The sequence below is a fragment of the Camarhynchus parvulus genome, unplaced genomic scaffold (assembly GCF_901933205.1).
Source record: "Camarhynchus parvulus unplaced genomic scaffold, STF_HiC, whole genome shotgun sequence".
Lineage (NCBI taxonomy): Eukaryota > Metazoa > Chordata > Aves > Passeriformes > Thraupidae > Camarhynchus > Camarhynchus parvulus.
Genome location: NW_022148435.1, coordinates 1 through 69,896, shown reverse-complemented (window position 1 = coordinate 69,896; position 69,896 = coordinate 1). Strand labels below are relative to the sequence as shown.

The 69,896-nt window shown below is 54.3% G+C and overlaps 3 protein-coding genes across 3 annotated transcripts; 1 reads left to right on the top strand and 2 right to left on the bottom strand.

Annotated features, from left to right (window-relative positions):
* Positions 1–8,813: 8,813 nt before the first annotated feature.
* Positions 8,814–13,500, bottom strand: LOC115916752 (basic salivary proline-rich protein 1-like). Its single transcript, XM_030970491.1, has 4 exons — positions 13,444–13,500; positions 10,601–10,690; positions 10,067–10,106; positions 8,814–9,168 (listed from the first exon to the last, which is right to left on the bottom strand). The coding sequence occupies exons 3-4, from the start codon at positions 10,081–10,083 to the stop codon at positions 8,814–8,816; spliced, it is 372 nt and encodes a 123-aa protein (XP_030826351.1). The 5' UTR covers positions 10,084–10,106; positions 10,601–10,690; positions 13,444–13,500.
* An 11,537-nt stretch (positions 13,501–25,037) lies between these two features.
* On the top strand, positions 25,038–60,045 carry PRKCSH (protein kinase C substrate 80K-H). The gene is made up of 17 exons (XM_030970490.1): positions 25,038–25,077; positions 28,828–28,926; positions 31,335–31,451; positions 33,604–33,699; positions 35,633–35,690; positions 36,701–36,735; positions 36,872–36,918; positions 37,171–37,287; positions 42,445–42,566; positions 47,724–47,778; positions 51,268–51,324; positions 51,806–51,902; positions 53,492–53,561; positions 54,188–54,277; positions 54,885–54,959; positions 55,916–56,015; positions 59,177–60,045. The coding sequence occupies exons 2-17, from the start codon at positions 28,839–28,841 to the stop codon at positions 59,312–59,314; spliced, it is 1,362 nt and encodes a 453-aa protein (XP_030826350.1). The 5' UTR covers positions 25,038–25,077; positions 28,828–28,838; the 3' UTR covers positions 59,315–60,045.
* A 521-nt stretch (positions 60,046–60,566) lies between these two features.
* On the bottom strand, positions 60,567–66,749 carry LOC115916755 (procollagen galactosyltransferase 1-like). The gene is made up of 7 exons (XM_030970495.1): positions 66,717–66,749; positions 65,944–66,020; positions 64,931–65,037; positions 64,720–64,852; positions 63,846–63,973; positions 62,400–62,606; positions 60,567–61,275 (listed from the first exon to the last, which is right to left on the bottom strand). The coding sequence occupies exons 1-7, from the start codon at positions 66,718–66,720 to the stop codon at positions 60,969–60,971; spliced, it is 963 nt and encodes a 320-aa protein (XP_030826355.1). The 5' UTR covers positions 66,721–66,749; the 3' UTR covers positions 60,567–60,968.
* Between the last annotated feature and the right edge of the window lie 3,147 nt (positions 66,750–69,896).

Genomic DNA, 69,896 nt, shown 5'->3' with positions numbered 1-69,896 from the left:
CAAAACCCAAAACCCAAACCCCAAACCCCAAACCCCAAACCCCAAAAACCCCAAACCCCCAAACCCAAAACCCCAAAAACCCCAAAATCCCCAAACCTCAAATCCCCCAACCCCAAAACCCCAAACCCCAACCCCAAAACCCCCAACCCAAACCCCAAAACCCCAAAACCCCAAACTCCAAACCCCCAAACCCTAACCTCAAACCCCCAAATACCCAAACCCCCAAACTCAAACACCAAACCCAACCCCCAAACCCAAAACCCCAAAACCCCAAAACCCCCAAACCTCAAATCCCCCAAACCCCCAAACCCAAAACCCCAAGGACCCCCAAACCCCAAAGGCCCCAAAACCCCAAAACCCAAAACCACCCCAAATATCCCAAACCCCCAAACTCCAAAACACCAAAACCCAAACCCCAAACTCCAAAACCCCAAAACCCCAAAATCCCCAAACCCCAAATCCCCCAAACCCCAAAATCCCCAAACTCCAAAACCCCAAAAACCCCAAAACCCCAAACTCCAAAACCCCAAAAACCCTAACCTCAAACCCCAAATATCCCAAACCCCCAAACTCCAAAACACCAAAACCCAAACCCCACACAAAGACCCCAAACCCCACAAAACCCCAAAAACCCCAAACCTCACCTGGAAGTTGCCGCCGTAGTTGCTGAAGAGCCCCTCGAACTCGCGCTCGGGGCCCGGCACCGGCGGCCACAGCTTGGCCCGGAGGGTCCTGCGGGGACCCCAAAACCCTATAGGGCACCCCAAACCCCCATAGAGAGCCCACAGACCCCATAGAAACCCCCAAAATCCTATAGGGCACCCCAAACCCCCATAGAGACCCCACAGAGCCCATAGAGACCCCACAGACCCCATGGAACCCCCAAAACCCTATAGGGCACCCCAAACCCCCATAGAGACCCCACAGACCCCATAGAGACCCCACAGACCCTATAGAACCCCCAAAACCCTATAGGGCACCCCAAATCCCATAGAGACCCACAGACCCCATAGAGACCCCACAGACCCCATAGAGACCCCACAGACCCCATAGAACCCCCCAAAACCCTATAGGGCACCCCAAACCCCATAGAGACCCCACAGACCCCATAGAGACCCCACAGACCCCATAGAACCCCCAAAACCCTACAGAGCACCCCAAAACCCTATAGGGCACCCCAAACCCCATAGAGACCCCACAGACCCCATAGAGACCCCACAGACCCCATGGAACCCCCAAAACCCTACAGAGCACCCCAAACCCCATAGAGACCCCACAGACCCCATAGAAACCCCCAAAATCCTATAGGGCACCCCAAAACCCTATAGGGCACCCCAAACCCCATAGAGACCCCACAGACCCAATAGAGACCCCACAGACCCCATAGAGACCCCACAGACCCTATAGAACCCCCAAAATCCTATAGGGCACCCCAAATCCCATAGAGACCCACAGACCCCATAGAGACCCCACAGACCCCATAGAGACCCCACAGACCCCATAGAACCCCCAAAACCCTATAGGGCACCCCAAACCCCATAGAGACCCCACAGACCCCATAGAGACCCCACAGACCCCATAGAACCCCCAAAACCCTACAGGGCCCCCCAAAACCCTATAGGGCACCCCAAACCCCATAGAGACCCCACAGACCCCATAGAGACCCCACAGACCCCATGGAACCCCCAAAACCCTACAGAGCACCCCCAAACCCCATAGAGACCCCACAGACCCCATAGAAACCCCCAAAATCCTATAGGGCACCCCAAAACCCTATAGGGCACCCCAAACCCCATAGAGACCCCACAGACCCCATAGAGACCCCACAGAGCCCATAGAACCCCAAAACCCTATAGGGCACCCCAAAACCCTATAGGGCACCCCAAACCCCCATAGAGACCCACAGACCCCATAGAGACCCCACAGACCCCATGGAACCCCCAAAACCCTATAGGGCACCCCAAACCCCATAGAGACCCCACAGACCCCATAGAGACCCCACAGACCCCATAGAACCCCAAAATCCTATAGGGCACCCCAAACCCCATAGAGACCCCACAGACCCCATAGAGACCCCACAGACCCCATGGAACCCCCAAAACCCTATAGGGCACCCCAAACCCCATAGAGACCCCACAGACCCTATAGAGACCCCACAGACCCCATGGAACCCCCAAAACCCTATAGGGCACCCCAAACCCCATAGAGAGCCCACAGACCCCATAGAGACCCCACAGACCCCATAGAGACCCCACAGACCCCATAGAACCCCCAAAACCCTACAGAGCACCCCCAAAACCCTATAGGGCACCCCAAACCCCATAGAGACCCCACAGACCCCATAGAGACCCCACAGACCCCATGGAACCCCCAAAACCCTATAGGGCACCCCAAACCCCATAGAGACCCCACAGACCCCATAGAAACCCCCAAAATCCTATAGGGCACCCCAAAATCCTATAGGGCACCCCAAACCCCATAGAGACCCCACAGACCCCATAGAGACCCCCAAAATCCTATAGGGCACCCCAAAATCCTATAGGGCACCCCCAAACCCCATAGAGACCCCACAGACCCCATAGAGACCCCACAGACCCCATGGAACCCCCAAAATCCTTTAGGGCACCCCAAAACCCTATAGGGCACCCCAAACCCCATAGAGACCCCACAGACCCCATAGAGACCCCACAGACCCTATAGAACCCCCAAAATCCTATAGGGCACCCCAAATCCCATAGAGACCCACAGACCCCATAGAGACCCCAAAATCCTATAGGGCACCCCCAAACCCCATAGAGACCCCACAGACCCCATAGAGACCCCAAAATCCTATAGGGCACCCCAACCCCCATAGAGACCCCAAATCTCCCCCAAATGACCCCAAAACCCCTCCCAAGTCCCCCAGCAGTCCCAGTCCCTCCCAGTCCCTCCCAGTCCCTCCCAGTCCCATTCCCAGTCCCATTCCCAGTATCCCCAGTATCCCCAGTATCCCCAGTATCCCCAGTACCGGCGGTGTCCCAGCAGCCCCAGTGCTCCCACTCCCATTCCCAGTCCCTCCCTGTCCCATTCCCAGTATTCCCAGTCCCATTCCCAGTATATCCCAGTATATCCCAGTATCCCCAGTACCGGTGGTGTCCCAGTCCCTCCCAGTATCCCCAGTATCCCCAGTATCCCCAGTATGCCCAGTACCGGCGGTGTCCCAGTCCCATTCCCAGTCCCTCCCAGTCCCTCCCAGTATATCCCAGTCCCATTCCCAGTATCCCCAGTATATCCCAGTATGCCCAGTACCGGCGGTGTCCCAGCAGCCCCAGTGCTCCCACTCCCATTCCCAGTCCCTCCCAGTCCCATTCCCAGTATTCCCAGTCCCATTCCCAGTATATCCCAGTATATCCCAGTATATCCCAGTATATCCCAGTATATCCCAGTATATCCCAGTACCGGCGGTGTCCCAGTCCCATTCCCAGTATCCCCAGTATCCCCAGTATCCCCAGTATGCCCAGTACCGGCGGTGTCCCAGTCCCATTCCCAGTCCCTCCCAGTCCCTCCCAGTATATCCCAGTCCCATTCCCAGTATCCCCAGTATATCCCAGTATGCCCAGTACCGGCGGTGTCCCAGCAGCCCCAGCGCTCCCAGTCCCTCCCAGTATATCCCAGTATGCCCAGTACCGGCGGTGTCCCAGTCCCATTCCCAGTCCCTCCCAGTCCATCCCAGTATGCCCAGTACCGGCGGTGTCCCAGCAGCCCCAGCGCTCCCAGTCCCTCCCAGTATATCCCAGTCCCATTCCCAGTCCCTCCCAGTATATCCCAGTATGCCCAGTACCGGCGGTGTCCCAGTCCCATTCCCAGTCCCTCCCAGTATATCCCAGTATGCCCAGTACCGGCGGTGTCCCAGTCCCAGTTCCCAGTCCCTCCCAGTCCATCCCAGTATGCCCAGTACCGGCGGTGTCCCAGCAGCCCCAGCGCTCCCAGTCCCAGCGCCAGCAGCACCAGCAGGCACGAGAGCCCCAAGGTCACCGCGTCCAGCTCTGGGGACACGGGGGGGACACGGGGGGGACACGGGGGGGGGACATCGGCTCAGGGACCCCCAGTGCCCCCCAGTGCCCCCCAGTGCCCCCCAGTGCCTCCCAGTGCCCCCCAGTGCACCCCAGTCCATCCCAGTCCATCCCAGTCCATCCCAGTACCGCCTGCTGTCCCTGTGTGTCCCCAGCCCCCTCCGTGTCCCCAATGCCCCCAAATCCCCTCAGTGTCCCCAAATCCCCTCTGTCCCCACAATGTCTCCACAATGTCCCCACAATGTCCCCTCAGTGTCCCCTCAGTGTCCCCTCAGTGTCCCCTCAGTGTCCCCAAATGCCCCCAAATCCCCTCAGTGTCCCCAAATCCCCTCTGTCCCCTCAGTGTCCCCTCAGTGTCCCCAAATGTCGCCATCCTTCCCTGTCCCTCAGTGTCCCCCCGGTGTCCCCCAGTGTTCCCCCTTCCCTGTGTCCCCTCAGTGTCCCCAAGTCCCCCTCAGTGTCCCCAAATCCCCCTCGGTGTCCCCAAATCCCTCTGCCCCCACAATGTGCCCTCAGTGTCCCCTCAGTGTCCCCAAACCCCCCGTCCCTCAGTGTCCTGCTGTCCCCTCAGTGTCCCCTCAGTGTCCCCAAATCCCCACTGTCCCCTCAATGTCCCCAAGTGCGCCCATCCTTCCCTGTCCCCTCAGTGTCCCCTCAATGTCCCGAAGTGCCCAAACTCTTCCCTGTCCCCTCAGTGTCCCCTCAGTGTCCCCAAATCCCCACTGTCCCCTCAGTGTCCCTAAGTGCTCTCATCCTTCCCTCGTGTCCCCTCAGTGTCCCCATTGTCCCCCCATTGTCCCCTCAGTGTCCCCAAAATCCTTCCCTGTCCCTCAGTGTCATTGCCCCATTGTCCCCTGTGTCCAAACCCCCCCCTGTGTCCCCAAGACCCCCCAGTGTCCCCCCAGTGTCCCCTCAATGTCCCTAAATCCCCAGTGTCCCCAAGACCCCCATTGTCCCCCAGTGTCCCCTCAGTGTCCCTAAGTGCTCTCATCCTTCCCTGTCCCCCCAGTGTCCCCTCAGTGTCCCACCAGTGTCCCCTCAGTGTCCCCAACTCCCTCATTGTCCCCTCGGTGTCCCTAAGTGCTCTCATCCTTCCCTGTCCCCTCAGTGTCCCCTCAGTGTCCCCAAATCCCCCGTGTCCCCAGTGTCCCCTCAGTGTCCCCCCATTGTCCCCCCGCTGTCCCCGCTGTCCCCGCAGTGTCCCCCCATTGTCCCCTCAGTGTCCCCCCATTGTCCCCCAGTGTCCCCTCAGTGTCCCCCAGTGTCCCCTCAGTGTCCCCATTGTCCCCCCGCTGTCCCCGCTGTCCCCGCAGTGTCCCCCCATTGTCCCCTCAGTGTCCCCAAATCCCCCGTGTCCCCAGTGTCCCCCAGTGTCCCCCAGTGTCCCCCCATTGTCCCCCATTGTCCCCCAGTGTCCCCTCAGTGTCCCCAAATCCCCCGTGTCCCCATTGTCCCCCCGCTGTCCCCGCGGCGTGTCTCAGTCTCACCGGGGCCGGTGGTGGCGCGGGCCGGGCGGGACCAGGGGCTCCAGAAGCCTCCGTAGCTGAGCCCGTCGGGGCGGGCGCGGGCCCGGACCGAGTACGGGGTGCCGGCCCGGAGCCCCCCGACCCGCTGCTCGCGCCGGCCCGCCGGGACCCCCACCTGGGACACGGGGGGACACGGTCAGGGACCCCAAAAATAACCCCAAAAACCCCATAAAAATCCCCCAAAACCCCATAAAAATCCCCAAAAAGGGACCCCAAAAACCCCAAAAGGGACCCCAAATGACCCCAATCTCCCCCCACCCCCGGGAACCCCAAATGATCCCAAATCTCCCCCAGGGAACACAAAAACCCCCCAGGGGACACCAAACCCACCCCAAACCGCCCCCACATTGCCCCGAGACCCCCCAAACCCCTCCAAATTGCCCCAAAGCCCCCCAAACTGCCCCAAACCCCCCAACCCGCCCCCAAACCCCCAAATCGCCCCCAAACCCCCCTAACCCCCCCAAATTGCCCCCAAACCGCCCCCAAACCGCCCCAGATCGCCCCCCAAACCGCCCCCAAAATTGCCCCCAAATCGCCCCCAAATCGCCCCAAAACCCCCCAAAATTGCCCCCCAACCCCCCCAAACCGCCCCAACCCCCCCAAATCGCCCCCACATTGCCCCGAGACCCCCAAACCCCCAAATTGCCCCAAAGCCCCCCCAAACTGCCCCAAACCCCCCAACCCGCCCCCAAACCCCCAAATTGCCCCCCAAATCCCCCGAATCGCCCCCAAATTGCCCCCAAATCGCCCCCAAACCGCCCCCAAATCGCCCCCAAACCCCCCCAAATTGCCCCCCAAACCCCCCAAACCCCCCAAAGCCCCCAAACCCCCAAAATTGCCCCCCAAAACCCCCCCAACCCCCCCAAATTGCCCCCAACAGCCCCAAACCCCCCAAATTGCCCCCAAACCGCCCCAAACCCCTCCAAATTGCCCCCCAAACGCCCCCCAACCCTCCAAATTGCCCCCAAAGCCCCCAAACTGCCCCCAAATTGCCCCCAAAAGCCCCCCAAATTTCCCCCAACCGCCCCCAACCCCCAAATTGCCCCCAAACCGCCCCCAACCCCCCCCCCCCAAACCGCCCCAACCCCCCAAACCCCCCAAATTGCCCCAACCCCCAAATTGCCCCCCAAACCCCCCCAAACCCCCCCAAATTGCCCCAACCACCCCCCAAACGCCCCAAATCGCCCCCCAAACCGCCCCTAAACCCCCCAAATTGCCCCCAACCCCCCAAATTACCCCCAACCCCCAAATGCCCCAAACGCCCCCCAAATCGCCCCCAAACCCCCCAAATTGCCCCCAAACCGCCCCCAAACCGCCCCCCCCAAATTGCCCCCAAATCCCCCCAGGATCCCCCAAATTGCCCCCAAACTGCCCCCAAACGCGGCCCGAACCCCCCAAACCCCCAAACCGCCCCAAAACCCCCCAAATTGGCCCCAACCCGCCCCCCAAACCCCCCAAATTGGCCCAAACCGCCCCGGCAAACTGGGGGCCCCGGGGGGGCCCCCAACCCCCAAATTGCCCCAAAGAGCCAGGAAACCCCCAAAACCCCCAACCCCCAAAAACCCCCAAATGCCCCCCAAAATCCACCTAAAACCCCCCAAATTGCCCCCAAACCGCCCCCAAACCGCCCCCCGCCCCCCTTGCCCTCACCGTTTTGGGGGGTCCCGCCGGGGGGCTCAGCGCCAGCTCGAACACGAGGCTGGGTGCAGTTTACCCCAGGGGGCGCCCAGCGCACGCACAGCTCCCCCCGCGCCGCCCCCGCCGCCGCCGACACGTTCTGGGGGGGCCCCGGCAGCACTGGGGGGGGGGCACGGGGTCAGGGGGCACCCCAAAAACATCCCAAAGAGATAGGAGACCCCAAAACCCCCAAATCCCCCAAAACCCCCAAATCCCCCAAAAATCCACCTAAAACCCCCCGAATTCACCCCAAAAATCCCCCCAAACCCACACCGACACGTTCTGGGGGGGCCCCGGCAGCACTGGGGGGCACGGGGTCAGGGGGCGCCCCAAAAACAGCCCAAAAGATAACCCCGAATATACCCAAAAATCCCGAATTTACCCCAAAAATCCCCCAAAATCCGACAAAAAAACCCCAAACCCACACCGACACGTTCTGGGGGGGCCCCGGCAGCACTGGGGGGGGGGCACGGGGTCAGGGGGCACCCCAAAAACATCCCAAAGAGATAGGAGACCCCAAAACCCCCAAATCCCCCAAAAATCCACCCAAATCCCCCAAAAATCCCCCAAAAACCCCCGAATTTAGCCCAAAAATCCCCCAAACCCACACCGACACGTTCTGGGGGGGCCCCGGCAGCACTGGGGGCACGGGGTCAGGGGGCACCCCAAAAACAGCCCAAAATCGGTACCCCGAATATACCCCAAAAAATCTCGAATGTACCCAAAAATCCCGAATTTAGCCCAAAAATCCCCCAAAAACCCCGAATTCAGCCCAAAATTCCCTCCAGGACCCCCCTCCAAAGCTCTGAGCCCCCCTCTCCAAATCCCCCCAGAATTCCCCTCAAATCCACCCAAATTCTCCCCAACCCCCCCCAAATCCCCCCAAATCCCCCCAAATTCTCCCCAAATTCTCCCCAAATCCCCCCAAATCCCCTCCCCCAAATCCCCCCCAAATTCTCCCCAATTTCTCCCCAAATCCCCTCAAATTCTCCCCAAATCCTCCCCCAAATTCTCTCCCCAAATTCTCCCCAAATCCCCCCCAAATTCTCCCCAAATTCTCCCCAAATCCCCCCAAATTCTCCCCAAATTCTCCCCAAATCCTCCCAAATTCTCCTCCAATCCCCCCCAAATTCTCCCCAAAATTCCCCCAAATCCCCCCCCCCCCAATCCCCCCAAAATCCCCCCAAATTCCCCCCAGGACCCTCCCCCAAAGTTCTGACCCCCCAAATCCCCCCCCCAAATCCCCCAAATCCCCCAAATCCCCCAAATCCCCCAAATCCCCCCAAAATCACCTCCGTACCGACTTGGTCGATGAAGATGGTGCGCTGGAACAGGGGGGGGGTCTCGGTGGTTTCGGGGGGTCCCTCGGGGGTCTCTGGGGGTCTCTAGATGTCCTCGGTGGTCTCGGAGGTTTTGGGGGTTTTCTCGGGGGTCCCGGGGGTCTCAGAGGTCCGGGGGTCTCCGGGGGTCCCTCGGTGGTCCGGGTCTCTGGGGGTCCCTCGGGGGTCTCGGAGGTTTTGGGGGTCCCTCGGGGGTCTCTGGGGGTCTCTCGGTGGTCTCAGAGGTCCCGGTGGTTTTGGGGGGTCTCTCGGTGGTCCCGGGGGTCTCGGGGGTTTTCCGGGGGTCCCTCGGGGGTCTCCGGGGGTCTCTCGGTGTCCTTGGTGGTCTCAGAGGTCCCGGGGTGTCTCTCGGTGGTCCCGGGGGTCTCGGGGGTCTCTGGGGGTCCCTCGGGGGTCTCTGGGGGTCCCTCGGGGGTCTCCGGGGGTCCCTCGGGGCCCGCGCGCAGCACGCGCAGCTCCAGGGGCACGAAGGTGACGGTGGCGGCCACGGGCAGCGAGCACCAGAACCGGGAGCGGCCGCGGGGCGGGGCCAGCGCCGTGACCCGCAGGGGACACTGCTGCCAGGGGTCATGTCTGTGAGGGCAAAGGTCACACAGGGGTCACACAGGGGTCACACAGGGACAGCCGTGACCCGCAGGGGACGCTGCTGCCAGGGGTCATGTCTGTGAGAGGGCAAAGGTCAGGGGTCACACAGGGGGCACTGCTGCCAGGGGTCATGTCTGTGAGAGGGCAAAGGTCAGGGGTCACACAGGGGTCACACAGGGGGCACTGCTGCCAGGGGTCATGTCTGAGGGCAAAGGTCAGGGGTCACACGGGGACACTGCTGCCAGGGGTCCTGTCTGTCAGGAGCAAAGGTCAGGGGTCAGTCTGGGGTCATTGGTCACTCAGGGTCACTCAGGGTCACTCACTCCAGCCGGTATTGGAGGTTCAATCTCCGGGGGCCCGGGGCTGTCCCAGGAGCAGGGACGGGGGCGGTGAGGGGGCAGTGGGGGGGCGGTGAGGGGTCACTCATTGGTCACTCATTGGTCACTCAGTGGTCACTCATTGGTCACTCAGGGGTCACTCAGGGGTCACTCATTGGTCATTGGTCACTCAGTCGTCACTCAGGGGTCACTCATTGGTCACTCATTGGTCACTCATTGGTCACTCAGTGGTCACTCAGGGGTCACTCATTGGTCACTCATTGGTCACTCAGTGGTCATTGGTCACTCATTGGTCACTCAGTGGTCACTCAGGGGTCACTCATTGGTCACTCATTGGTCACTCAGTGGTCACTCATTGGTCATTGGTCACTCAGTGGTCACTCAGTGGTCACTCATTGGTCATTGGTCACTCAGGGGTCACTCATTGGTCACTCAGTGGTCACTCATTGGTCATTGGTCACTCAGTGGTCACTCATTGGTCACTCAGTGGTCACTCATTGGTCATTGGTCACTCAGGGGTCACTCAGGGTCACTCGGGGGTCACTCACTCGAGCCGGTACTCCATGCGGAATCGCCGGTGGTCAGCGGCCCCGGGGCTGTCCCAGAAGCAGTGAGGGGGCAGTGAGGGGTCATTGGTCACTCATTGGTCACTCATTGGTCATTGGTCACTCAGTGGTCACTCATTGGTCACTCATTGGTCATTGGTCACTCAGGGGTCACTCAGGGTCACTCATTGGTCACTCAGTGGTCACTCATTGGTCACTCATTGGTCACTCATTGGTCACTCATTGGTCATTGGTCAGTCATTGGTCACTCAGGGTCACTCATTGGTCATTGGTCACTCAGGGGTCACTCAGGGTCACTCATTGGTCACTCACTGTGGTCACTTGGTCACTCCATGTGGTCACTCGGGCCCGGGCTGTCCCAGAAGCAGTGAGGGGGCAGTGAGGGGGCAGCGAGGGTCACTCATTGGTCACTCAGGGGTCATTGGTCACTCATTGGTCACTCATTGGTCACTCAGGGGTCACTCATTGGTCACTCACTCGAGCCGGTACTCCATGCGGTATCTCCGGTGGTCGGCGGCCCGGGGCTGTCCCAGAAGCAGCTCAGCTCGTGCAGCGTGCGCGTGAAGCAGTGCGGGGGCTGCGGGTCCGAGAGCTGCACGATGGACACTGCCGCGGGGTCACACAGGGGTCACACAGGGGTCACCGGGGTCACACACGGGTCACAGGGGTCATACAGGGGTCACTCAGGGTCACCCAGGGGTCACCCAGGGGTCACCCAGGGGTCACCCAGGGGTCACACAGGGGTCACCCAGGGGTCACCCAGGGGTCACACAGGGGCGGGGTGAGGGGTCACACAGGGGTCACACAGGGGTCACACAGGGGTCACAGGGTCACTCAGGGTCACACAGGGGTCACACCGGGTCACACAGGGGTCACCCAGGGGTCACACAGGGGGAACAGGGGTACAGGGTCAGGGCTCACGGGGCTGTCACAGGGGTCAGCACAGGGGTCACACAGGGGTCACACAGGGGTCACAGGGGTCACCGGGGTCACACAGGGCGGGGGCACCGGGTCACACAGGGGTCATACAGGGTCACACCGGGGTCACACAGGGGTCACACAGGGGTCACCGGGGTCACACCGGGGTCACAGGGGTCATACAGGGTCACACAGGGGTCACACCGGGGTCACACAGGGGTCACCCAGGGGTCACACAGGGGTCACACAGGGGTCACAGGGGTCACCAGGGCTCACAGGGGTCACACAGGGGTCACACAGGGGTCACACAGGGGTCACACAGGGGTCACAGGGGTCACCGGGGTCACACAGGGGTCACCGGGGTCACCGGGGTCACACAGGGGTCATACAGGGTCACACCGGGGTCACACAGGGGTCACACAGGGGTCACCAGGGGTCACACAGGGGTCACACAGGGGTCACACAGGGGTCACGCAAGGAATTCCACACCAACACCCCCAAAATCAGCTCCCCAAATCTCGTCCTGAACGGCCCCAAAATCTCCCCAAACTCCCTCCCAAACCTCACCTGAACGCCCCCAAATCCCCCCAAAACCCCTCCCAAACCCCTCCTAAATCCCCTAAAATTCCCAAACCCCTCTAAAGCCCCCAAAATTCCTACTTAAACTCGTCCTGAACTCCCCAAACTCCCAAAATCTCCCAAACTCCCCAAATCCCCTCAATTCCCCTCCAAACCCCCCTAAAACCCTTCCCAAACCCCTCCAAACCCCCCTAAAATTCCCAAACCCCTCCAAACCCCCCAAATTCCCTCTTAAACTCGTCCTGAACTCCCCAAAACTCCCAAAATCTCCCCAAATCTCCCAAAACTCCCAAAATCTTCCCAAACTCCCTCCCAAACCTCTCCTAAACTCCCCTGAACCCCCAAAATCCCCTCAATTCCCCCCAAAACTCCCTAAAGCGCCTCCTAGGCCCCCCAAAACCCCCAAACTCCCCAAATTCCCCCCAAACTCCCCCAAATCCCCCCAAAACTCCCGAACACCCCAAACTCTGCCGAGCCCCCAAAACTCCCCCAAATCCCCCAAAACTCCCCAAAAATCCCCCAAAACTCCCCAAAATCCCCCCAAAATCCCCTCCTAAACCAACCCTAAACTCCCCAAAACCCCCAAAATCTCCCAAAATCCCCCAAACCTCCCTTAACCACCCCTCCTAAACCCCTCCCAAATCCCCCAAATCCCTCCAAATCTCCCCAAATTCCACCCCAAATCTCCCTTAAACCCTCGCAAAATTCCCCAAACCCCAAAATTTCCCCCCCAAAACCCCCAAATTCACCCCCCAAATCCCCCCCATCCCCCTAAAATCCCCCACAAAATTCCCAAAATTCCCCCAAACTCCCCAAATCCCCCCAAATCCCCCAAGCCCCTCTTAAATCCCCACAAAATTCCCTCTAAATCCCCAAAACACTCCCCAAATCCTCCCAAACTCCCCCAAATACCCCAAAAAACCAACAAAATTCCCCCCAATCCCCCCAGACCCACTCCCAAACCCCCAAATCCCCCAAAACTTCCTAAAATCCCCCCAAAAACCCAAATTACCCCCCCAAACCCCCAAATCCCCCCAAAATCTCCCCCCAAATCCCCTCAAAATAACCCAAAACTGCCCAAATATTCCCAAATCCCCCCCAAACCCCAAATCCCTCAAAAATCTCCCCCAAATTTCCCCCAAATCACCCCAAAATTCCCCCCAAAAGCCCAAATCCCCCAAAAATCCCCCCAAAACCCCAAATTTCCCCAAAACCCCAAATCCCTCAAAAATCTCCCCCAAAATCCCCCAAATTCCCCCCAAACCCTCAAAATCCCCCAAATCTTCCCCCAAAACCCCCCCAAAACCCCAAATCCCTCAAAAATCTCCCCGAAATTTCCCCCAAATTCCCCCCAAACCTTCAAAATCCCCCAAATCCCCCCCCCAAACCCCTCAAAATCCCCCTAAAACCCCAAATCCCCCTAAATCCCCCGAAAATCCCCCAAATCCCCCCAAAATCTCCCTCCAAATCCCCTCAAAATAACCCAAAACTGCCCAAATGCTCCCAAATCCCCCCCAAAACCCCAAATTTCCCCCAAAATCCCCCAAAATCCCCAAAATCTCCCCCCCAAAATCCCTCCAAATGCCCTAAAATCCCCCCAAATTCCCCCCAAATCCCCCCAAAATCCCCCCCAAATCCCCCCAAAATCCCCCCAAATTCCCCCCAAATCCCCCAAAATCCCCCCAAATCCCCCCAAAATCCCCCAATATCCCCCCAAAATCCCCCCCAAATCCCCCCAAATCCCCCCAAATCCCCCCAAATCCCCCCCCAAAATCCCCCAAAATCCCCCAAATCCCCCCAAATCCCCCCAAATCCCCCAAATCCCCCAAATGCCCCAAATTTCCCCCAAATTTCCCCCTCACCTTCCTCCTCCAGCTCCGGGGGGGTCTCGGGGCCCCCCGGCGCCCCCCGGATTTGGGGGAGCCCCCCCAGGAGCCCCCCCAGGAGCAGCAGCGCCCCCGGCCCCGCCATGGGGGATTTGGGGCCGTTTCGGGCTTTTTGGGGTTTTTTTTTTTGGGGCCGGGCGGTTTTTGGGGGGGCCCCTCCCCTCCCCCCCCCCTCCCAGGGTGGGGCTGGGCTGGGGGGAGATAAGGGAGGGGGAGGGGCGAGATAAGGGAGGGGGAGGGATTTGGGAACCCCAAAAAAAAACCCCGCGGGGAGCCCCAAAAAATCCACAGAGAGCCCCAAAAACAGCCCCGGGGACCCCCCAAAAACACCCCCGGGGACCCCCAAAACAGCCCAGGGACAGCCCAAAAACAGCCCCAGGGACCCCCAAAAACAGCCCCAGGGACCCCCAAAAACACCCCGGGGACCCCCCAAAAACAGCCCCGGGACCCCCCAAAAACAGCCCCAGGGACCCAAAAAACAGCCCCAGGGACCCCCAAAAACACCACCAAGGACCCCCAAAAACACCCCCAGGGACCCCCAAAAACAGCCCCAGGGACCCCCAAAACCAGCCCCGGGGACCCCAAAAACAGCCCCGGGGATCCCCCAAAAACAGCCCCAGGGACCCCCCAAAAACAGCCCCAGGGCCCCCCAGAAACAGCCCCAGGGACCCCCAAAAACAGCCCAGGGACCCCCCAAAACAGCCCCTGGGACCCCCAAAACCAGCCCCGGGACCCCCAAAACAGCCCCAGGGACCCCCCAAAAACAGCCCTGGGACCCCCAAAAACAGCCCCAGGGACCCCCAAAAACAGCCCCGGGGACCCCAAAACAGCCCCTGGGACCCCCAAAAACACCCCAGGGACCCCAAAAACAGCCCCAGGGACCCCCAAAAACAGCCCCGGGGACCCCCCAAAAACAGCCCCAAAGGACCCCCAAAAACAGCCCCAGGGACCCCCAAAACAGCCCCAGGGACCCCCCAAAAACAGCCCCGGGACCCCCAAAAAACAGCCCTGGGACCCCCAAAACAGCCCCAGGGACCCCCAAAAACAGCCCCAAGGACCCCCCAAAACAGCCCCGGGGACCCCCCAAAAACAGCCCCAGGGACCCCCCAAACAGCCCCGGGACCCCCAAAACAGCCCAAGGACCCCCAAAAACACCCCCAAGGACCCCCAAAACAGCCCCAAGGACCCCCAAAACACCCCCAGGGACCCCCAAAAACAGCCCCAGGGACCCCCAAAAACAGCCCCAGGGACCCCCCAAAAACAGCCCAAGGACCCCCCAAAAACACCCCCAAGGACCCCCAAAAACAGCCCCGGGACCCCCAAAAACAGCCCAAGGACCCCCAAAAAACACCCCAAGGACCCCCCAAAAACAGCCCAAGGGACCCCCCAAAAACAGCCCCAGGGACCCCCCAAAAACAGCCCCAGGGACCCCCCAAAAACACCCCCGGGGACCCCAAAAACAGCCCCAGGGACCCCCCAAAAACAGCCCCAATCCCCCCCTGGGACCCCCAAAATCGCCCCCCAAAAATGAGCCAGGCTGGGGGAGGGGCACAGGAGGCTTTAATGGGGATACTGGGGATACTGGGAGGGACTGGGGTTGTACTGGGGATACTGGGATTGTACTGGGAGGGACTGGGATTGTGCTGGGGTTGTACTGGGGATACTGGGATTGTACTGGGAGGGACTGGGATTGTGCTGGGGTTGTACTGGGGATACTGGGATTGTACTGGGGTTGTGCTGGGGATACTGGGAGGGCACCGGTGCATACTGGTGATCACTGGTGGTCGCTGGTTGTTACTGGTTTATACTGGTTTGTAGTGGCGGTCGCTGATCTATACTGGTCCATACTGGTCCATACTGGTTTACACTGGTCCATACTGGTCCACACTGGTCCATACTGTGTTATACTGGTTTATACTGGTTTATACTGGTTTGTAGTGACGGTCGCTGGTTTATACCGGTCCATACCGATCCATACTGGTTTATACTGGTCCGTACTGATCCATACCGGTATACCGGTTCATACTGGTTTATTCTGGTTTATACTGGTCCATACCGGTCCATACCAGTCCGTACTGGTTTATACTGGTTTATTCTGGTTTATACCGGTCCATACCGGTCCATACTGGTTTATACTGGTTTATACTGGTTTATACTGGTCCTTACTGATCCATACCGGTTTATACCGGTCCATACTTGTTTATACTGGTTTATACGGGTCCATACCGGTCCATACCGGTCCGTACTGGTTTATACTGGTTTATACTGGTTTCGCTCACTGGCGGTCGCTGGTGCCGCCCCTCCCCCCCCGCAGGAGGAGCCGCGCGCGGCGCTTGAGGAGGGCCCGGGATGGGGGAGGGGCGGGGGGCGGCCTCGTCTGGGGGGGGGGGCACGGTCAGGGAGCGCCAAAAACACCGAAAACCACCCCAAAATCACCCCCAAAAAAGCAAAAATCACCCCAAAAACCAGCCCCAAAATCACCCCCAAACCACCAAAAATCATCCCAAGAATAATCACAAAAATCACCTCAAAAATCGCCCCAAAAATCATCCCAAAAATCGCCCCAAAAATCACCCCAAAACCACCCCAAACCAGCCGAAACACCCCAAAACCACCCCAAAACAAAACAAAACAAAACTGAAAACACCCAAAAAACACCCCAGAAACCCCCAAAACCCCAAAATCCCCGAAATTTCCCCCAAATCCCCCAGACTCACCCTCGGAGCTGGGGGCGCCGGGGGCTCCTCCTGCGGCAGCGCCGGGGGCTGGGGGACCCCAAAATGGGGTCAGGACCCCCCAAAAACACCCAAAATAACCAAAAACAGCCCAAAACCAGGATCTGGGACCCCAAAATGGCTCAGGACCCCCAAAAACACCAAAACCCCAACGCCCAAAAGGAACCCCAAAAACATCCCCAAAACATCCCCAAAACACCCCAAAACCGGAATGGGGACCCCAAAATGGGTCAGGACCCCCAAAAACACCCAAAATAACCAAAAACAGCCCAAAACCAGGATCTGGGACCCCAAAAATGGGTCAGGACCCCCCAAAAACACCCAAAACCAGGAACTGGGACCCCACAATGGGTCAGGACTCCCCAAATGGGTCAGCCCCCCCCAAAAACAGCAATGGGGACCCCAAAATGGGTCAGGACCCCCCAAAAACACCCAAAACACCCAAAACATCCCCAAACCACCCCAAAACAGCAACGGGGACCCCAAAATGGATCAGGACCCCTCAAATGGGTCAGGACCCCCCAAAACCGCCCCCAAAACTGCAATGGGGACCCCGAAATGGGTCAGAGCCCCCCAAATCCCCCCAGGCTCCCCAAAATCCAGGTCAGGACCCCCCAGATGGACTCGGGACCCCCCAAAATGGGCTCAGACCCCCCCAAACCGCCCCTCCCCCCACCCGTTCTCACCTGAGGGCGGTGCCCCGGGGGCGGAGCCGGCGCTGGCCCCGCCCCCCCTCTTAGCCCCGCCCCCAGCAGCTCCAGCAGCGCGCGGGGCTCCGCGGGGGGGGCGGGGCCCCAAATCCTGGGGGGGGGAGGGGGCAGGGGGAGGGGAAACTGAGGCACGGACGGGCCACGCCCCCTCACCTGGGCAGGTGTGACCCCGCCCCCTCACAGGTGTGACCCCGCCCCCTCTCCTGTTATGGCCTTGACCCCGCCCCTCACCTGTCCCAGGTGTGGCCCCGCCCCCTCCCCGCTGTGGCCCCGCCCCCTCACCTGGCCCAGGTGGCTCAGGATCCTCTCCAGCCGCGCCGAGGCCCCGCCCAGGGCGTGGCTCACCTGGGCCAGGTCCCTGCGCGCCGAGGCCACGCCCCCCGAGCCGGGGTGGGGGGAGGGGTCCCTGCAACCAGAGTGTGCCCAGGTGTGCCCAGGTGTGTCTCTCACCCCCCAGGTGTGTCCCCACCCCCCAGGTGTCCCAAATGTGCCCAGGTGTGCCCAGGTGTGTCCCCAATGTGCCCAGGTGTGCCCAGGTGTGTCCCCACCCCCCAGGTGTCCCCAATGTGCCCAGGTGTGCCCAGGTGTCCCCAGGTGTGTCCCAGGTGTGTCCCCAGGTGTCCCCAATGTCCCCAGGTGTGTTCCCAGGTGTGTCCCCAATGTCCCCAGGTGTCCCCAGGTGTCCCAGGTGTCCCCAGTGTGTCCCCAATGTCCCCAGGTGTCCCCAGGTGTGTCCCCAGGTGTGTCCCCAGGTGTCCCCAATGTCCCCAGGTGTCCCAGGTGTCCCCAGGTGTGTCCCCAGGTGTCCCCAATGTCCCCAGGTGTCCCAGGTGTGTCCCCAGGTGTGTCCCCAGGTGTCCCCAGGTGTCCCGCAATGACACCAGGTGTGACATGACGGTGAACACCTGACAGTGAACGGTGAGACCACAGGTGACCCCTGGGACAGGGAGAGACAGCTGATGGCCGTGGGCACCGGGACACGGGACACCTGGACACGGACAGGTGAGACATGGACAGGTGGGACACCTGGGACAGGTGAGACAGGTGAGACACGGACAGGTGAGACACCTGGGACAGGGACATGGACAGGTGATGGGACAGGTGGGACACCTGGGACACCTGGGACACCTGGACAGGTGATGGGATAGGTGGGACACCTGGGACAGGCGAGACACGGACAGGTGAGACATGGACAGGTGGGACAGGGACAGGTGGGACACAGACGGTGATGGGACAGGTGAGACACCTGGCCCGGACAGGCGAGACACGGACAGGTGGGACATGGACAGGTGGGACAGGGACAGGTGGGACACAGACGGTGATGGGACAGGTGAGACACCTGGGACACCTTGGACACCTGGACAGGTGATGGGACGGGTGAGACACCTGGGACAGGTGAGACAGGGAGAGGGACAGGGACAGGTGATGGGACAGGTAAGACCCCAGGCGACACTTGGGACAGGTGATATGGGTGACACGGGTGACACAGGTGTGACAGGTGACACAGGTGACACCCAGCAGGTGACAAAGGTGACACCCAGGGACACACAGGTGACATTCAGGTGACACAGGTGACACAGGTGACATCCAGGACAGGTGTGACAGGTGACACAGGTGTGACAGGTGACACCCAGGAGGTGACAAAGGTGACACACAGGGACACACAGGTGACATTCAGGTGACACAGGTGACACCCAGGGGACATTCAGGTGACACAGGTGACACCCAGGAGGCGACACAGGTGACCCCCAGGTGACATTCAGGTGACACAGCTAACACCCAGGACAGGTGTGACAGGTGACACAGGTGACACAGGTGACACACATGTGACCCCCAGGTGCCATTGGGGGCGGGGTCTCACCTGTGGCCGGGCTCTGCTGGGCGTGGCTGGGGGCGGAGCCTCGCTCGGTGCCGCCGGGGGGGTCCCTGGGGGGGTCCCTGGGGGGGTCCCTGGGGGGGTCCCCGGGGTCCCCTCGGGCTCTCCGGGGGGAGGGGCGGATGGGGGGGATGGGGGGCTCCGCCGGCCCCTCCCCCCACTGCGGCCACACCTGGGGGGGGGAGGGGACAAAGGGGGGATGGGGGAGGGGACAGCCCCGAAAATCCCCCAAAAACCACAAAGTGACCCCAAAAATCCTCCTGGGACCCCCAAATCACCCCCAAACCCCAAAATCCCCCAAAACCTCCCCAAAATCCCCCAAAACCCTCCAGGGACCCCCAAAATGCCCCGAAACCCCCAAAATCCGCCTCAAACTCCCCCAAAATCCTCCGGGGACCCCCCAAATCCCTCCCTGTGCCCCCCCAACCCCCCCGGGACCCCCAAAATCCCCCCCAAACCCCCCCAAACCCCCCCAAATCCCCCCAAATCTCCCCCAAATCCCCTCAAATGCCCCAAATCCCCCCCAAAATCCCCCCAGACCCCCCCAAATCCCCCCCTGTGCCCCCCCCCGACCCCAAACCCCCCCAGGACCCCCAACCCCCCAATCCCCCCCCCCGTCGGCTCCCCGCCGCCCGCGCCGGACCCCGGCCTGGGGGCAATGGGGCACCCCAGCCGGGGGGGTTAGACACATAGGGACCGCCCCCAAATCCAGGGGGGCACCCCCAGACCCACAGGAGACCCCAGACCCATAGAGACACCCCCAATCCATGGGAACCCCTTAGACCCATAGGGACCCCCATTGGGACCCCCCAAATCCATGGGAATCCCCCAGACCCACAGGAGACCCCAGACCCACAGGGACCCCCCCCAATCCATGGGGACCCCCCGAATTCAGGGACCCCCCTCTCCCCAGTCCCGGGACCCCCCCGACCCCTCAGAGCCCCCCCCCCAAATCCAGGGCCCCCAGGACCCCCCCAGAGCCCCCCCAATTTCAGGGACCCCCCAATCCAGGACACCCCAGAGACCCCCCAGGACCCCCACAACCAAGCCCCGCCCCCCTGTACTTCCGTGGCCCCGCCTCCTGTACCTCCGTGGCCCCGCCCCCCGGTACCTGCGTGGCCCCGCCTCCCTGGCCCCGCCCCCCGCGGCTCCGCAGCCCGCGCAGCCTCCCGCGCATGCGCAGCAGCTCCGCCTCCGCCCCGCCCAGCAGCGCCCGCGACAGCCCCGCCTCCGCCTGCAGGTGAGGGACACGGACAGGTGAGGGACAGGGGAGGGACAGGGACAGGTGAGGGACAGGGGAGGGACAGGGACAGGGACAGGGACAGGTGAGGGACAGGGGAGGGACAGGGACAGGTGAGGAACAGGACAGGGACAGGTGAGGGACACGGACAGGTGAGGGACACGGACAGGTGAGGGACAGGGGAGGGACAGGTCAGGGACAGGGGAGGGACACGGACAGGTGAGGAACACGGACAGGTGAGGGACAGGGACAGGGGAGGGACACGGACAGGTGAGGAACACGGACGGGTGAGGGACAGGGACAGGTGAGGAACAGGGGAGGGACAGGGACAGGTGAGACAGGTGAGACCCCAGGTGTGTCATTCATCCAGGTGTGTTCCTGAACCCCCCAGGTGGCAGTGTATTATCCCAGGTGCCGTTATTATCCCAGGTGACTTATCTATCCCAGGTGTACCCAGGTGTGCCATTACCTGTCCCAGGTGTGCGTTATCTATCCCAGGTGTGCGTTATCTATCCCAGCTGTGCGTTATCTATCCCAGGTGTACCCAGGTGTGCCATTACCTGTCCCAGGTGTGCATTATCTATCCCAGGTGTGTGTTATCTATCCCAGGTGTGCGTTATCTATCCCAGGTGTGCGTTATCTATCCCAGGTGTACCCAGGTGTGCGTTATCTATCCCAGGTGTGCGTTATCTATCCCAGGTGTGCGTGATATCTATCCCAGGTGTGTGTTATCCATCCCAGGTGTGTGTTATCTATCCCAGGTGTACCCAGGTGTGCGTTATCTATCCCAGGTGTGCGTTATCTATCCCAGGTGTGTGTTATCCATCCCAGGTGTGTGTTATCTATCCTAGGTGTGCGTTATCCATCCCAGGTGTGCGTTATCTGTCCCAGGTGTGTGTTATCTATCCCAGGTGTGCGTTATCCATCCCAGGTGTGCGTTATCTGTCCCAGGTGTGTGTTATCTATCCCAGGTGTGCGTTATCTATCCCAGGTGTGCGTTATCCATCCCAGGTGTGTGTTAGCTGTCTCAGGTGTACCCAGGTGTGCGTTATCTATCCCACGTGTACCCAGGTGTGCGTTATCTATCCCAGGTGTGTGTTATCCATCCCAGGTGTGTGTTAGCTGTCTCAGGTGTGTGTTACCTGTCTCAGGTGTATCCCAGGTGTATCCCAGGTGTACCCAGGTGTGCGTTATCCATCCCAGGTGTGCATTATCCATCCCAGGTGTGCGTTATCCATCCCAGGTGTGTGTTATCTATCCCAGGTGTACCCAGGTGTGCCATTACCTGCAGCAGGTCCCTCACTCTCAGGTAGATCCCCGTCACTCTCTGCGCCTCCTCCCCAGGTGTGCGTTATCTATCCCAGGTGTGCGTTATCTGTCCCAGGTGTACCCAGGTGTGCCATTACCTGTCCCAGGTGTACCCAGGTGTGCCATTACCTGTCCCAGGTGTGCGTTATCTATCCCAGGTGTACCCAGGTGTGCCATTACCTGTCCCAGGTGTACCCAGGTGTGCCATTACCTGTCCCAGGTGTGCGTTATCTATCCCAGGTGTACCCAGGTGTGCCATTACCTGTCCCAGGTGTGCGTTATCCATCCCAGGTGTGCGTTATCTATCCCAGGTGTGCGTTATCTATCCCAGGTGTACCCAGGTGTGCGTTATCTATCCCAGGTGTGCCATTACCTGTCCCAGGTGTGCGTTACCTGTCCCAGGTGTACCCAGGTGTGCCATTACCTGCAGCAGGTCCCTCACTCTCAGGTAGATCCCCGTCACTCTCTGCGCCTCCTCCCCAGGTGTGCGTTATCTATCCCAGGTGTGCGTTATCTATCCCAGGTGTGCGTTATCTGTCCCAGGTGTACCCAGGTGTGCCATTACCTGTCCCAGGTGTGCGTTATCTATCCCAGGTGTACCCAGGTGTGCCATTACCTGTCCCAGGTGTACCCAGGTGTACCCAGGTGTGCCATTACCTGTCCCAGGTGTGCCATTACCTGCAGCAGGTCCCTCACTCTCAGGTAGACGCTCTGCACTCTCTGCGCCTCCTCCCCAGGTGTGCGTTATCTATCCCAGGTGTGCGTTATCTGTCCCAGGTGTGCGTTATCTATCCCAGGTGTGCGTTACCTGTCCCAGGTGTACCCGGGTGTACCCAGGTGTACCCAGGTGTGCCATTACCTGTCCCAGGTGTGCCATTACCTGTCCCAGGTGTACCCAGGTGTGCCATTACCTGCAGCAGGTCCCTCACTCTCAGGTAGATCCCCGTCACTCTCTGCGCCTCCTCCCCCCGCAGCCGCAGCCGCCCCAGGGAGCCCCGGAGCCCCCACACCTGGGGGAGGGGCGGGGTCACCGAGGGGTCACCGAGGGGTCACCATGGGGTCACGGGGGGATCAAGGGTCATGAGGGGGTGAGGGGTCATGGAAGGGTCACTGAGGGGTCATGGAGGGGTCAGGGGACATGAGGAGGTCATGGTAGGGTCATGGAGGGGTCAGGGGTAATTTGGGGGGTCATGGAAGGGTCACGGAGGGTCAGGGGTCACAGTGGGGTCAGGGGTCACAGGGCTCAGCCCCACCTGGTCCTGCCGGGGGTCCCGGGGGGTCCGGGGGCTGTTCTGGGGCTGGGCCCGGCCTGGGGGGGGAAATGGGGGTCAGAGACCCCAAAATCACCCAAAATAGCCCCAAATAGCCCCAAATAGCCCAAAATAACCCAAAATAGCCCAAAATAGCCCAAAATAACCCAAAATGGCCAAAAATCGCCCAAAATCACCCAAAATAGCCCCAAATAGCCCCAAATAGCCCAAAATAACCCAAAATAGCCCAAAATAGCCCAAAATAACCCAAAATGGCCAAAAATCGCCCAAAATCACCCAAAATAGCCCCAAATAGCCCAAAATAACCCAAAATCACCCCAAATCACCCAAAATAGCCCCAAATAGCCCAAAATAACCCAAAATGGCCAAAAATCGCCCAAAATCACCCAAAATAGCCCCAAATAGCCCAAATCACCCAAAATCACCCAAAATGGCCAAAAATCACTCAAAAGAACCCAAAATAGCCCAAAATGGCCAAAAATCACCCAAAATAGCCAAAAATCGCCCAAAATCACCCCAAATCACCCAAAATAACCCAAAATAACCCAAAATCACCCAAAATAGCCAAAATACACCCAAAATAACCCAAAATCGACCAAAATAATCCAAAATCACCCAAAATAGCCCAAAATAATCCAAAATCACCCAAAATAGCCCAAAATCGCCCAAAATCGCCCAAAATCGCCCAAAATCACCCAAAATAACACAAAATCACCCAAAATCGCCCAAAATAACCCAAAATAGCCAAAAATCACCCCAAATAACCCCAAATAACCCAAAATAACCCAAAAATCACCCAAAATACACCCAAAATAACCCAAAATAGCCAAAAATCGCCCAAAATCACCCCAAATCACCCAAAATGGCCAAAAATCACCCAAAATAAACCTAAAATAACCCCTGAGATCCCCAAATTACCCCAAATAGCCCCAAAACAACCCAAAATAGCCCAAAATAGCCCAAAATAGCCAAAAATCGCCCAAAATCACCCCAAATCACCCCAAATCACCCCAAATAACCCAAAATGGCCAAAAATCACCCAAAAGAACCCAAAATAGCCCAAAATAGCCAAAAATCACCCAAAATAGCCAAAAATCGCCCAAAATCACCCCAAATCACCCAAAATAACCCAAAATAACCCAAAATCACCCAAAATAGCCAAAATACACCCAAAATAACCCAAAATCGACCAAAATAATCCAAAATCACCCAAAATAGCCCAAAATAATCCAAAATCACCCAAAATAACACAAAATCACCCAAAATCGCCCAAAATAACCCAAAATAGCCAAAAATCACCCCAAATAACCCCAAATCACCCAAAATGGCCAAAAATCACCAAAAATAAACCTAAAATAACCCCTGAGATCCCCAAATTACCCCAAATAGCCCCAAAATAACCCAAAATAGCCCAAAATCACCCAAAATCACCCCAAAATAACCCAAAATAGCCCAAAATAACCCAAAATCACCCCAAAATAACCCAAAATAGCTCAAAATCACCCAAAAGAACCCAAAAGAACCCAAAAGAACCCAGAAGAACCCAGAAGAACCCAAAATAGCCCAAAATAACCAGAAATAACCCCAAATAACTACAGGGACCCCAAAATAAACCCTGAAAACCCCAAAATCCGCCCAGCACCCCCCAAAATCCGCCCAGGACCCCCCAAAATCCGCCCCAAACCCCAAATTCCCCTCCCCCGTACCGGGGTCTCCGGTCGCCATTTGGGGGTCCCGGAGCTGGGGGGCACGGGGGGGGTCAGGGGGGGCTCGGGGGGCCCAACCCCCCCAGGACCCCCCAAATTTACCCCTGGAAACCCCAAAATCCCCAAATCTCCCCCCAAAATTCCCCAAATTTCCCCCCAGGACCCCCCAGATTCTCCCCAGGAACCCCAAATCCCCCAAATTTCACCCCAAATTCCCCTCAGGACGCTCAAATCCCCCAAATTTCATCACAAATTCCGCCCCAGGACCCCCAAATATCCCAAATTTCACCCCAAATTCCCCCCAAATTTCACCCCAAATTCCCCCAGGACCCCCAATTCCCCCAAATTTCACCCCAAATTCCCCTCAGGAACCCCAAATCCCCCAAATTTCACCCCAAATTCCCCCAGGAACCCCAAATCCCCCAAATTTGACCGCAAATCCCTCAAATTTGACCCCAAATCCCCCAAATTTCGCCCCATATTCCCCCAGGACCCCCAAATCCCCCACATTTCACCCCAAATTCCGCCCCAGGAGCCCCCAAAGTCCGGCGCTTGCCGCCCCTTGGCCCCGCCCCCCGTCGCTATGGCAACGGGACGCTCCGGCGCTGATTGGCCGAGCCGCCGCACCCAAGATGACGGCGCCCGCGAGAAAGGGAAACGCCTCACTCAAAATGGCGGCAGCCACGGCAGAGACCGGAAGTTCCGCCCTGTTCTATTTCCGGTTCCGCCCTGTGGGGCTGAGGCGCGCGAGTGAGGCCGGAGAGGTGCGGGGGGAGCTCGGGGAGATTTTGGGGATTTTTGGGGCTTTTTGGGGCTTTTTGGGGATTTTTGGGGGGTTTGAGAGGGGATCTGAGGGGTTTTGGGGGGTTTGGAAGGGATTTATGGGTTTTTAAGGGGATTTTGGGGGGGGATTTGGGGATTGTCGGGGATCTGAGGGGTTCTGAGGGGGTCCCGAGGGGTTTGGGGGGTTAAAGGGAAATTTTGGGGAGATTTGAGGATTTTTGGGGTTCTGAAGGGGATTTGGGGGGTTTCATGGGAGTCTCGAGCGGGATTTTGGGGGTTTAAAGGGGATTTTGGGGGGTCTGAGGGGATTTGGGGCCGATTTTGGGGGTTGGATGGAGATTTTGGGGATTTAAAAGGGATTTTGGGGGGGATTTTGGGGATTTAAAAGGGATTTTGGGGGCTCTGAGGGAGATTCGAGGGGTTTGGGTGGGGTTTAAAGCGGATTTTGGGGGGATTTTTGGGGGTTTTGGGGGAGATTTTGGGGAGATTTTGGGGGGATTTTGGAAGGTGGGATGTGAGAGGTTTGAGGGGCTTTAAAATGGGTCCTGAGGGGTTTAAAGGAGAATTTGGGGCGGCTTTAAAGGGGAATTTGAGGGGATTTTTGGGGGGGATTTTGGGATTTTTTTTGGGGGGGGTCTGAAGGGGGTTTTGAGGGGTTTAAAGGGGATTTTGGGGGAGTTTTGGGGATTTTTCGGGGGGTTTGAGAGGGGATCTGAGGGGTTTGGGGGGGTTTTGAGGGGTCCGAAGGGGAATTTGAGGGGGTTGGGGGCGATTTTGGGGCTTTAATGGGGGTCCTGAGGGGGATTTTGGGGGAGATATTCGGGATTTTGGGGGTTTAAAGGGGATTTTGGGGGAGATATTCGGGATTTTGGGGGTTTAAAGGGGATTTTGGGGGCTCTGAAGAGAGATCTGAGGGGTTTTGGGGCGGATTTTGGGGCTTTGATGGAGATTTTGGGGGTCCTGAGGGGGATTTTGGGGGGTGCTTGAAGGGGATTTGGGGGAGATTTTGGGGATTTTGGGCGTTCTGAAGGGAGATTTGAGGGATTGGGGGCGGTTTAAAGGGAACTTTTGGGGAGATTTGAGGATTTTTGGGGTCCTGAGGGGGATTTTGGGGGTTCAGAGGGGAATTTGGGGATTTTTGGGGATTTTTGGGGGGTCTGAGAGGGGATCTGAGGGGTTTGGGGGCGATTTTGGGGGGTTTAAAGGGGATTTTGAGGGGATTTTGGGGGATTTGAGGGGGTTTAAAGATGGTCCTGAAGAGTTTGGGTGGATTTTGGGGGTTCAAAGGAGATTTTGGGGGTTCAAAGGAGATTTTGGGGGTTTGAAGTGGGATCTGAGGGGTTTGGGGCGGATTTTAAGGGGGTCCCGAGGGGTTTGGGGCAATTTGGGGGATTTTTGGGGGGGATTTGAGGGGTTTGGGGGCGATTTTTGGGGCTTTAATGGGGGTTTAAAGGGGATTTTGGGGGTTCAAAGGGGATTTTGGGGGAGATTTTCGGGATTTTGGGGGTTTAAAGGGGATTTTGGGGGAGATTTTTGGGATTTGGGGGGTTTAAAGGGGATTTTGGGGGAGATTTTTGGGATTTTGGGGGTTTAAAGGGGATTTTTGGGGAGATTTTCGGGATTTTGGGGGTTTAAAGGGGATTTTGGGGGAGATTTTCGGGATTTTGGGGGTTTAAAGGGGATTTTGGGGAGATTTTTGGGATTTTTGGGGGTTTAAAGGGGATTTTGGGGGAGATTTTTTGGGATTTTGGGGGTTTAAAGTGGATTTTTGGGGGAGATTTTTGGGATTTTGGGGGTTTAAAGGGGATTTTGGGGGAGATTTTTGGGATTTTGGGGGTTTAAAAGGGGATTTTGGGGAGATTTGGGATTTTGGGGGTTTAAAGGGGATTTTGGGGGAGATTTTCGGGATTTTGGGGGTTTAAAGGGGATTTTGGGGGAGATTTTTGGGATTTTGGGGGTTTAAAGGGGATTTTGGGGGAGATTTTCGGGATTTTGGGGGTTTAAAGGGGATTTTGGGGGAGATTTTTGGGATTTTGGGGGTTTAAAGGGGATTTTGGGGAGATTTTTGGGATTTGGGGGGTTTAAAGGGGATTTTTGGGGGAGATTTTGGATTTTGGGGGTTTAAAGGGGATTTTTGGGGGAGATTTTTCGGGATTTTGGGGGTTTAAAGGGGATTTTGGGGAGATTTTTGGGATTTTTGGGGGTTTAAAGGGGATTTTTGGGGGGAGATTTTTGGGATTTTGGGGGTTTAAAGGGGATTTTTGGGGGAGATTTTGGGATTTTTGGGGGTTTAAAGGGGATTTTGGGGGAGATTTTTGGGATTTTGGGGGTTTAAAGGGGATTTTGGGGGCGATTTTTGGGATTTTGGGGGTTTAAAGGGGATTTTGAGGGGTCTGAAGGGGGATCGGAGGGGTTTGGGTGGGTTTAAAGGGGATTTTGGGGGGATTTTGGGGGGAATTTGAGGATTTTTGGGGGGATTTGAGGATTTTGGGGGGGATTTTGGGGTGAATTTTTTGGAACTTGGGGTGGATTTGGGGGATTTTGGGGTGGATTTAAGAGAATTTGGGGTGAATTTAAGGGAATTTGGGGGATTTTGGGGCGGATTTAAGGGAATTCGGGGGGATTTTGGGGTGAATTTAAGGGAATTTGGGGTTAATTTAAGGGAATTTGGGGGATTTTGGGGTGGATTTAAGAGAATTTGGGGTGAATTTAAGGGAATTTGGGGGATTTTGGGGCGGATTTAAGGGAATTCGGGGGATTTTGGGGTGAATTTAAGGGAATTTGGGGTTAATTTAAGGGAATTTGGGGGATTTTGGGGCGGATTTAAGGGAATTTGGGGGATTTTGGGGTGAATTTTTTGGGATTTGGGAGGATTTGATGGATTTTGAGGCGGATTTGGGGCATTTTGGGGCGAACTTTCGGGAATTTGGGGTGGATGTGATGGATTTGGCAGTGGGGGGGATTGGAGGGATTTTGGGGCGAATTTTTGGGAATTTGGGGTGGATTTGGGGAATTTTGGGGTGGATTTAAGGGATTTTGAGGGAATTTGGGATGAATTTAAGGGAATTGGGGTGGATTTGGGGGATTTTGGTGCGAATTTAAGGGAATTTGGGGGATTTTGGGGTGAATTTTTTGGGATTTCGGGGATTTTGGGGTGAATTTTTTTGGAATTTGGGGTGGATTTGGGGAATTGTGGGGTGAATTTTTTGGGATTTGGGAGGATTTGATGGAATTTGAGGCGGATTTGGGGCATTTTGGGGCGAATTTAAGGGAATTTGGGGGATTTTGGGGTGAATTTTTTGGAATTTGGGGTGGATTTGGGGGATTTTGGGGTGAATTTTTTGGAATTTGGGGTGGATTTAAGGGATTTTGGGGTGAGTTTAAGGGAATTTGGGGGATTTTGGGGTGAATTTTTTTGGAATTTGGGGTGGATTTAAGGGAATTTGGGGGATTTTGGGATGAATTTTTTGGAATTTGGGGTGAATTTTTTGGAATTTGGGGAATTTTGGGGTTTTTGGGGCGAATTTAAGGGAATTTGGGATGGATTTTGGGGTGGATTTTTTGGAATTTGGGGAATTTTGGGGTTTTTGGGGTGAGTTTAAGGGAATTTGGGGGAATTTGGGGTGGATTTGTGGGATTTTGGGGTGGATTTTTGGGAATTTTGGGGTGGATTTGTGGGATTTTGGGGTGGATTTGTGGGAATTGGGGTGGATTTGGGTTCCGTGCCTCAGTTTCCCCAGCCATGCTGGCCCTGGCGCTGCTGCTGCCCCTGGCCCTGGCCGGGACCCCCGAGGTGACGGTGCCGCGACCCCGGGGGGTGGCCCTGAGCCGTGAGTGACCCCAAAAACCCCAAAATTCACCCCAAAAATCATCCTGGTCCCAAAAACCCCAAATCACCAAAATTCACCCAAAATTCGCCCAAAATTCACCCAAAATTCACCCGAAATTCACCCAAAATTCCCTGAAATTCACCCAAAATCCCGCCCGAAATTCACCCGAAATTCACCCGAAATTCGCCCAAAATTCACCTAAAATTCACCCAAAATTCACCCGAAATTCACCCAAAATCCCACCCGAAATTCACCCAAAATTCACCTGGGACCCCCGAGGTGATGGGGGTCTGAGCTGTGAGTGACCCCCAAAACCCCAAAATCACCCCAAAAATCATCCTGGTCTGAAAAACCCCAAATCCACCAAAAATTCGCCCAAAATTCGCCCAAAATTCACCCAAAATTCACCCAAAATTCACCCAAAATTCACCCAAAATCCCACCCAAAATCCCACCCAAAATTCACCCGAAATTCACCCAAAATTCACCCGAAATTCACCCAAAATCCACCCAAAAACGTACCAACCAAAATCACCCAAAATTCACCCAAAATTCACCCAAAATTCACCCAAAATCCCACCCAAAATCCACCCAAAATTCACCCAAAATTCACCCGAAATTCACCCAAAATTCACCCAAAATCCCACCCAAAATTCACCCAAAATTCACCCAAAATTCACCCAAAATCACCCAAAAAAAAGACCAACCAAAGAAAAAACTCAAGAATTCAAAATTCACCAAAATTACGAAATTCACCCAAAATTCACCCAAAATCCCACCCAAAATTCACCCAAAATTCACCCAAAATTCACCCAAAATCCCACCCAAAATTCACCCAAAATTCCACCCAAAATTCACCTGAAATTCACCCAAAATTCACCCAAAATTCACCCAAAATTCACCCAAAATTCACCCAAAATTCACCTGGGACCCCCGAGGTGACGGTGCCCTGAGCCGTGAGTGACCCCAAAAACCCCAAAAATCACCCCAAAAATCATCCTGGTCTGAAAAACCCCAAATCCACCAAAAATTCACCCCAAATCCCCCCAAAACCCCCTCAAATTCCCCCCAAATGTCTCCAAGCCCCCCCAAAATCCCCAAATTTCCCCAAATCCCCCTCAAATCCCCCCCAATTTCCCCCTAAAATTCCCTCAAACTCCCCCAAATCTCCCCCAAATCTGCCCAAAATTCCCAAATTTCCCCAAATCCCCCTAAATTCCCCCTAAATTCCCCCCAAATCCCCCTCAAATCCCAAAATTTCCCCCCCAAATCCCCAAATTTCTTCCCAAACTGCCCCAATCGCCCCAAATTCCCCCTAAATTTCTCTCAAATTCCCCAAATTTCCCCAGATTTCCCCCCAAAATCCCCAAATTTGCCCAAATCCCCCCCAAATTTGCCCCAAATCCCCCCAAATTTCCTTCAGCTCTTCCCCAAATTTCCCCCTAAAATCCCCCAAATTTCCCCCTCAAATCCCCCCAAACTCCCCCAAATCCTCCCCAAATCTCCCCCAAATTTCCCCCCAAACCTCCCCAACCCCCCCAGTTCCCCCCAAATCCCCAAATTTGCCCAAATCCCCCCAAATTTGCCCCAAATCCCCCCCAAATTTCCTTCAGCTCTTCCCCAAATTTCCCCCTAAAATCCCCCCAAACTCCCCCAAATCTCCCCCCAAATTTCCCCCCAAACTTCCCCAACCCCCGCAGTTTCCCCCCAAAATCCCCAAATTTGCCCAAATCCCCCCGAATTTCCTTCAGCTCTTCCCCCAGTTTCCTCCTAAAATCCCCCAATTTCCCCCCCCAAATCCCCCAATTTCCCCCAAATCCCCCAAACTCCCCCAAATTCCACCCAAAGCCCCCCAAATTTCCCCCCAAACTTCCTCAACCCCCCAGTTCCCCCCAAATCCCCAAATTTCCCCAAACTTTTCCCCCCAAATCCCCAAATTTTCCCAATTCTCCCCCAAATCCCCAAATTTTCCCAAATCCCCCCAAATTTGCCCCAAAACTCCCCCAAATTTCATTCAGCTCTTCCCTCAATTTCCCCCTAAAATCCCCCCAATTTCCCCCTAAAATCCCCCCAAACTCCCCCCCAAATCCCCCAAACTCCCCCAAATTCCGCCCAAAACCCCCCCAAATTTCCCCCCAAACTTCCCCAACCCCCCCAGTTCCCCCCAAAATCCCCAGATTTCCCCAAATCCCCCCAAATTTGCCCCAAAACTCCCCCAAATTTCCTTCAGCTCTTCCCCAAATTTCCCCCTAAAATCCCCCCAAATTTCCCCCTCAAATCCCCCCCAAACTCCCCCAAATCCTCCCCAAATCTCCCCCAAATTTCCCCCCAAACCTCCCCCAACCCCCCAGTTCCCCCCAAATCCCCAGATTTGCCCAAATCCCCCCGAATTTGCCCCGAATGCCCCAGAGCTGCCGTTCTACGACCCCTCGGGGCCGTTCCGCTGCCTGGACGGCTCCGGCCCCGTCGCCTTCAGCTGGGTCAACGACGATTACTGCGACTGCCAGGATGGGTCTGACGAGCCTGGTGCGTCCCCAGAACCCCAAAAATCACCCCAAAAATGGACTCGGCACCCCCAAAAAACCCCCAGGGCAATGGGAACCCCAAAAACCCCAAAACTGCCCCCCAAAATCCACCCCCCAAAAACCCCAAAACTGCCCCCCAAAATCCACCCCAAAAACCCCAAAACTGCCCCCAAAATCCACCCCAGAACCGCCCCAAAACCGCCCCAAAAACCCCAAAGGGAATCCCAAAATTCACCCCAGAACTGCCCCAGAAACCCCAAAACTGCCCCAAAATCCACCCCAGAAACCCCAAAACTGCCCCAAAAACCCCAAAACTGTGACTGCAGGGACGGGTCTGACAAGCCTGGTGCGTCCCCAGAACCCCAAAAATCACCCCAAAAATGGACTCGGCACCCCCAAAAACCCCCCGGGCCAATGGGAACCCCAAAAACCCCAAAACTGCCCCAAAATCCACCCCAAAAACCCCAAAACTGCCCCAGAACTGCCCCAAAACCCCAAAGCAAATCCCAAAATCCGCCCCAGAACTGCCCCAGAAACCCCAAAACCGCCCCAAAAACCCCAGAACTGCGACTGCAGGGACGGCTCTGATGAGCCTGGTGCGTCCCCAGAACCCCAAAAATCACCCCAAAAATGAACTCGGCACCCCCAAAAACCCCCCCGGGCAATGGGAACCCCAAAAACCCCAAAACTGCCCCCAAAATCCACCCCAGAACCGCCCCAAAACCGCCCCAAAAACCCCCCAAAGGGAATCCCAAAATTCACCCCAGACCTGCCCCAGAAACCCCAAAACTGCCCCAAAATCCACCCCAAAAACCCCAAAACTGCCCCCAAAATCCACCCCAAAAACCCCAAAACTGCCCCAAAATCCGCCCCAGAACTGCGACTGCAGGGACGGGTCTGACGAGCCTGGTGCGTCCCCAGAACCCCAAAAATCACCCCAAAAATGGACTCGGCACCCCCAAAAACCCCCCGGGCCAATGGGAACCCCAAAAACCCCAAAACTGCCCCAAAACCCCCAAAACTATCCCAAAAACTGTCCCAGAAACCCCAAAACTGCGACTGCAGGGACGGGTCTGACGAGCCTGGTGCGTCCCCAGAACCCCAAAAATCACCCCAGAAATGGACTCGGCACCCCCAAAAACCCCCCGGGGCAGTGGGAACCCCAAAACCCCAAAACTGCCCCCAAATCCACCCCAAAAACCCCAAAACTGCCCCCAAAATCCACCCCAAAAACCCCAAAACTGCCCCCAAAATCCACACCAGAACCGCCCCAAAACCGCCCCAAAAACCCCAAAGGGAATCCCAAAATTCACCCCAGAACTGCCCCAGAAACCCCAAAACTGCCCCAAAAACCCCAAAACTGCCCCCCAAAATCCACCCCCAAAAACCCCAAAACTGCCCCAAAATCCCCCAGAACTGCGACTGCAGGGACGGGTCTGACGAGCCTGGTGCGTCCCCAGAACCCCAAAAATCACCCCAAAAATGGACTCGGCACCCCCAAAAACCCCCCAGGGCAGTGGGAACCCCAAAAACCCCAAACTGCCCCAAAAAATGAATCTGGGACCCCCAGAATTCCCTCAGGACCCCCCAAAATCCACCTGGGACCCCCCAAATCCCCCCAAAATTCCCTCAGGGACCCCCCAAACTCCAAAATCCCCCTCCTCACTTTTAGAGACCCCAGTGTTCCCCAGGACCCCCCAAAATCCCCTCAGGACCCCCCAAAATCCATATGGGACCCTCTGGGACCCCCCAAAATCCGTATGGGACCCCCCAAAATCCCCTCAGGACCCCCCAAATCTCCCCAGGGAACCCCAAAATCTCCCCAGGACCCCCCAAATTCCCCCCCAAAGGCCCTTCTGGGACCTCCCCACCCCCCCAAATTTTGGGGAGGGGTCCCCAAACTCCCTCTGGGTGCCCCCCCAGACCGAGGGGTTCCCCCAAACCCCCCCAGGGACCCCCAAATTCCCCCAAATCCCCTCAGGACCCCCCAAATCCCCTCAGGACCCCCAAAATCCCCTCAGGACCCCCCAAATCTCCCCTCAAGGCCCTTCTGGGACCTCCCCACCCCCCAAATTTTGGGGAGGGGTCCCCGCAGCCCCTCTGGGTGCCCCCCCAGACCGAGGGGTCCCCCCAAAATCCCCCAATCCCCGCAGGGACCCCCGCGTGCCCCAACGGGCGATTCCACTGCGCCAGCGCCGGGCACCGGCCCCGCAGCATCCCCGCGGCCCACGTCAACGACGGCGTCTGCGGTCGGATTTGGGGGCAATTTGGGGGTCCTGGGGGGATTTGGGGGGATTTTGGGGGGTCCTGGGGGGGATTTGGGGAGTTTTGGGAGACATTTGTGGAGGTTTGGGCACCGCACCGGTCCCGCAGCATCCCCGCAGCTCACGGCAACGACGGCGTCTGCGGTGCGGCCTGGGGGGTTTGGGGGGTCCTGAAGGGGTTTTGGGGGTCCTGGGAGCGGTTTGGGGGGATTTTGGGGGGTCCTGGGGGGGATTGGGGGGTCCTGGGGAGGGTTTGGGGGGTCCTGGGGGGGATTTGGGGGATTTTGGGGGTCCTGGCGGGGATTTGGGGGATTTTGGGGGTCCTGGGGGTCCTGGGGGGGATTTGGGGGGATTTGGGGGGTCCTGAAGGGGATTTGGGGTTACCGAGGGGGTTTAGGGGCATTTGGGGAGGTTTGGGCGCCGCAGCATCCCCACGGCTCACAGCAACAACGGCGTCTGTGGTGCGGCCTGGGGGGTTTGGGGGGATTTGGGGGTCCTGGGGAGGGTTTGGGGGGATTTTGGGGGGTCCTGGGGGGGATTTGGGGAGTTTTGGGAGACATTTGTGGAGGTTTGGGCGCCGCACCGGCCCCGCAGCATCCCCGCGGCCCCGTGTCTGCAGTGCGGCTTTGGGGGATTTGGGGGGATTTGGGGGTCCTGGGGGGGATTTGGGGGTCCTGGGGAGGGTTTGGGGGGGATTTGGGGGGATTTTGGGGGGTCCTGGGAGCGGTTTGGGGGGATTTTGGGGGGTCCTGAAGGGGATTTTGGGGGGCAGTTGGGGAGGTTTGGCGCCCCCCCCAGCATCCCCCCGCCCACACGTAACAGGCGTCCTGCGGTTCGGATTTGGGGGGGCAATTTGGGGGTGCTTGGGGTCCTGGGGGATTTGGGGGGATTTTGGGGGTCCTGAAGGGGATTTGGGGGAGTTTTGGGGGGTCCTGGGGAGGGTTTGGGGGGGATTTGGGGGGATTTTGGGGGGTCCTGGGAGCGGTTTGGGGGATTTTGGGGGTCCTGAAGGGGATTTTGGGGGCATTTGGGAGGTCTTGGGCGGGGACTTGGGCAGCTCACGGCGCGACGGGCGTCGCGGTGCGGCTTTGGGGGGTTTGGGGGTCCTCGGGGGGTTTAGGGGGTCCTGAAGGGGATTTGGGGGGATGTTGGGGGGTCCTGGGGAGGGTTTGGGGGGATTTTGGGGGGTCCTGGGAGGGGGATTTGGGGAGGTTTGGGGGCAGTTGGGAGGTTTGGGCCCCCCGCATCCTGCGGGGCGCGCACGGGGTTCTGCGGGGTTGGGGGGTTTGGGGGGAATTTGGGGGGTCCTGGGAAGGGTTTGGGGGGAATTTGGGGGGTCCTGGGGAGGGTTTGGGGGGTCCTGGGGGGGATTTTGGGGGGGGCAATTGGGGAGGTTTGGGCGCCGCAGCATCCCCGCGGCCCCGTGTCTGCAGTGCGGGTTTGGGGGATTTGGGGGGTCCTGAAGGGGATTTGGGGGTCCTGGGGAGGGTTTGGGGGGTCCTGGGGGGATTTGGGGGGATTTGGGGGGTCCTGAAGGGGATTTGAGGGGATTTTGGGGGGTCCTGGGGGGGATTTTGGGATATTTTCAGGATATGTTTGGGGTGATTTTTGGGGTGATGTTTGGGTGATTTCGGGGTGATTTTTGGGGTGATTTTTGGGATATTTTTGGGGTGATTTAGGGGGGATTTCAGGATATTTTTGGGATATTTTTGGGTGATTTTTGGGGTGATTTCGGGATATGTTTGGGGTGATTTCGGGATATGTTTGGGGTGATTTTTGGGGTGATTTTTGGGTGATGTTTGGGGTGATTTCGGGATATGTTTGGGGTGATTTTGGGATATTTTTGGGGTGATTTTGGGTGATTTTTGGGTGATGTTTGGGGTGATGTTTGGGGTGATTTTGACCCCGTCCCCCCCAGATTGCTGCGATGGCAACGACGAGTGGGGGAGCGGGGCCGGCTGTGAGAACACCTGCAGGTTTGTACTGGTTATACTGGTCTATACTGGTCTGTACTGGTCTGTATGGGTTTGTATTGCTTGTACTGGTCTGTACGGGTTTGTACTGGTCTGTACTGGTCTGTACTGGGAATGGCTGTGAGAACACCTGCAGGTCTGTACTGGGGATACTGGTTATACTGGTCTGTACTGGTCTGTACTGGTCTGTACGGGTTTGTACTGGTCTGTACTGGTTTGTACTGGGAATGGCTGTGAGAACACCTGCAGGTCTGTACTGGGGATACTGGTTATACTGGTCTGTACTGGTCTGTACTGGTCTGTACTGGTTTGTACTGGTCTGTACTGGTTTGTACTGGGAATGGCTGAGAGAACACCTGCAGGCCTCTACTGGTCTGTACTGGTCTGTACTGGTCTGTACTGGTCTGTGCTGGTCTGTGCTGGTCTGTACTGGTCTGTACTGGTCTGTACTGGTCTGTACTGGTTTGTACTGGTCTGTACTGGTTTGTACTGGGAATGGCTGAGAGAACACCTGCAGGCCTCTACTGGTCTGTACTGGTCTGTGCTGGTCTGTGCTGGTCTGTACTGGTCTGTACTGGTTTGTACTGGGAATGGCTGTGAGAACACCTGCAGGCCTCTACTGGTCTGTACTGGTTTGTACCGGTTATACTGGTTTGTACTGGTTTGTACTGGTTTCTACTGGGAATGGCTGTGAAAACACCTGCAGGTCTGTACTGGTTTGTACCGGTTTGTACCGGTTTGTACCGTTTGTACTGGTTTGTACCGGTTATACTGGTTTGTACTGGTTTGTACTGAGGATACTGGTTTGTACTGGTCTGTACTGGTTATACTGGTCCATACCGGTCCATACCGGTCCATACCGGTCCATACCGGTCCATACCGGTCCATACCGGTCCATACTGGTTTATACTGGTCCATACTGGTTTATACTGGTCCATACTGGTCCATACCGGTCCATACTGGTCGATACTGGTCCATACTGGTTTATACTGGTTTATACTGGTGTTTTCCAGGGAGAAGGGCCGCAAGGAGCGCGAGGAGCCGCTCCGCTTGGGATAAAGTGATTTATATTGCATTATACTGGTCCATACTGGTCCATACTGGTCCATACTGGTCCATACTGGTCCATACTGGTTTGAACTGGTCCTTACTGGTCCATACTGGTCCATACTGATGTTTTCCAGGGAGAAGGGCCGCAAGGAGCGCGAGGAGCGGCCCCGCTCGGGATAAAGTGATTTATATCGTGTTATACTGGTCCATACTGGTCCATACTGGTCCATACTGGTTTGAACTGGTCCATACTGGTTTATACTGGTTTATACTGGTTTTGGCAGGAAAGGCTTTATACTGCGCGTTGGGCTCGTGATAAAGTGATTTATATTGCATTATACTGGTCCATACTGGTCCATACTGGTCCATACGGTCCATACTGGTCCATACCGGTCCATACTGGTTTATACTGGTCCATACTGGTTTTTGGCAGGGAGAAGGGCCGCAGGAGCGCGAGGAGCGGCTCCGCTCGGCCGCCCTGGCCAGGGAAGGTTTCGCGCTCCGGCAGCGCCTGGTGCAGGAGGCGGCCGAGGGAAAACGGGAAAAACAGGTGAGAAAACCGGGGATTTTGGCAAAATTTGGGGGAATTTTGGGGATTTGGGGCAATTTTGGCAAAATTTGGGATAATTTGGGGGAATTTTGGGGAATTTTGGGATTATTTGGAGCTAATTTTGGGATAATTCGGGGGTAATTTGGGGGTAATTTGGGGCAATTTGAGGATAAATTGGGGATGATTTCAGCATAGTTCCAGGATAACTTTGGGATCATTTCAGGAAAATTTGGAGATGATTTGGGGATAATTTTGAGATAATTCCGGGGTAATTTTGGAATAATTTCGGGATAGTCTGAGGATAATTAATTTGGGAAGAATTTGGGAAGAATTTCAGGAGAATTTGACAATAAATGCGAGATAATTTGGGGATAATTCCACAATTAGTTCAGGGTAATTTCACAATAAATTCGGGATAATTTGGGGACAATTTCAGGACAATTTCGAGATAATTTCCAGATAAATTCAGGATAATTTGGGGGCGAATTTAGGATCTGTTTTTGCTCCCCAGGCGCGGCTGCAGAGGATGTTTTGGGGGCGGTCTGTGGGATAAATTCAGGATAATTTGGGGATTAATTCAGGATAAATTCAGGATAATTTCACAATAAATTCAGGACAATTTCAGGATAAATTCAGGATAATTTCAGGACAATTTCAGGATAATTTCAGGACAATTTCAGGATAATTTGGGGCGAATTTAGGATCTGTTTCCATCCCCAGGTGCAGCTGCAGGTGCTGCAGGAGGATGTTTTGGGAGCAGTTTCTGGGATAAATTCAGGATAATTTGGGGATAAATTCAGGATAAATTCAGGATAATTTGGGGATAAATTCAGGATAAATTCAGGATAAATTCAGGATAATTTGGGGATAAATTCAGGATAAATTCAGGATAATTTGGGGATAAATTCAGGATAAATTCAGGATAATTTGGGGCTATTTTGTGTGTCCCAGACCCGGCTGCAGGAGGATGTTTTGGGGGCGGTCTCTGAGATAATTTCAGGACAATTTCAGGATAAATTCAGGACAATTTCAGGATAATTTGGGGCTAATTTGGGCTCTGTTTCTGCCCGCAGGCGCGGCTGCAGGCGCGGCTTCAGGACATTTGCAGGAGGATGTTGTGGGGGCGGTGTCTGGGATAAATTCAGGATAAATTCAGGATAAATTCAAGATAATTTCAGGATAATTTCAGGACAATTTCACAATAATTCCAGGCTAATTTGGGCTCTGTTTTGGCTCCCCAGGCGCGGCTGCAGGCGCTGCAGGAGGATGCTTTGGGGGCAGTTTCTGAGATAATTTCAGGATAAATTCAGAATAATTTCACAATAATTTCAGGATAAATTCAGGACAATTTCAGGACAATTTCAGGACAATTTCACAATAATTTCAGGATAATTTGGGGCTAATTTAGGCTCTGTTTCTGCCCGCAGGCGCGGCTGCAGGCGCTGCAGGAGGATGTTGTGGGGACGGTTTCTGAGATAATTTCAGGACAATTTCAGGATAATTTCAGGACAATTTCAGGACAATTTCAGGATAATTTCACAATAAATTCAGGACAATTTGTGGCTAATTTGGGCTCTGTTTCTGTCCCCGCAGGCGCGGCTGCAGGCGCTGCAGGAGGGTGTTGTGGGGGCGGTGTCTGGGATAAATTCAGGATAAATTCAGGATAATTTCAGGATAATTTCAGGATAATTTCAGGATAATTTCAGGATAATTTCAGGATAATTTCAGGATAATTTCAGGACAATTTCAGGATAAATTCACAATAATTTCAGGATAAATTCACAATAATTTCAGGATAAATTCAGGACAATTTCAGGACAATTTCACAATAATTCCAGGCTAATTTGTGGCTAATTTGGGCTCTGTTTTGGCTCCCCAGGCTGCAGGAGGATGTTGTGGGGGCGGTTTCTGAGATAATTTCAGGACAATTTCAGGATAATTTCACAATAATTTCAGGATAAATTCAGGATAAATTCAGGATACTTTTACAATAATTTCAGGATAAATTCAGGATAAATTCAGGATACTTTTGCAATAATTTCCGGATAAATTCAGGATAAATTCAGGATACTTTTACAATAATTTCAGGATAAATTCAGGATAAATTCAGGATACTTTTACAATAATTTCAGGATAATTTGGGGATAATTCAGGATAATTTTACAATAATTTCAGGATAAATTCAGGATAAATTCAGGATACTTTTACAATAATTTCAGGATAAATTCAGGATAATTTTTCAATAATTTCAGGATAAATTCAGGATAAATTCAGGATACTTTTACAATAATTTCAGGATAAATTCAGGATAAATTCAGGATACTTTTACAATAATTTCAGGATAAATTCAGGATAAATTCAGGACAATTCCAGGCTAATTTTGGGTTATTCTGTGTCCCCCAGGCGCGGCTGCAGGAGGATGTTTTGGGGGCAGTTTCTGAGAGAATTTCAGGATAAATTCACAATAATTTCAGGATAAATTCAGGATAATTTCAGGACAATTTCAGGATAATTTGGGGCTAATTTAGGATCTGTTTCCATCCCCAGGTGCAGCTGCAGGTGCTGCAGGAGGATGTTTTGGGGGCAGTTTCTGGGATAAATTCAGGATAATTTCGGGATAAATTCAGGATAAATTCAGGATAAATTCAGGATAATTTCGGGATAAATTCAGGATAAATTCAGGATAATTTCGGGATAAATTCAGGATAAATTCAGGATAATTTGGGGCTATTTTGTGTGTCCCAGACCCGGCTGCAGGAGGATGTTGTGGGGGCGGTCTCTGAGATAATTTCAGGACAATTTCAGGATAATTTTTCAATAATTTCAGGACAATTTCAGGATAATTTCACAATAATTTCAGGATAATTTCAGGATAATTTGGGACTAATTTGGGGTCTGTTTGTGCCCGCAGGCGCGGCTGCAGGCTGCAGGAGGATGGTGTGGGGACAGTTTCTGAGATAATTTCAGGACAATTTCAGGACAATTTCAGGACAATTTCACAATAATTTCAGGCTAATTTGGGACTAATTTGGGCTCTGTTTCTGTCCCCAGGCGCGGCTGCAGGAGGATGTTTTGGGGGCAGTTTCTGAGAGAATTTCAGGATAAATTCACAATAATTTCAGGATAAATTCAGGACAATTTCAGGACAATTTCAGGACAATTTCAGGACAATTTCAGGACAATTTCACAATAATTTCAGGATAATTTGGGGCTAATTTGGGCTCTGTTTCTGTCCCCAGGCGCGGCTGCAGGCGCTGCAGGAGGAAGTTTTGGGGGTGGTGTCTGAGATAATTTCAGGATAAATTCAGGATAAATTCAGGACAATTCCAGGATAATTTCACAATAATTTCAGGATAATTTGGGGCTAATTTAGGCTCTGTTTCTGTCCCCAGGCGCGGCTGCAGGAGGATGTTTTGGGGGCGGTGTCTGGGATAAATTCAGGATAAATTCAGGATAATTTCAGGATAATTTCAGGATAAATTCAGGATAATTTCAGGATAATTTCAGGACAATTTCAGGACAATTTCACAATAATTCCAGGCTAATTTGGGCTCTGTTTCTGCCCCCAGGCGCGGCTGCAGGTGCTGCAGGAGGATGTTTTGGGGACAGTCTCTGGGATAAATTCACAATAATTTCAGGACAATTTCAGGACAATTTCAGGACAATTTCAGGACAATTTCAGGACAATTTCAGGATAATTTGGGGCTAATTTGGGCTCTGTTTCTGTCCCCAGGCGCGGCTGCAGGCGCTGCAGGAGGGTGTTGTGGGGGCGGTGTCTGAGATAATTTCAGGATAAATTCAGGATAAATTCAGGACAATTTCACAATAATTCCAGGCTAATTTAGGATCTGTTTTTGGCTCCCCAGGCGCGGCTGCAGGAGGATGCTTTGGGGGCAGTTTCTGAGATAATTTCAGGATAAATTCACAATAATTTCAGGACAATTTCAGGATAAATTCAGGACAATTTCAGGACAATTTCACAATAATTCCAGGCTAATTTGGGCTCTGTTTTGGCTCCCCCGCGGCTGCAGGCGCTGCAGGAGGATGCTTTGGGGACAGTCTCTGGGATAAATTCAGGATAATTTCAGGACAATTTCAGGACAATTTCAGGATAATTCCAGGCTAATTTGGGCTCTGTTTCTGCCCAGCAGGCGCGGCTGCAGGCGCTGCAGGAGGATGGTGTGGGGACGGTTTCTGAGATAATTTCAGGACAATTTCAGGATAAATTCAGGATAAATTCAGGATAATTTCAGGACAATTTCAGGATAAATTCAGGACAATTTCAGGACAATTTCAGGATAAATTCAGGATAATTTCAGGATAATTTCAGGATAATTTCAGGACAATTTCAGGATAAATTCACAATAATTTCAGGATAAATTCACAATAATTTCAGGATAAATTCACGATAATTTCAGGATAAATTCAGGACAATTTCAGGACAATTTCACAATAATTCCAGGATAATTTGGGCTCTGTTTCTGTCCCCAGGCGCGGCTGCAGGAGGATGTTGTGGGGCAGTCTGGGAAAATTAAAATTCAGGAAACAGAGGATCAGAAAATCAGGAAGAAAAAAGGAAATTTCAGGACAATTTCAGGATAATTTCAGGACAATTTCAGGACAATTTCACAATAATTCCAGGCTAATTTGGGCTCTGTTTCTGTCCCCAGGCGCGGCTGCAGGCGCTGCAGGAGGATGTTGTGGGGACGGTTTCTGAGATAATTTCAGGATAAATTCAGAATAATTTCAGGATAAATTCAGGACAATTTCAGGACAATTTCAGGACAATTTCAGGACAATTTCAGGACAATTTCACAATAATTCCAGGCTAATCTGGGCTCTGTTTCTGCCCCCCGCAGGCGCGGCTGCAGGCGCTGCAGGAGGATGCTTTGGGGGCAGTTTCTGAGGATAAATTCACGATAATTTCAGGACAATTTCAGGACAATTTCACAATAATTCCAGGCTAATTTGGGCTCTGTTTCTGTCCCCAGGCGCCGCTGCAGGCGCTGCAGGAGGATGCTTTGGGGACAGTTTCTGAGATAATTTCAGGATAAATTCACAATAATTTCAGGATAATTTCAGGATAATTTCAGGACAATTTCAGGACAATTTCACGATAATTCCAGGCTAATTTGGGCTCTGTTTTTGGCTCCCCAGGCGCGGCTGCAGGCGCTGCAGGAGGCGCGGCAGGCGCTGCAGGAGCGAGCTGGTTCTCTCCGCGCGGCCAAGGAGGCGGCCGAGGGCCCCGAGCAGGCGGCCAGGGGGGAGCACCAGCGCAAGTGGGGGGGTACGGGGCGAAGCGGGGGGTTTGGGGCTTTTTGGGGCTTTTGGGGCTTTTGGGGTTTTGGGGCTTTTGGGGGTTTTGGGGCTTTATTTGGGGGTTTTGGGGATTTTTGGGGGGTTTGAGGGTTTTTTGGGTTTGTTTTGAGGGTTTTTTGGAGATTTTTTGGCTTTTTGGGGGATTTTTGGGGCTTTTTGGGGGGCTTTTTTGGCTTTTTGGGGCTTTTGGGGCTTTTGGGGGATTTTTGGGGGGTTTTTTGAGGTTTTTGGGATTTTGGGGGCTTTTTTGGTTTTTGGGGGATTTTTGGGGAGTTGGTGGTTTTGGGGATTTTTGGCTTTTTGGGGTTTTTGGCTTTTGGGGCTTTTGGGGGCTTTGGGGATTTTTGGGGGCTTTTGGGGGGTTTTGGGGATTTTTGGGGGGTTTTGGGTGGTTTTGGGGGTTTTGGGATTTTTTTGGGGGCTTTATTTGGGGTTTTGGGGATTTTGGGGGGTTGTTTGAGGGTTTTGGGGGGGTTTTGGCTTTTGGGGATTTTGGGGAGTTTTGGGGCTTTTTTGGGATTTTTGGGTCTTTTACGGGTTTTGGGGGTTTTTTGGGGATTTTTGGGATTTTGGGGGCTTTTGGGGGTTTTTTCGGGTTTTTTTGGGGGGGTTTTTGAACGATTTTTGGGGTTTTTTGAGGGTTTTTTGGGGGGTTTTGGAATTTTTGGGGTTTTTTTGGGGGGTTTTGGGTTTTTTTCTTGGGATTTTTTGGGGGGGTTTTTGGGGGATTTTTCGGGTTTTTTTGGGGGGTTTTGGGGGTTATTTTGGGGTTTTTTGGGGGGATTTTTGGGGTTTTTTTTGGGATTTTTGGGTTTTTTGGGGATTTTTGAGGGTTTTTTTGGGGAGGGTTTTTGGGATTTTGGGGTTTTGGGGGGGATTTTTGGGTTTTTTGGGGGTTTTTTTTGGGGGGGGGGTTTGGGGTTTTGGGGTTATTTTGGGATTTTTGCGGTTTTTTGGGGGGATTTTTGGGGAGGTTTTTTGGGATTTTGGGGGTTTTTTGGGGGGGGATTTTTGGTTTTTTTTGGGGGGGGTTTTGAGGTTATTTTGGGATTTTGGGGGTTTTTTGGGGGAGTTTTGCTTTTTTTGGGGGGGGTTTTTGGTTTTTTTTTGGTTTGGTTTTTCTTTTTATTATTTTTTGGTTTTTTTTGGGGATTTTTGGGGGTTTTTTTGGGCATTTTTTGGGGGGCCAAAATTTGGGGATCCCGGGATGAATTTTGGGGGATGAATTTTTGGGTCCCCCAAAATCCCAAATTGCCCTCGGGAGCAGAGCAAGGGGTTGTGGTTTTATGAATGGGGGATTTTGGGGGAATTCACCGGAAGGGGGATTGGGGATTTGGCGGAAGAGTGCGGGATTGGGGATTGGGGGGATTTTGGGGAAATTTTGGGAGATTTGGGGGAAATTTTGGAGTTTGTAGGTGGAATTTGGGGGATTTTGGGGGAAATTTTGGAGTTTTTAGGTGGAATTTGAGGGATTTTGGGAGGAATTTTGGAGTTTTTAGGTGGGGAATTTGGGGGATTTTTGGGGTTTTGGGGGGATTTTTGGGGGATTTTGGGGTTTATTTTGGGGTATTTGGGGCTTTTTAGGGGGATTTTGAGGAGATTTGGGGGAAATTTTGGAGTTTTTAGGTGGAATTTGGGGGATTTTGGGAGGAATTTTGGAGTTTTTAGGTGGAATTTGGGGGATTTTGGGATTTTGGGGAATTTTGGGGGGATTTTTTGGGGGATTTTGGGGTTTATTTTGGGGTATTTGGGGCTTTTTAGGGGGATTTTGGAGGTGATTTGGGGGAAATTTTGGAGTTTTTAGGGGGAATTTTGGGGGATTTTGGGGGGGAAATTTTGGAGTTTTTAGGGGAATTTGGGGGATTTTGGGAGGAATTTTGGAGTTTTAGGGGAATTTGGGGGGAATTTTGGGAGGAATTTTGGAGTTTTTAGGGGAATTTGGGGGATTTTGGGAGGAATTTTGGAGTTTTTAGGTGGAATTTGGGGGATTTTGGGGGAAATTTGGGTTTTAGGTGGAATTTGGGGGATTTTGGGGGAAATTTTGGAGTTTTAGGTGGAATTTGGGGGATTTTGGGAGGAATTTTGGAGTTTTTAGGGGGAATTGGGGGATTTTGGGGGAAATTTTGGAGTTTTTAGGGAATTTGGGGGATTTTGGGAGGAATTTTGGAGTTTTTAGGTGGAATTTGGGGGATTTTGGGGGAAATTTTGGAGTTTTTAGGTGGAATTTGGGGGATTTTGGGGGAAATTTTGGAGTTTTTAGGGGAATTTGGGGATTTTTGGGGGAATTTGGAGTTTTGGGGGAATGGGGGATTTTGGGGGAAATTTTGGATTTGGGGAATTTGGGGTATTTTGGGAGGAATTTTGGGTTTAGGTGGAGATTTTGGGGGGAATTTTGGAGTTTTAGGTGGAATTTTGGGGATTTTGGGGAAATTTGGTTGGGGAATGGTGGGTGGGAGGGGGGGATTTTATTTGGTAGGGGAATTTGGGGAATTGGAGTTTTAGGTGGAATTTGGGGGATTTTGGGAGAATTTTGGAGTTTAGGATTTGGGGATTTTTTGGAGGAATTTTGGGATTTGTTTTTGGGAAGATTTTGGGGATTTTTGGGATTTTGGGGGATTTTTTGGAGATTTTGTTTATTTTGGGGTTTTGGGGTTTGGGGGGATTTTGGGGAGATTTGGGGGGAAATTTTGGATTTTGTGGAATTTGGGGGATTTTGGGAGAATTGGATGTTTTTAGGTGGAATTTGGGGGATTTTGGGAGGAATTTTGGAGGTTTTAGGGGAATTTTGGGGGATTTTGGGGGAAATTTTGGAGTTTTTAGGGGAATTTGGGGGATTTTGGGAGGAATTTTGGAGTTTTAGGGGAATTTGGGGGATTTTGGGAGGAATTTTGGAGTTTTTAGGTGGAATTTGGGGGATTTTGGGAGGAATTTTGGAGTTTTGGGGGAATTTTGGGGGATTTTTGGGGGAATTTGTTTTTAGGTGGAATTTGGGGGATTTTGGGGAAATTTTTGGAGTTTAGGGGGGTTTGGGGGGGGGATGGGGATTTTGGGGAATTGGGGTTTGGGGGGGAATTTGGGGATTTTGGGGAAATTTTGGAGTTTTGGGAATTTGGGGGATTTTGGGAGGATTGGAGTTTTAGGGGGGGGATTTGGGGGAGGTTGGGTTTGGTGGTATTTGGGGGATTTTGGGGAATTTGGTTAGGGAATTTGGGGGTTTGGAGGATTTTGGTTTTAGGAATTTGGGGGTTTTGGGTTTTGGATTAGGGGATTGGGGGAGGAATTTTGGAGTTTTAGGTGGAATTTGGGGATTTTGGGGAAGGAGTAGGTTTGGGGATTTGGGGATGGTTGGGGTTGGGGGGGTTGGGATGGTGGGGGATTATGGGTTTTTGGGTATTTGGGGGTTTTTAGGGGGATGATGGGGGTTTGGTTGGAATTTGGGGGATTTTGGGAGGAATTTTGGAGTTTTTAGGGGGATGATTTTTGAGGAATTTTGGAGTTTTTAGGTTTTGGGGATTTTTGGGATTTTGGGGATTTTTGGGAGATTTTGGGGGTTTATTTTGGGGTATTTTGGGGTTTTTGGGGGAATTAGGAGATTTGGGGGAAATTTTGGAGTTTTAGGTGGAATTTGGGGGATTTTGGGAGGAATTTTGGAGTTTTTAGGTGGAATTGGGGGATTTTGGGGAGAAGGTTTTAGGGGAATTTTGGGGATTTTGGGGAAATTTTGGAGTTTAGGGGGGGAATTGGGGGATTTTGGGAGAATTTGGGTTTTTAGGGGATTTGGGGATTTGGGAGATTTGATTTGGGATGTTGGGATTTGGTTTTTGGTTGATTTGGGGTTTGTTGGGGGGTTTTGGTGGGATGTTGGGTTTGGGGGATGGGGAGGTGGGGTATTGGGGGCTTTTGGGGGTTGGGAGATTGGATGGTTTGTTGGGGTTTTGGGATTTTGGTTTTAGGTGGGTTTTTTTGGGAGGAATTTTGGGGGGAGTTTTTAGGTGGAATTTGGGGGATTTGGGGATTTGGGTTTGGATTGGGGATTTGGGAAATTTTGGAGTTTTTAGGGATGGTTTTTTGGGAGGATTTGGGAGTTTTTAGGGAATTGGGGATTGGGGGGAATTTTGAGGTTGGGTGGTTGGGGATTTGGGAGAATTTTGGAGTTTTGGGGGTTTTGGGGGTTGGGAGGTTTTGGGTTTTGGGGGAGTTTTGGGGGATTTTGGGAGGAATTTTGGGGTTTTAGGGGAATTTGGGGGTTTTGGGAGGAATTTGGTTTTTGGGGGATTGGGGAATTTGGGGTTTTTTGGGGAATTTTGGGGTTTTAGGTGGAATTTTGGGGGATTTTGGGGATGGTTTAGAGTTTTTGGGGAATTTTGGGGTTTTGGGGAAATTTTGGGTTTTAGGTGGAATTTGGGGGGATTTTGGGGGAAATTTTGGAGTTTTGTGGATTTGGGGGATTTTGGGAGGAAGGTTTGTTTGGGGGTGGGGGTTTTTTTGAATTGGGGATTTGGGATTTGGGGGTGGGGGGGGGGTTTTTTTGGGGTTTGGGGGTTTGGGGGATTGGAGGGTTGGGGGATTTTGGGGGTTGGGGAGATTGGGGTTTTGGGTTTTAGGGGAATTTTGGGGGTGGGAGATTTTGGATTTGGGGATGGAATGGTGGGTTGGGGGAGAGTTGGGGATTTGGGGGATTTGGAGGGGGGGGGAGATTGGGGGATGGGGTTTGGTTTGGGGATGGGTGGGATTTTTGGGTTTTTGGGTGGTTTTTTTGGAGATTTGGGATTTTGGGATTTGGGGATTGGGGTTGGGGGAGTTGGGGAGTTTTGGGGAATTTGGATTGGTGGGAGGTTAGGGTGATTGGGTGGGGAATTGGGGATTTGGGAGGTTTGGGGAATTGGGGTTGGGGATTTGGGGTTGGGGGATTGGGGTGGGGGAGTAGGATTGGGGTTTGGGTTGGGGTGGGGGATTTGGGGTTTGGGGGATTGAGGATTGGGATGGGGTTTTGGGGATTGGAGGATTGGGTGGGTTGGGGAATTTGGGTTTGGGGGGAGGGAATTTTTGGGGGATTTGGGGTTTTTTGGGGGGAATTTGGGGTTTTTTGGGTGCCCCTGACCCCCCTGCCCCCCCAGGCTGACGCTGGCCGAGCTCCGAGCCCGACCTGAGCTGGACGGGGCTGAGATTGAGGTGAGAGCCCAAAAAAACCCCAAAAATCCCAAAAAATCCAAAATAAACCCAAAAAATTAAAAAAAAAAACCCCTCGAACCCCCGCCAAAAAAACTCAAAAAAAACCCCAAAAATCCAAAAAAGACCCCAAAACCCCAGAAAAACACCCCGAAATGTCCCCCCCAAATTCCCCCAAAAATCTCAAAACACCTCAAAAATAACCCCCCATAAAACCAAAATTCCCAGGAAAAAAAGGAAGAAAATCCCCCCCCAAAAAACCCCAAAAAATTACAAAAATAGCCTGAAAAATCCTCCAAAAATCCCCAAACTTATCCCCCAAAAAATCTCAAAAAAACCCCTAAAAATCCCCAAAATTACCCCAAAAATTCCCCACAAAAAGCCCAAAAATCTCCACAAAAAAAAAAGAAAAACCCCCAAAAATCTCCCAAAAAAGCCCCAAACAACACCTGAAAAATCCCCAAAAAACCCCAAAAATCTCCACCAAAAAACCCCAAAACCTCAAAAACCCCAAAAATTCCCAAAAACTCCTAAAAATCTGAAAAAAAACCCCAAAAAATCCCAAAAAATTCCCCAAATCCCCTCAAAAACCCTGAAAAACCGCAAAAATCCCCCAAAAAATCCCAAAAACCACCAAAACCACAACAACCCCCCAAAAAACCCCAAAAATCCCAAAAAATCTGAAAAAACCCAAAAAAAACCAAAAAAAAAAAAATCCCCCCAAAAAATCCCAAAAAACCCCCTAAAAAACCTTCAAAAAACCCCAAAAAATCCCCCAAAAATCCCAAAACATCCCCCAAACCCCCACAAAAAACCCTGAAAGATCCAAAAAATTCCCCCCAACAATCCCCCCCAAAAAACCTTCAAAAAAACCCCAAAATACCCAAAAAACCCCCTAAAAATCTAAACCAAAAAAATCCCAAAAAATCCCAAAAAAAAAATCCCCAAAACCCCCAAAAAATCCCCAAAAAATCCCCAAAAATCAAAAAAAAATCCCCCAAAAATCCCCAAAAAAACCCCCAAAAAATCCCAAAAAATCCCCCAAAACCCAAAAACCCCCCAAACAAAAACCCCCAAAAACCCAAAAAAACCCCAAAAACCCCAAAAACCCAACAAAAACCCCAAAAACCCCCAAACCCCAAAAAACCCCCAAAAAATCCCCAAAAAACCCCAAAAACCCAAAAAATCCCCAAAAAATCCCCCAAAAATCCCCAAAAATCCCCCAAAAATCCCCCAAAAAATCCCAAAAAAATCCCAAAAAATCCCAAAAAAATCCCAAAAAACAAAATCCCCAAAAATCCCCAAAATCCCCAAAAAAACCCCAAAAAATCCAAAAAAACCCCAAAAAAATCCCCCAAAAGTTTCCCAAAAAACCCAAAAATCCCCAAAAAACCCCTAAAAATCGAAAAATCCCCCAAAAATCCCCAAAGAAACCCCAAAAAAACCCCCCAAAAATCCCCAAAAATCCCAAAAATCCACAAAAAATCCCCAAAAAATCCCCACCAAAAAATCCCACAAAAAAATCCCAAAAAATCCCAAAAAATCCCCAAAAAAAAATCCCAAAAATCCCCCAAAAATCCCCCCAAAAAATCCCAAAAACCAAAAATCCCAAAAATCCCCAAAAAACCCCAAAAATCCCCACCAAAAAACCCCAAACCTAAAAATCCCCCAAAAAAAAATCCCCAAAAACAAAAACCAAAAACACCAACCCCCCAAACCCAAAAAAACCCCCCCCCCCCCACCCCAAAAACCCAAAACCCAAAAAACCCCCAAAACCCCAAAAATCCCAACAAATCCCCCAAAAAACCCCCCAAAAATCCCAAAAAATCCCCCAAAAATCCCAAAAATCCCCAAAAAATCCCCAAAAAATCCCCAAAAATCCCCCCAAAAATCCCAAAAAATCCCCAAAAATCCCAAAAATCCCAAAAAATCCCCCAAAAACCCCACAACCCAAAAATCCCAAAACCCAAAAAACCCCCAAAATCCCCAAAAATCCCAACAATCCCCCAAAAATCCCCAAAAAATCCCAAAAAATCCCCCCAAAAATCCCCAAAAATCCCCAAAAAATCCCCCAAAATCCCCCCCAAAAATCCCCCAAAAATCCCAAAAAAATCCCAAAAAATCCCAAAAAAATCCCCAACCCCCAAACCCCCAAGCCCCGAGCCCATTTTGGGGGGCCCCCCCCCCCACCCCCAAGCAAGAAGGGGGCCCGGGGCTCCGTGACTTCCCCCTTTCGCCGCCCTCCGGGGGCGCGCCCCGGCGCGCGCGGGCGCAAGGGGGATTGGGGGGCACTTCGCGCCCCGGGGAGGGGCCTTGGAGTTGGGGGGGGCCCAACTCGGGAGGGCTTTTAAGGTTGGGGGCTTTTGGTGCGCGCGCCGGCGGGGGGGGGGGGGGGTCCCAAAATTTGGGAGCCTTCCAGGCCAAATTTGGCGGGCTCTAAATTTGGGGGCTCTGGGGAGGCCTAAATTTGCGGAACTCTCAAATTTGGGCGCTTTTGGGCAGCTGAAGATTTTGAGGGTTGGAATTGGGGGGGGGTGAGATTTGGGGGGGGGTCCCCAAAATTTGGGGAGGGGTCCTGAGATTTGGGGGGCCCAAGATGGGGTTTGGGGGTTGGGGAGGGTCCCCAAAGTTTGGGGGTCTCAATTTGGAGGAGGGGGTCCCAAAATTGGGGGATTTGGGGGTTGGAATTTGGGGAAGGGTCCCAAAATTTGGGAGATTTTGGGAGCTCAAATTTGGGGAGGGGTCTCTAAATTTGGGGGCTCTGGGGAGGCCCAAATTTGGGGGGAGGGTCTCCAAATTTGGGGGATTTTGGTGCTGAAGGGGCTGAAAATCGGGAATTTTGAGGGTTGGAATTTGGGGGGGGGGTCCTGAGATTTGGGGGCTCTGGGGGGCCCAAATTTGGGGGGAGGGTCTCCAAATTTGGGGGATTTTGGTGCTGGGGGACCCCAAAAATTGGGGGATTTTGGGGGTTGGAATTTGGGGAGAAGTCCCCAAAATTTGGGGGCTCTCAAATTTGAGGAGTGGTCCCAAAAATCGGGGATTTTGGGGGGTTGGAATTTGGGGAGGGGTCCCAGAATTTGGGGGATTTTGGGAGCTCAAAGTTGGGGAGGGGTCTCTAAATTTGGGGGCTCTGGGGGGCCCAAATTTGGGGGGAGGGTCTCCAAATTTTCGGGGATTTTGGTGCTGGGGGGACCCCAAAAATTGGGGATTTTGGGGGTTGGAATTTGAGGAGGGGTCCCAAAAATTGGGGCATTTTGGGGGCTCAAAATTTGGGGAGAGGTCTCCAAAATTTGGGGGGGGGGGGATGGGCTGAATTTCAGGGGGGGGGTCCCCAAAAACCTGAACCCCCAAAAATTTGGGGAGGGGTCTCAAGGCCTCTTTTGTGGGGAGGGGGGGTGGTCCCTGGGATTTTTTTGGGGGTCCCACCCCAATTTGGGGGTCCCTGCCCCCCCCAGGCCCCCCCCGAGCCCCCCCAGAGCCCCCGAGGAGGAGGAGGAGGAGCCCGAGGAGGAGGAGGAGGAAGAGGAGGAGGACGAAGGCCCTGAGCAGGTCTGGGGGGTCCCACACCCCCAATTTTGGGGACCCCACCCCCAAAAATGGGGCTGAATTGGGGGGGACGGGGCAAATTTTGGGGTCTCCACACCCTTTACCTTTAATTTGGGGGGGTCCCAGCACCCCAAAATTTTGGGGGGGGGGGTCCCAAATCTGAATTTGGGGGGGGTGGGACCCCAAATTTTCAGAATGGGACCCCAAATTTTGGGGGTTGGGACCCCAAATTTGGGTGAAATGCCCCAAAAATGGGGCTGGATTTGGGGGGGAGGGGGGGCAAATTTTGGGGTCCCCCCCAAATTTTTTGGGCAGGGTCCCAAATCTGAATTTTGGGGGGGTGGGACCCCAAATTTGCCCCCCCCCGGGGGTGAAATTCTCCCCAGATGGAGCCAAATTGGGGGGGAAATTTTGGGGTCCCCCCCCTGCCCTGAACCCCAAATTTGGGGGGTGGGGACCCCCCTGACCCCTCCCTGACCCCCAGGTGGTCCCGGTGCCCCCCCAGGAGGGGGAGGGGGAGGGGGAGGAGCCCCCCCAGGAGGAGCCGCCCTTCGACCCCGAGACCCAGGCCCTGATCGACGGTGGGGGGGAAATTTGGGGGGTCCTGGGGGGCTGGGGGGGATTTGGGGGGTCCTGGGGGGTCCTGGGGGGTGTTTGGGGGGTCCTGAAGGGATTTGGGGGGTCCCTGGGAGGGTTTGGGGGAGATCTGGGGGATTTGGGGGTCCTGGAGGCATTTTGGGGGTTTGGGGGGTCCTGGGGGGGATTTAGGGGGGTCTGGGGGAGTTTGGGGGGATTTTGAGGGGTCCTGGGGGGGATTTGGGGGGTTTGGGGGGTCTTGAGGGAGTTTGGGGTTGGGGGGTCTGGGGGGGATTTGGGGGTCTGGGGGGTTGGGGTGGATTTGGGGGGGATTTTGTGGGGTTTGGGGGGAAATTGAGGGGGGATTTGGGGGGTCCTGGGAGGGTTTGGGGGGTCCTGGAGGCATTTTGGGGGATTTGGGGGGTCTTGGGGGTTTTGGGGGGTCTGGGGGACTTTGTGGGGGGATTTGGGGGGTTTGGGGGGTCCTGGGGGAATTTGGGGGTGGGTCCTGGGGGGTTTGGGCGGGGAGATTTAGAGGGTCCGGGGGGATTTGGGTGGGGGGGTCTGGGGGGCTTTTGGGGGTCTGGGGGGGGGAGTTTGAGAGGGTTTGGGGGGTCCTGGGGGGATTTGGGGGTCCTGGGGGGATTTGGGGGGTCCTGGGGGGGGTTGGGGGGGGCCTGGGGTGATTTGGGTGGTTTGGGGGGGTTGGGGGGTCTGGGAGTGATTAGAGGGGTCTTGGGGGGATTATGGGGGGTTTGGGGGGTCTTGAGGGAGTTTTGGGGGGTCTGGGGGGGAGTTGGGGGGTCTGGGGGGATTTGGGGAAGGCGGATTGGGGATTTGGGAGGAGAGGGGAGGGATTTGGGGGAATTTAGGGGGTCCTGGGGGGGTTTTGGGGGGTCTGGGGGGGGGGTTGGGGGAATTCAAGGGATCCTGGGGGAGTTTGGGGGAGTCCTGAAGGGGTTTGGGGGATTTTGAGGGGGATTTGGGGGGTCCTGGGGGGGATTTTGGGGGAATCCAAGGGATCCTGGGGGAGATTTGAGGGGGATTTTGGGGGTCCGGGGAGGGAATTGGGGGATTTTGGGGGGTCCCTGGGAGGGTTTGGGGGGGGGTTGGGGGTTCTGGGGGATTTTGGGGGCATTCAGGGGGTCCTGGGGGGGTTTTGAGGGGGGGATTTGGGGCCCTGGGGGGTTTTGGGGGGATTTAGGGGGATCTCAGGGGGATTGGGGAGGATTTTGGGGGGATTTGGGGGAATTTTGGGGGAATTTTGGGGTTTTAACCCCCCCATGTTCCCCCCCAGCCACCCAACGCACTCGGGACAATTTGGGGCTGGGTTTGGGGGTCTCAGGGGGGTTTTTGGGGGGCTCAGGGGGTTTGGGGGGCTCAGGGGCGTTTTTGGGGGTGCTGACCCCATTTTTGGGGTGATTTTGGGGGATTTTGCGGGATTTTGGGAATGTGGCCTAACGCCCGACAATTTGGGGCTGGGTTTGGGGGTGCTGATCTCGATTTTGGGGTTTTTGGGGGTGCTGACCCCGTTTTTGGGGTGATTTTGGGCTGATTTTGGGCTGATTTTGGGGGATTTTGGGGAATTTTTCAGCCGCCCAACGCGTTCGGGACGATTTGGCCGCGGCCGAGCGGGAGCTGAAGGAGGCCGAGGAGGGGATCAGGTGGGGAACCCCAAAAACGACATGGGACCCCAAAAAATGGACCTGGGACCCCCAAAAATGGACATGGGACCCCAAAAACCGACATGGGACCCCAAAAATGGACATGGGACCCCCCAAAAATGGACATGGGACCCCCAAAAACCTACATGGGACCCCAAAAATGGACCTGGGACCCCAAAAACGGACATGGGACCCCAAAAACCGACATGGGACCCCCAAAAACCGACATGGGACCCCCAAAAATGGACCTGGGACCCCCAAAAATGGACTTGGGACCCCAAAGCTGGAGGTGGGACCCCAAAACTCCCCTTGGGAACCTCAAAAATGGACCTGGGACCCCCCCCCCAAAAAAATTCTGGGACCCCAAAAATCACCTCGGGGACCCCAAAATCTGACCTGGGACACGCCAATAACCAACCTGGGACCCCCAAAAATCACCTGAGGGACCCCAAAACCCCTCTAGGGCCCCCCGTGCCTCAGTTTCCCCGGCAGGAATTTTTGTGGGGGTTTGAGGCTCTGGGGAGGAGTTTGAAATTCGGGATTTTTTTGGGGGGGTCCGGGGGGGTTTGGGGGACCCCGGGGGGGTTTTGGGGACCCCCCTGAGCCCCCCCTTTGTGCCCCCCCAGGGCCCTGGAGCTGGAGCTGGGGTTGGATTTCGGGCCCGAGGGGGAATTCTCCTACCTGTACAGCCAGTGCTGGGAGCTGGGCACCAGCGAGTACGGGGGGCTGGGGGGGATTTGGGGGGTCCTGGGGGGGTTTGGGGGGTCCTGGGGGGGTTTGGGGGGTCCTGGGGGGGTCCTGAGGTGGATTTGGGGGAAATTGGTGGGAGTTTGGGGGGATTTTGGGGAGTTTGAAGGGGTTCTGAGGGGGATTTTAGGGGGTCCTGAGGGGGATTTGGGGGAAATTTGGGGGGTCCTGAGGGGGATTTGGGGGGTCTTGGGGGAGTTTGGGGAGTTTGGGGGGGATTTGGGGACTTCTAGGGGGGATTTGGGGGTCCTGGGGGGAGTTTGGGGGGATTTCAGGGGAATTTGGGGGGTCCTGAGGGGGGCTTGGGGGGAGTTTTTGGGGTCCTAGGGGGAAATTTGTGGGAGTTTGGGGGATCTGGGGGTGTTCTGGGGGGATTTTGGGGGATTTCAGGGGGATTTGGGGAAGTTTGGGTGTCTTGGGAGGGATTTGGGGGGCTCCTGTGGGATTTTTGGGGCTCCTGGGAGGATTTGAGGGTCTGGGGGCATTTGGGGATATTTTGGGGAGGGGTCCCAGTGGCTTTGGGGCCGATTTTGGGCCATTTTGGGGCCATTTTTGGGTGATTTCCCCCCCCCCCAGGTACCTGTACCGGCTCTGCCCCTTCCAGCGCGTGACCCAGAGACCCAAAAACGGCGGCGCCGAGACCAGCCTGGGGTGAGGCACCCCAAAAACCCCAAAAATCACCCCAAATTACCCCAAAAATCCCCAAAATCACCCCAAAACTCCCCAAAATCACCCCAAAAACCCCAAAATCACCCAAAAACTCCCCAAAATCACCCCAAAAACTCCCCAAAATCACCCCAAAAATCACCCCAAAATCACTCTAAAAACCCCAAAATCACCCCAAAAATCACCCAAAACTCCCAAAAATCACCCCAAAATCACCCCTAAAACCACCTTGGGAACCCCAAAAATCCCAAAATACCCCCCAAATCACCCCAAATTCCCCCTGGGAAACCCCAAATGCCCCATGGAACCCCAAAAACCCCAAAAACTGCCCCAAAAAGGGCACTGAGATCAGCCTGGGGTGAGGCACGCCAAAAATCCCAAAATCACCCCAAAATCACCCCAAAATCACCCCAAAAACCCCAAAATCACCCCAAAATCACCCAAAAACTCCCCAAAATCACCCCAAAAACCCCAAAATCACCCCAAAAACCACCTTGGGAATCCCAAAAAACCCCAAATATCCTTAGGAACCCCAAAAATCCCCCTGGGAGCCCAAAATCCCCCAAAAACGGCGCTGAGACCAGCCTGGGGTAGGACACCCCAAAAATCCCCAAATCACCCCAAAATCACCCAAAAAACCACCTTGGGAACCCCAAAAATCCCAAAATACCCCCAAAATCACCCTGGGAAACCCAAAATGCCCCTTGGGGAGCCCAAAATACCCCCAAAAAACCCAAAAAATCGCCCTGGGGACCCCAAAAACTCCAACAATTGCCCTGAAAACCCCAAAATAACCCAAAAACTGCCCTGGGAACCCCGAAAATCACCTTGGGGACCCCCAAACCCCGCCCAGGTGTCACCTGACCCCCTTTAGCTCCTCCCCCAATGTCACCTGGCCCCTCCCCCGGTGTCACGTGACCCCATCTGGCCCCTCCCCCCAGGCTCTGGGGCTCCTGGGCGGGGCCCGAAGGCGCCAAATTCGGGGCCCAGAAATACGAGGGGGGCACGGGCTGCTGGCAGGGCCCCGCCCGCGCCACCACGGTGAGTGACAGCGGGGCGGCATCCGGCTCACCTGGGTGTGTGTCACCTGTGTGATGTCATCTGTGTGTGATGTCACCTGGGTGTGTGTCACCTCTGTGTGTCACCTGTGTGTCACCTGTGTGTGTCACCTGTGTGTCACCTGTGTGTGTGTGTGTGTGTCACCTGTGGGTGATGTCACCTGTGTGTGATGTCACCTGTGGGTGATGTCACCTGTGTGTGTCACCTGTGTGTCACCTGTGTGTGTGTGTGTCACCTGTGTGTGTCACCTGTGTGTGTGTGTGTCACCTGTGTGTCACCTGTGTGTCACCCGTGTGTGTCACCTGTGTGTCACCTGTGTGTGTGTGTGTCACCCGTGTGTGTGTCACCTGTGTGTGTGTGTGTCACCTGTGTGTGTCACCTGTGTGTGTGTGTGTCACCTGTGTGTCACCTGTGTGTCACCTGTGTGTCACCCGTGTGTGTGTGTGTCACCTGTGTGTGTGTGTCACCGTGTGTGTGTGTGTCACCCGTGTGTGTGTCACCCGTGTGTGTCACCTGTGTGTGATGTCATCTGTGTGTGTATCACCCGTGTGTGATGTCATCTGTGTGTGTGTCACCTGGGTGTGATGTCACCTGTGTGTGATGTCACCTGGTGTGTGTCACCTGTGTGTGTGTCTCACCTGTGTGTCACCTGTGTGTGTGTCACCTGTGTGTCACCTGTGTGTCACCTGTGTGTGTCACCTGTGTGATGTCATCTGTGTGTGATGTCATCTGTGTGTGATGTCACCTGTGTGTGTGTCACCTGTGTGTGTCACCCGTGTGTGTCACCTGTGTGTGATGTCATCTGTGTGTCACCTGTGTGTGTGTCACCTGTGTGGTGTCACCTGTGTGTGTGTCACCCGTGTGTGATGTCACCTGTGTGTGATGTCACCTGTGTGTGTGTCACCTGTGTGTGTCACCCGTGTGTGTCACCTGTGTGTGTGTGTGTCACCTGTGTGTGTGTGTGTCACCTGTGTGTGTCACCTGTGTGTCACCTGTGTGTGATGTCATCTGTGTGTCACCTGTGTGTGTGTCACCTGTGTGTGTGTGTCACCTGTGTGTGATGTCACCTGTGTGGTGTCACCTGTGTGTGTGTCACCCGTGTGTGATGTCACCTGTGTGTGATGTCATCTGTGTGTCACCTGTGTGTGTGTCACCTGTGTGTGTGTGTCACCTGTGTGTGTGATGTCACCTGTGTGTGATGTCACCTGTGTGTGATGTCACCTGTGTGTGTCACCTGTGTGTGTGATGTCACCTGTGTGTGATGTCACCCCTGTGTGTCACCTGTGATGTCATCTGTGTGTGTCACCGCGTGTGTGTGTCACCTGTGATGTCACCTGTGTGTGATGTCACCCGTGTGTGTCACCTGTGTGTCACCTGTGTGTCACGTGTGTGTCACGTGCTGTGAGATGTCATCTGTGTGGTGTCACCTGTGTGACGTCATTTGTGTGTCAACTGTGTGATGTCATCGGTGTCACCTGTGTGATGTCATCGGTCTGATGTCAGTGGTGTCACCTGTACCCTGTGTGTCATCGTCTGTGTCCCTGTGTGTCACCTGTGTGAAGTCATCTGTGTGACGTCACCTGTGTGATGTCACCGGTGTGATGTCATCGGGGTGACATCATCCGTGTCACCTGTGTGTCACATGCTGTGTGATGTCATCTGTGTGTCACCTGTGTGACGTCATCTGTGTGACGTCATCTGTGTCACCTGTGTGTCACGTGCTGTGAGATGTCATCTGTGTGATGTCATCTGTGTGACATCATCGGTGTCACCTGTACCCTTTGTGTCATCATCCGTGTCCCTGTGTGTCACCTGTGTGATGTCGCCTGTGTGATGTCACCTGTGTCATGTATGTGACGTCATTGGTGTGTCACCTGTGTCACCTGTGTGATGTCACCGGTGTGATGTATGTGACGTCATTGGTGTGTCACCGGTGTGATGTCACCGGTGTGATGTCACCTGTGTGATGTCACCGGTGTGATGTCACCGGTGTGGTATCATCCGTGTAACCTGGGTGATGTCATTGGTGTCACCTCTCTGATGTCACCTGTGTGATGTCATCGGTGTGACGTCACATGTGTCACATGTGTGATGTCACCTGTGTCATATGCGTGACGTCATCGGTGTCACCTGGGTGATGTCACCTCTCAGGTGTCCCAAGTGTCCCCAAACTCCCTCCAGGTGTAACCCAGGTGTATCTCAGATGTATCTCAGGTGTAACTCAGGTGTATCCCAGGTGTAACCCAGGTGTAACTCAGGTGTATCCCAGGTGTAACCCAGGTGTCCCCTCCCCCCAGGTGTAACCCAGGTGTAACTCAGGTGTAACCCAGGTGTAACCCAGGTGTATCCCAGGTGTATCCCAGGTGTAACTCAGGTGTAACCCAGGTGTATCCCAGGTGTAACCCAGGTGTATCCCAGGTGTATCCCAGGTGTCCCCTCCCCCCAGGTGTAACCCAGGTGTAACTCAGGTGTAACCCAGGTGTGTCCCAGGTGTATCCCAGGTGTATCCCAGGTGTCCCCTCCCCCAGGTGTAACCCAGGTGTATCTCAGGTGTATCCCAGGTGTAACCCAGGTGTATCCCAGGTGTCCCCTCCCCAGGTGTAACCCAGGTGTATCTCAGGTGTATCCCAGGTGTAACTCAGGTGTATCCCAGGTGTAACTCAGGTGTATCCCAGGTGTATCCCAGGTGTATCCCAAGTGTAACCCAGGTGTATCCCAGGTGTAACCCAGGTGTAACTCAGGTGTATCCCAGGTGTATCCCAGGTGTATCCCAGGTGTAACCCAGGTGTATCCCAGGTGTGCCCCAGGTGTATCCCAGGTGTATCCCAGGTGTATCCCAAGTGTAACCCAGGTGTATCCCAGGTGTAACCCAGGTGTAACTCAGGTGTATCCCAGGTGTATCCCAGGTGTATCCCAGGTGTAACCCAGGTGTATCCCAGGTGTGCCCCAGGTGTATCCCAGGTGTATCCCAGGTGTATCCCAGGTGTAACCCAGGTGTATCCCAGGTGTGCCCCAGGTGTAAGCCAGGTGTATCCCAGGTGTAACTCAGGTGTAACCCAGGTGTAACTCAGGTGTGTCCCAGGTGTATCCCAGGTGTATCCCAGGTGTATCCCAGGTGTATCCCAGGTGTCCCCTCCTCCCAGGTGCGCCTCAGGTGCGGCCCCTCCACGGCGCTGACGGCGGCGTCGGAGCCGAGTCGCTGCGAGTACCTGCTGGAGCTGGAGACGCCCGCGGCCTGCAGGGAACCCCCGGCGCTGCACGAGGAGCACGACGAGCTCTGAGACCCAAAATGTCCCAAATTCACCCCAAAAATATCCCCGAAAATATCCCAAAAATATCCTTGAAATGTCATCAAAATATCTCCAAAATTATCCCAAAAATATCCTGAATTTATCTCCAAAAATCCCCCCAACCCTGCAGGGAGCTACCTGTGCTGCGTAAGGAGCACGATGAGCTCTGAGACCCAAAATGTCCCAGATTCACCCCAAAAATATCCCTGAAAATATCCCAAAATATCCCTGAAATTATCCCAAAAATATCCCAAAAATATCCTGAAATTATCCCAAAAAATCCCCCCAACCCTGCAGGGAGCTACCTGTGCTGCGTGAGGAGCACGATGAGCTCTGAGAGACCCAAAATCCTCTGAAATCACCCCAAAAATAACCCAAAATTATCCCCAAAGTATCCTGAAATTATCACAGAAATTATCCCAAAAATATCCTGAAATTATCCCAAAAATTATCCCAAAATTATCCCAAAAATATCCTGAAATTATCCCAAAAATTATCCCAAAATTATCCCCAGAATATCCTGAATTTATCCCCAAATATCCCCCTAAACCTGCAGGGAACCACCGGCCCTGCACGAGGAGCACAACGAGCTCTGAGACCCGAAATGTCCCAAATTCACCCCAAAATATCCCTGAAAACCCCCCCAAAATACCCCCCCAAAAGCAGCCCAAAAATACTTCCAAAACTCTCTGAAAATCCTCCCCAAAAATGCCCAGAAATATCCCAAAAAATGCCCCAGAAAAACATTCCAACCCCCGCCAAAAAACCCCAAAATCCCCCCCAAACCTCCTTAAAAAACCCCAAAAGCCCCAAAATCTCCCTAAAAAACCCCAAAATCCCCCAAAGAACCCCAAAATCCCACTCATGCCTCAGTTTCCCTTTCCCTGGGATCCCGAAATTTGGGGATTTTGGGGAAAATTTTTCCCGAGTTTTGGGGGATTTTCCCCTGAATTTTGGGGTTTTTTCCCTTGAATTTTGGGGGTTTTTTTTCCACTGAATTTTGGGGGCTTTTCCCCGAATTTTGGGGTTTTTTTTCCCTGCCTCAGTTTCCCTCTCCCCCAAACTCCCAAATCCTGGAATTTCGAGATGGGGAATGGCCCAAAATCCCCCAAAAAAACCCATCTGGGGGGGGGGTGTGTGTGTGAAAAATCCACCAAACTGGGGTTAAAAATAAAAATAAAAACTTTAAAAATAGAAATAAGAAGAAAAACTTATTTCGGAATAAAAGGGGAATAGAAAAAAACTCCAAACCGGGATTAAAAATAAAAATAGAAACTTTATTTGGGTATAAAAATCCCCCAAATTTTGGGGATTTTGGGGTCAGAGCTCGTCACGGGCATCGCTGTCGTGCTGGGGTTGGGAATTCTGAAATTCCTGTGGGGATTTTTCCCCAAAAATCCCAAATTTCGAGGGGTTCTGGAGTTGGGAATTCCAGGATTCCCATGGGAATTCCTCCCCATTATCCCAAATTTCGGGGTCAGAGCTCGTCGCGGGCGTCGCTGTCGTGCCGGGGTTGGGAATTCCAGGATTCCTCTGGGGATTTTTCCCCAAAAATCCCAAATTTCGGGGGGCTCTGGAGTTGGGAATTCCGGGATTCCCCCAGGAATTTTTCCCCATTATCCCAAATTTTGGGGATATTTCGGGGTCAGAGTTCGTCGCGGGCGTCGCTGTCGTGCCGGGGCTGGGAATTCCGGGATTCCTGCAGGAATTCCTCGTTCCCATCCCGATCCCAGATTTGGGGTTCCTCCGGGGGGCTCTGGGGTTGGGAATTCCGGGATTCCCGTGGGAATTCCTCGTTCCCATCCCGATCCCAGATTTGGGGTTCCTCCGGGGGGCTCTCGGTGTCGCTGACGTAGCCGGGCTCCCCCGTGTAGTGCGTGGGGAAGAGCAGCAGCGGCTCCACGGAAAACGCCAGAAGGTCCCGCCGGGAAAAGTGCCGGGAGTACTCGGGGCTGGGGGGGGAAAACGGGGGAGAAAATGGGGAAAAATGGGGGAAAAATGGGAAAATATGGGGGGAAAATGGGAGAAAACGGGAACCAGGGGTGCCAGTTGAACATGGGCAGGAATCACCCCTGTATGCCATTTATCCCACAGATCCTGTAAGTCCCTGACCCTAAATCCCCCAAATCCGGTACCTGGGGTGCCGGTCGAACATGAGGGGCAGGAACTCGTCCCTGTATCCCATATCCACTATTCCCAATCCCATAAATCCCACAAATCCCTGACCCCAAACCCCCGCAAATCCCCCAAATCCTGTACCTGGGGTGCCGGTCGAACATGAGGGGCAGGAACTCGTCCCTGTATCTCATATCCCATACCCCTAATCCCATAAATCCCACAAATCCCTGACCCCAAACGCCCCCAAATCCCGCAGATCCGGTACCTGGGGTGTCGGTCGAACATGAGGGGCAGGAACTCGTCCCTGTATCCCATAATTCCCACAAATCCCTGACCCCAAACCCCCCAAATCCCCCAAATCCTGTACCTGGGGTGCCAGTCGAACATGAGGGGCAGGAACTCGTCCCTATATCCCATAAATCCCACAAATCCCTGACCCCAAACGCCCCAAATCCCACAGATCCGGTACCTGGGGTGCCGGTCGAACATGAGGGGCAGGAACTCGTCCCTATATCCCATAAATCCCACAAATCCCTGAAACCCCAAATCCCAGATCCGGTAAATGGGTAACATGAGGGCAGGAACTCGCCCTATATCCCATAAATCCCACAAATCCCTGACCCCAAACGCCCCAAATCCCACAGATCCGGTACCTGGGGTGCCGGTCGAACATGAGGGGCAGGAACTCGTCCCTATATCCCATAAATCCCACAAATCCCTGACCCCAAACCCCCCAAATCCCACAGATCCGGTACCTGGGGTGCCGGTCGAACATGAGGGGCAGGAACTCGTCCCTATATCCCATAAATCCCACAAATCCCTGACCCCAAACCCCCCAAACCCCCAGACCCGGTACCTGGGGTGCCGGTCGAACATGAGGGGCAGGAACTCGTCCCTGTATCCCATAAATCCCACAAATCCCTGACCCCAAACGCCCCAAATCCCACAGTCCCGGTACCTGGGGTGCCGGTCGAACATGAGGGGCAGGAACTCGTCCACGGGGATCATCTTGCCCAGGGGCTCGGCCGCCAGCAGCTTGCGGGCGCCGCGCAGCGACAGCGCGTAGCCCAGGCTCCAGTAGGAGTAGCCCGGGCGCAGCAGCTGCCGCACGCCGGGCACGCCGCGCTCCGGGCGCTCCGGCTCCAGGCGCTTCCGGCCCAGGTAGCTGCCAACAGCGGGGGCAGCAAGGGGTCACCGGGGTCACCAGGGGTCGTTTGAGTCAATGGGGTCAATGGGGTCAATGGGATGATTGCCATTAATGAGATCAATCCAATCAATGGGGTCATGTGGGTCATTGGGATCAATGGAGTCAATGGGGGCCAATGGAATCAATGGGGGTCAATGGAATCAATGCGTCATTGGGATCAATGAGATCAGTGGGATAATTGGGATCAATGGGGTCAATTGGGTCATTGGGATGAATGACATGAATGGGGTCATTGGGATCAATGGAATCAATGGGGTCAACGGAATCAATGCATCATTGGGATCAAGGAGATCAGTGGGATAATTGGGATCAATGGGGTCATTAGGATGAATGACATGAATGGGGTCATTGGGATCAATGGAGTCAATGGGATCAATGAGATCAATGGGGTCATTGGGATCAATGGGACTAATGGGATAATTGGGATCAATGGGATGATTGGGATGAGTGAGGTCAATGGGTCACTGGGATCCATGGAGTCAATGGGGTCAATGGAATACATGGGATCAATGCGTCATTGGGATCAATGAGATCAATAGGATAATTGGGGTCAATGGGTCATTGGGATCAGTGGAGTCAACGAGATCAATGGGATCATTGGTATCATTGCAATGAATGAGATCAATGGCACCAGTGCGGTCAATGGGGTCGATGCGTCATTGATATCACTGGGATGAATGGAGTCACTGAGATCAATGAGATCAATGGGATAACTGGGGTCAGTGGGATGAATGAGATCAACGCGGTCAATGGGATCAATGGGGTCATTGAGATCAATGGCGTCACTGGGATCAATGGGATCAATGGGCCCAATGGGATCCAAGAGGGCCTCAGGAAATGGGGAGCAGTGGGTGAGGATGAGGATGATGAGGATGACAACAGGAGGAAGGCTCACACGAGGTCCAGGGGATTGGGATTGGGATGAGCTTTGGGATGAGGATGAGGATGAGGATGAGGAGGACAGGAGGAAGGCTCACACGAGGTCCCAGGGGATTGGGATTGGGATGAGCTTTGGGATGAGGATGAGGATGAGATGATGAAGGCTCACATGAGGTCCCAGGGGATTGGGATAGGGATGAGTTTTGGGATGAGGATTGAGGTGAGGATGAGGATGATGATGAAGGCTCACATGAGGTCCAGGGGATTGGGATTGGGATGAGCTTTGGGATGAGGATGAGGATGATGATGAAGGCTCACATGAGGTCCCAGTCGACGGCCGCCTCCTCCAGCTGCTCCATCAGCTCCGTCAGGCGGCTGCGGAAGAAAACCTCGAAGCGCAGATCGTCCTCGAACACCAGCGAGCGCCGCAGGCCCCGCGACGAGATCTGGCGATTCCGGGATTTGGGATGGACCCCGGGAATTCCAGGGATTTGGGATGGACCCCGGGAATTCCGGGGGTTCCGGGATTTGGGATGGACCCTGGGAATTCCGGGATTTGGGATGGACCCCGGGAATTCCGGGGGTTCCGGGATTTGGGATGGACCCCGGGAGCGCCGCTCCCACCCTTGGGAATTCCCTGGATTCCCCTGCATGCCCTGACCCCCCTGGAACCTCTAGAACCTTCCAGATGCCCCCAATTTCAGAATTCCCACCCAAAATTCCCGAATTTCAGGCTGCTCACCTCCTGCCAGACCCGGAAGTGGCTGAGGAAGCAGCGGCTCCTTTGGAACTCCCTGGATTCCATTGGACTCCCAGACTCCCTGGACCCTCTAGAACCTTCCAGACCCCCCCCAAATTCCCAAATTTCTGGCTCCTCACCTTCTGCCAGACCCGGAAGTGGCTGAGGAAGCAGCGGCTCCTTTGGAAATCCCTGAATCCCCCCAAAATCTGAAATCCCCTGGACCCCCTGGATTGTTCCAAAACCCCCCAAATTCCAGAATTGCTGCCCAAAATTCCCCAAATTCCCGAATTTCGGGCTGCTCACCTTCTGCCAGACCCAGAAGTGGCTGAGGAAGCAGCGGCTCCTTTGGAACTCCCTGGATTCCATTGGACTCCCAGACTCCCTGGATTGTTCCAGACCCCCCAAATTCCAGAATTCCCACCCAAAATTCCCGAATTTCCCATTCCTCACCTCTTGCCAGACCCGGAAGTGGCTGAGGAAGCAGCCCACCTCGCCGTGGGTCAGGGGTCTCCCGTGGAAGGGGTCCCGGTATCCCGGCAGCATCCGCACGCCCAGCGCCTCCACCTGGCTGCTGTTCAGGGCCCTGCGGAGCCCGGAAGGTTCCAGAAGGGAATTTTGGGGGTGATTTGGGGGGGGTTTGGGGGGATTTTTGGGGGCTCACCGGCCGTCCACGGCCTCCACCAGCTTGGGGGAGACGCCCAGCTCGTGCAGCGAGCGCAGCATCCGCGCCCGGCGCGCCGAGCGGCGGCGCAGGTTGATCAGGAACACCTGGGGAAAATGGGGGAAATGGGGGAAATTCACCCAAAATCTGGGGGGATTCACCCAACATCTGGGGGGAAATGGGGAGATCTAGGGGAATTAACCCAAAATCTGGGGGAAATTGGGAAAATCTGGGGGGAAATTGGGGAAATCTAGGGGGAAATGGGAGGAAACTGGGAAAAATGGGGGGGGAAATGGGGAAATCTGGGGGAAAATGGGGAAATCTGGGGGAATTAACCCAAAATCCAGGGAGAAGTGGGGAAAAATTGGGGGAAAATGGGGAAAAAATGGGGGGGAAATCTGGGGGAAAACTGGGGGGGAAATGGGGAAATCCACCCAAAATCTGGGGGGATTCACCCAAAATCTGTGGAGAAATGGGGAAATCTGGGAGGATTCATCCGAAATCCGGGGGGAAATGGAGAAAACTTGGGGAAAATGGGGTAAAATGGGGGGGAAAATTGGGGGAAAATGGGGAAATCAGGGGGATTCACCCAAAATCTGGGAGAAAATGGACAAATTCACCCCGAAATCCAGGATGAAATGAGGATATCTGGAGGAAAATGGGGTGATTCTCCCCAAATCCGGGGGGAAATGGGGAAAATTGGGGGGGAATGAGGAAATCTCGGGGGAGATGGGGAAAAATTGGGGTAAAACTGGGGGAAAATGGGGAAATCTGGGGGAAAATGGGGAAAATTGGGGGCAAAATCTGGGGGGAAATGGGGAAATTCACCCTGAAATCCAGGGGGAAATGGGGAGATCACCGAAAATCCAGAAATAAAGAAGGAAAATTACCCAAAATCTCAAAGAAAACGACCGCAAAATCCCAAGGGAAAAGAGGAAAACGCCTCAAAACGCCAAGGAAAAGGTGGGAAAGGCCCCAAGGGCCGAGGGGAATTCCGAGGGAGGGGCTCCCACCTCATCAAAGCCCAGCTTGTCCAGGACCTTGGGAGGGACCCACACGTGGGGCGAGGGCTCGGCCGGAGGGAGCTTCACTGTGGGAACGGGGAAATTCCGTGGGAATGGGCCCCAAATCCGTGGGAATGAGTCCCTAAATCCCATGGGAATGGGCCCCAAATCCCAAAGGAATCAGCCCCTAAATCCCATGGGAATGAGCCCCAAATTCCATTGGAATGAATCCCTAAATCCCATGGGAATGGGTCCTCAAATCCCATGGGAATTGACCCTAAATCCCAAAAGAATCAGCCCCAAAATCCCATGGGAATCGGCCCCAAAGTCCCAAAGGAATTAGTCCCCAAAGTCCCAAAGGAATCAGCCCCAAATCCCAAAGGAATCAGCCCCAAATCCCGAAGGAGTGAGGCCCAGATCCCGAGGGAATGAGCCCCAGATCCCAGGGGAACATTTCCCATCCTGAGGGTGAAGAATTCCCAATCCCAGGGCTCCCACCCCAGGATCCCGAGGCCCCGGATCCCTTGGGATGATCCCAAAGCCCTGAATCCATCGGGATCTGTTTGGAGCCTTTGGGATCCCTCCCTCTCCCACAACCCCAAAGCCCTGAATCCATCGGGATCTGTTTGGATCCTTTGGGATCCTTCCCTCCTCCACAATCCCAAAGCTCTGAATCCATTGGGATCCTTTGGGATCCTTCCCTCCCCCACAGCCCTGAGCCCCGGATCCCTTGGGATCCGTCGGGATCCGTTGGGATCCGTTTGGATCCTTTGGGATCTCACCCATGATCTCCAGCTGGACGTGCAGGAAGTTCCCCCCCCCCCCATTGTGTTTTTGTTGTGTGGGGGTGCAGGAAAAACCACCTCCCCGCGTGGACATAATATCCTCTCAAGTTATGGTTCCGATAACGGGATTGGGAGGGGAGCTCTGGGATCGCAGCGGCACCGGCAGGAACCCGAACTGCTCCCGGTTGGACACGAACATCTGCACCCCTGGGATAGTGGGAATAATGGGATTGGGATAATGGGATTGGGATTGGGAATAACGGGATTGGGATTGGGATAATGGGATTGGGATCAGGGATGGGAACCCAAACTGCTCCCGGTTGGACACGAACATCTGCACCCCTGGGATAGTGGGAATAATGGGAATGGGAATAACGGGATTGGGAATAATGGGATTGGGATAACGGGATTGGGAATAACAGGATTGGGAATAATGGGATTCAGATTGGGATAATGGGATTGGGATCAGGGATGGGAACCCGAACTGCTCCCAGTTGGACACGGACATCTGCACCCCTGGGATAATGGGATTGGGAACATTGGGAATAACGGGATTGGGGATGGGAATGTTGGGATCAGGGATGGGATCAGGGATGAGGGATCCCTCGGGATTGGGATTGGGAGCAGAGCAGGATCGGGATGGGGGAGTTGCTCCTGTGTTGGGATCACTCAAAGTCGATCTCAAATCCTGGCCCAATTTCAATCCCAACTCAACCCAACCCAACTCAACCCAACAATTGCAACTCAACCCAATCCAACTCAACCCAACCCATCAATCCCAACCCAACCCAACCCAACCCAACAAACCCATCAATCCCAACTCAACCCAACCCAAGCCATCAATCCCAACTCAACCCAACCCAACCCAACTCAACCCAACAATTCCAACCCAACCCAACCCAACCCATCAATCCCAACCCAACCCAACCCAACTCAACCCAACAATTCCAACCCAACCCAATCCAACTCAACCCAACCCATCAATCCCAACTCAACCCAACCCAACCCAACTCAATCCCAACCAACCCAACCCAACCCAATCCAATCCCAACCAACCCAACTCAACCCAACCCCCAACCCAACAATCCCAACCCAACCCAACTCAACCCCACACCAACCCAACTCAACCCAACACCCAACCAACAACCCAACCCAACAACCCAACCCACAATCCCAATCCTCAACGCCAGCCACGCAAACCCAGGATCATCCCAACCCAACCCATCCCAACTCAAACCCAGCAATCCCAACTCAACCCAACCCAAGCCCAAACCAGCCCAACCCAACCCAACCCAACCCACAATCCCAACCCAACCCAACCCAACCAACTAACCCAAACCAACCCACCCAACCCAACCACAACCCAAGCCACCAATGCCCACTCACGACGTGCGAACCGAACAAGACCCAACCAACCCAACCCCAACGAAAAACCAACAACCCCAACAAACCACCCCCCACCCAACCAACCCAACAACCGAACCCAACAACCCAACCCAACAACGAACCCACCCATACCCTGGGGAGGGGGGCTGGTAAGACCAGGATGTCACGCTGGTAACCCACTGGTAACCTAACAACCACAAGTCCCTACTCGGCCGAACCGAACAGGACGCTAGTAACCCAACTTAACCCAACGCTGAGTAACGCTGGTGCAACCCAACCGAGCCCTGGTGAACTCTGGGAATCGGAGTGACTGCTAACCAACGCTCAATCAACCACTGGTGACCAACCGAACCCGCTGGGAATGGGAACCCAAGGTGACCGTATTCGACCCAGCAAGTGAACCCAGTCGACCACTGGTGACACTGGTGACCCCTGGTGACTGCTGGGAAGGCGGAGTGACGCCTAGTGACCGCTGGTGACCTGGGAATGGGCGAGTGACCCGCTAGTGACTGCTGGTGACCGCTGAGTGACTGCTGGTGACGCTGGTGACACTGGTGACTGCTGGGAATGGGGGAGTGACCACTGAGTGACCGCTGGTGACCGCTGAGTGACGCTGGTGACTGCTGGGAATGGGAGAGTGACCGCTGAGTGACGCTGAGTGACGGCGCTGGTGACCGCTGGTGACTGCTGGTGACCGCTGAGTGACCACTGGTGACCACTGGTGACCGCTGGTGACCACTGGTGACTGCTGGGAATGGGAGAGTGACCGCTGAGTGACCGCTGGTGACGCGCTGGTGACTACTGGTGACTGCTGGGAATGGGGGAGTGACCGCTGAGTGACCGCTGGTGACTGCTGGTGACCGCTGAGTGACCACTGGTGACTGCTGGGAATGGGAGAGTGACCGCTGAGTGACCGGTGGTGACCGCTGAGTGACCGCTGAGTGACTGCTGAGTGACCGCTGAGTGACCACTGAGTGACCACTGAGTGACCACTGAGTGACCACTGAGTGACTGCTGGGAATGGGAGAGTGACCGCTGAGTGACCGCTGAGTGACCGCTGAGTGACTACTGAGTGACTGCTGGGAATGGGGGTGACCGCTGAGTGACCGCTGAGTGACTGCTGAGTGACCGCTGAGTGACCACTGAGTGACTGCTGGGAATGGGAGAGTGACCGCTGAGTGACCGCTGAGTGACCGCTGGTGACCGCTGAGTGACTACTGAGTGACGCGGGCTGGTGACCGCGTGACGCTGGTGACTGCTGAGTGACCGCTGGTGACTACTGGTGACCAGCTGGTGACCGGTGAGTGACCGCTGAGTGACTGCTGAGTGACCACTGAGTGACCGCTGAGTGACCACTGAGTGACCGCTGGGAATGGGGGAGTGACCACTGAGTGACCGCTGAGTGACCACTGAGTGACCGCTGAGTGACTGCTGGGAATGGGGGAGTGACCGCTGAGTGACCGCTGAGTGACCGCTGAGTGACCACTGAGTGACCGGTGAGTGACCGCTGAGTGACTGCTGAGTGACCACTGAGTGACCGCTGAGTGACCACTGAGTGACCGCTGGGATCAGCAGGCAGGCGGCTGTGCTGGAAATGGGGAAGTGACCACTGGGAATGGCCACGCCCTCACCTGTGCCACGCCCTCACCTGTGCCACGCCCTCACCTGTCAGTGCCACACCCTCACCTGTGCCACGCCCTCACCTGTCAGTGCCATGCCCTCACCTGTGCCACACCCTCACCTGTGCCACACCCTCACCTGTGCCACGCCCTCACCTGTGCCACGCCCTGC

What these genes read in the sequence shown, in the direction of transcription:
- PRKCSH (XM_030970490.1), top strand. Translation starts at nt 28,839, where the DNA reads ATGCTGGCCCTGGCGCTGCTGCTGCCCCTGGCCCTGGCCGGGACCCCC. An exon ending in AGGGGGGAGCACCAGCGCAA is followed by an intron (nt 42,567 to 47,723) that starts GTGGGGGGGTAC and finishes CTGCCCCCCCAG; the next exon opens with GCTGACGCTGGCCGAGCTCC. An exon ending in TGGACGGGGCTGAGATTGAG is followed by an intron (nt 47,779 to 51,267) that starts GTGAGAGCCCAA and finishes CCCGAGGAGGAG; the next exon opens with GAGGAGGAGCCCGAGGAGGA.
- LOC115916755 (XM_030970495.1), bottom strand. An exon ending in ACTTCCGGGTCTGGCAAGAG is followed by an intron (nt 63,974 to 64,719) that starts GTGAGGAATGGG and finishes CGGAATCGCCAG; the next exon opens with ATCTCGTCGCGGGGCCTGCG. An exon ending in ATGTTCGACCGGCACCCCAG is followed by an intron (nt 61,276 to 62,399) that starts GTACCGGGACTG and finishes TTCCCCCCCCAG; the next exon opens with CCCCGAGTACTCCCGGCACT.